The sequence below is a fragment of the Puntigrus tetrazona genome, chromosome 22, assembly GCF_018831695.1.
Source record: "Puntigrus tetrazona isolate hp1 chromosome 22, ASM1883169v1, whole genome shotgun sequence".
In the NCBI taxonomy this organism is placed as follows: domain Eukaryota; kingdom Metazoa; phylum Chordata; class Actinopteri; order Cypriniformes; family Cyprinidae; genus Puntigrus; species Puntigrus tetrazona.
The window spans coordinates 16,508,524-16,569,499 of record NC_056720.1 but is presented as its reverse complement, the minus strand read 5'-3'; the positions used below and the strand labels follow the sequence as shown (position 1 = coordinate 16,569,499).

Below are 60,976 nucleotides of genomic sequence, written 5' to 3'. Positions count from 1 at the left end.
GTTGCTTAATAAATAAAATAGATTTTAAGAAAAAATAATAAATATTTTGCAGAAGCCATCATGCATTGATACTATATTGAGCTTATTATTGTTTTCTTAATACAGGCTCTTAGTTCTCTTTTTATATTATTATTATTATGTAATAAAATGAATTAAATTGAATTAACAGTACACAGATGGTTTAATTCTGTGATTAATACAGTAATGCAGTTTCTCCTTTCTGATATACAGACCGTTTACCTCAAAGCACCTCACGCATTCATTTTATAATCAAATGATTTACTAATGACTGATCCATAGCTAGACATCCGTCTCTGTTTTATAGATTGTTTGAGTTTAAAAAGAACGCCTGGACGTGCATCTCTACATCGTCATTTCTTTCTTGTTTTATTATGGGGATCATGTGAGAAACGATGGACAGAATGTAGTTATCAATCACTTTTATACCGTACAATCTATATATAGTGAGTTATGTATTCCCCGACCCCTTCACCTGCATTCAGATTTTCAAAAAACTTAGTTGTCTATGATTGTAAAAAATTAACGTAATTTTGAGACAAAAACTGTGAAAATGCTACTAAAAAACATGTTAAATTATTAACGGTAAATTCCTGTAAAATTTACAGGAAAAACCGTAACCTGATGTTCCCAGAATGCATTGCATTTCACATTTTGTTTGTATTTGATGTTTTTTCTTTAAAATCACTGTTTCCTCTTAGTTTTTCTTATCAGTTATGTTTATTAGGGTTATATGTTGCATATGTTTTTAAATGATATTTCGGTTTAATGCGCCTCGCCGTGATGTGTTTAGTTATATATGTTCATATTTAAAGGATGTGTTTGATGGGCTTTGGTTCATCACGTGACTTTGCTGGATATCAGTGCAGTTCAAAACAGATTTCAGTGCTTTAATAGTTGGTACATTAACATTACTGTATATCAGTTAACGGAAATGCGGTATTTAACTGTAAATTTAAGTTAAAGTAGAATTACAGTAGAATTCTGGCAGTTTTTCACCGTAAATTCTACAGATTTTCTTACAGTGTAGAACATACCCAGAAGGTCAGAAATGAATGGCACTGCTGGGCGTTACACTTTTAAAAGTACCGTATATTACGTTACTCCTTAAAAAAGTAACAATACTTTGCAACAGTAATGCAATGCTCTTCATGGATTGTAATATATTATGTTACTTTTGTGTTACTTTTTGTCACCTGGGCTATGCTTGTGACAGAAAAAGCCAATACAAAGCACTATACGGTACAGTCGAAGATAGGGTTGCCACCAGTCCTTTAAAAATATACAGAATCATCCCATATTTAGAGATAAAATCCTTCTATCTTACAAAGGCCAACCAGCTGAATCCTGTTATAGTGTAATAAATGAAATAAATCCTATGTCCTTGAGGGAGGGGGCTCTGGAAGTGGACAAGTGTTAGATAAGGGACAGAGAAGAGAGACCGCAGAAGGGACAAGAGCTGAGAAAGTGTTGGGAGAAGCCGTGAAGGTGTTGATATACAAGAGAGGTGAGATGATCCAAGACCAGACCAGACAAGTCCACGGGAAAAGAGTCAGAACTGCAGACTAACCGAAGGTGCAAAGAAAGGTAGGCTCTTTATATACAGGAGCAGAGAACAGGAGAGGGCGTCCTCTCAGGGTTTTTTTTCCAGATGTGAAAACCTGTGAACAACAAGCTTCTGTTCATACTCTCAGGTAGGTGTAGTCCAGTGCAGATGTACGTTATTAGAGAGGACATTGATTTCAAGTCAGGAGTGTGGTGACTTAGGAAACCAGCGTCAGGTTGCCAGGTTTATACAACTGTCACTCAAAACTAGCCTTTTTGAACCTTCTTGCACAAACGTTCCCGGTGGTCTAGCTGTTTACCTCCATGACCTCCATTTTGTGTTCTTGCACTAATTTTGTCTTTGCTCTAGTCTGCACACTTTGCACTTTATGTGTCTAAGGCACTGTCTTATCTCAGTATGTGAGTTCTTTTGTATTGTGTTGTAAGTGTGACTCCATGTAGCACCAGGTCCTGGAGAAACAGTGTCTCATTTCACTATGTACTGCACAGCTATATGTAGTTGAAATGACAATAAAAGCCACTAGACTTGACGTCTATATCTTCCACACAGCTCTTGTCTGTGGTTAACACACAACGTGGTTTCCTACAGACGCTTTTCACTGGTTTGGTCACTTGATGAACAACACAACCACACACTCGCATTAAACATGAACATGACAGACAAAACACTACCAGCATCCTCTCTTCTATTCAAAGATCTCCTAAAAACCAAAAAAAAGGAAACTGGTGTAATGTGTCGTAAATATACCGGTTGCAAAAAGTAAAAAAACTGCACTATAAAACACATCCTAAAAGAATTCAACTACATACTCATTCACTAAATCTGGTGTCTGATGAGAGGATGTGAAGATGAGTGTTCATCTAAAAGCCTGTTACAGATTCTTTAATAAAGACAACAATCAACAGTTCAGTTTTGAAGAAATGAAGGAAAACGCTATACTTGTGTTCGGATCAAACCTGCCCTACAGATGTATGATGTGATATACATGATAAATAAATGTAAAAGACAAACAGCAAAAAATATTTTAACAGGAAATTGAGGCGTATCCAATAGATTAGATTTCTCTTATTTTGCATTTTGTTTCTTTGCCTCCAGATATTAATGCAAGTTATACTGCTGCCTGTTTCAGTCATGAAATAAAATAAAATATAATAATAGTTCAAAGGTTTCGAACACATGAAGAAAACACTATTTGTGTGGTCAGAGCAAACCTGTCTTAACTTCCTCCTGATCGTGGTTCATCTTGAAAACTCAGTCGTGTGAAAGAAACAAGACATTATGAAGTGTTTTAACACCCTGAAGATCGTGCAGCTTCAGATCTGTGAGTTTATTGTAATGTGTTTTAATGTTCTTTGTTATAGAAAGGCTTTATTAAGCGGTTTGGTTCACGTGTGTGTTATTTGACAGATCTGTTCATATGGTGTGGAGCTGCAGAGACAGATCTGGGTCAGAACGTGACCCTAAACTGTGATCTGGATGAAAACGAGGTTATTTGGTTATTTCTGAAACTAGATTCTCCGGTTCTGATTTTACGCACTTTCTCGGCTACACCTCCTTTTTACTTCAAGAGCGAGTTTAAACAGAAATATTCGGTGCTAAATAAGCGCGGTCTGTTCATAAACAATGACACTGTTGATGATTTAGGAGTTTATTACTGTATGAAAATAAGTCCTCCTCAAAAATACAGCAGCGGCACGAGACTCAGTGATTCAGTGCATGCTTTTAAGACAAAAAACACAGCTGTGAATGTGTTAAATATCACAACGGCAGACATCCACCGTCATACAGCGGAGCAGAATCACTGGAGGACTATTACACTCATATCTGGAGTCATAAACGCTCTTCTGATCGCTGTGATCACCGGTGAGTTATTTCAGTTGGACAGAATTGCATGTGTTTCGACCGGGAAAAAAAGTTAAAACAGTATTAATCCTGTTCATTTTGTCACTTTTCAGCACTATTAAGATGTTTTATTTGTGGAAGCAAGAGAACCAGAGACAGCGTGAAACTATTTCAAGAGATGGAAGTTACGGATCGCCCTGAAGACTCAACCCAAGTTCAGGTAAAACAGGTTTTATTTAATAGAGATGTTTATAATGTGTACTAAATGAGCAGCAGTTAGAAGTAGATGAGGCTTATGATCTTTCTGAGCATATTGAGCGTTTAAAGAAAACGTTAACTCGTTTTGATTAAATGGTTTCCTGTTTTTCAGTATGTCGTGGTGGACTTTCTTCACCACGTAAACGTTTTTAATCCAGGAACCATGTCCTCCTACAGCTGCTGAAATCATCCACAGACTCTATACAGACTGATAAAGTATGAGATATCTTTCATGGAGATCTCTTCAGGCAGCACAAACTCAGCTTCAGATATGTTCACTTGAGCTGACTTGTCTTTCCATCTGATGGTCAGAAACATTTGTGTGAAAGTCATTTAGTCGTCTGTCATCTCCCTGTAGTCTCTTTTCGTCCTCACATAATAAAATGATTTAAACACAATATATCACCTTAGCACATTTATTTATTTGGCGAGTCTGAAGTGGGATAATCAACATGATAACAATGTGTGAGGCTGGTGAGGAAAAGACCCACATCTTACATAGTTCATAGATCATTTACTGCAAACAGTGGAGTAAAGTTTCTGTTTCTGTCTGTTAAACTCTGATCTTCCCAGAAATTTCACAAGACATTGCATATAGCACACATGTTGATTATGGTTCTTTATTTTATTCTCATTTTGGAGCTTGTCCAGTCTGGATTACACAACTCTCTGTGTATACTTTCTGAATATATACACATACATATTTGAATCGGAAGCGTTTATTAGGTTCACCCAATATATATTTTCTTTTTTTTGTCACTTCTGAAGACACTCAATGATACACGTTGTTTTACAGTTGTTGGGAGGGACTAGATGTGGGAACATGAGGAAGTGAAATCTGCATGAATATCATCTTCCCTGCAGGTGGTTTTTGCTCGTGATCTAACATGTAGGAACATATTCCACCGGCAGCTCGGTATGTTCTTCTTTTGTTCTTATGGTTAGCTATATTTTGAAATAAATAGTCATTTAAATATTAAATATTAAAGACATGGCTTGGAAACCTGATTTGTGATGTACTCTTTTAGTATATAGATCAGTTCTAAACACAGAAAAGTTCTGCGTCTAAAGTCACTCGACTCAAATGGAACGTAAACGATAGCATACCTTACAGTTTTTGGGAGGGACTAGGTGTAGACTACAGTAGGAACTTGAGGAAGTTAAACCTGTCAGAATATGACCTGACACGCAGGAACAGATTCCCCATGCGGCTCAGTGAGTACTTCTCTCTAGTTGTTTCTGAAAAATCCATCGCATTTCTATAAATGATTGCATATTTTGCCTATTTTGTGTTTAGGATGCATTTGATTTCGAGTTCTGTTTTCTTTTATGTTCTGTTACAGTTCTGATATTTCAATCCTGTTTTACGCATATGGAATAGTTTTTTGTTCAAATAATATTTGAAAAAAATAAATAAAAGTTGCTTTCAAATAATGCATAAACATTTGACATATTTAAGAAGTACCTCTACTAAATATGCACCAACTTTCCTAAAAAGATTGGTTATTCATCCTTTTTCTGTTATTCAAAGCGTCAAAACAAATTTGATGAAATATCACGAGGTACGACCAGAAAAAAAACTACCATTTTGAGACTTTTACATTGACATCCATTCAAAGGTAGGCCCCCGTGTCATATAACAATTTTCCAAGGACCCGTATAAGCATCAAACAGGTTTGTGAAAATCAAATCAAATAAATAAATAAACATTTATTTGCTGGTATGTAGTTAGCAACTTTGGAAATAATGCAGTATGACCTCAGAAACACAGTTATTTCTACAAGTGTTTATTATAAATTTGTTTAGGTGACTAATTATGTGCTTGTTATTTGAAAATTTTATGTGGTGCAACCTCTGGAGTGTTTTTCATTACGGATATATTTCCCTGTGACTGTCCCAGATTGGCAGTTTTTGCATTTATATTATATTAAGGATTCTTCTTCTTCTTCTGCTTATCCGGGGCTGGGTCGCGGGGGCAACAGTCTAAGCAGGGACGCCCAGACTTCCCTCTCCCCAAACACTTCCTCCAGCTCTTCCGGGGGAACACCGAGGCGCTCCCAGGCCAGACGAGAGACATAGTCCCTCCAGCGTGTCCTAGGTCTTCCCCAGGGCCTCCTCCTGGTGGGACATGCCCGGAACACCACCATTGGGAGGCGTCCAGGAGGCATCCGGAACAGATGCCCGAGCCACCTCAGCTGGCCTATCTTGATGTGGAGGAGCAGCGGGTCTAGTCCGAGCTCCTCCGGAGTGACTGAACTCCTCACCCTATCTCTAAGGGAGTGCCGAGCCACCCTACGGAGAAAACTCATTTCGGTCGCTTGTATCCGGGATCTCATCCTTTCGGTCATGACCCAAAGCTCATGAGAGTAGGAATGAAGATCGACCGGTAAATCGAGAGCTTCGCCTTGTGGCTCAGCTCCTTCTTCACCATGACAGACCAGTACAGCGACCGCATTACTGCAGAAGCTGCACCGATCTGTCTGTCTATCTCTCGTTCTCATCCTTCCCTCACTCGTGAACAAGACCCCAAGCTACTTAAACTCCTCCACCTGAGGCAGGAGCTCCCCACCAACCTGAAGGGGGCAAGCCACCCTTGTCCGACTGAGGATCATGGCCTCATACTTGGAGGTGCTGATTCTCATCCCAGCCGCTTCACACTCAGCTGCAAACCGCCCCAGCACACACTGTAGGTCTTGGCCAGATGCAGCCAACAGAACAACATCATCAGCAAAAAAGCAGAGAAGCTATCCTGTGGTCACCAAACCAGACCCCCTCCAGCCCCCGGCTGTGCCTAGAAATCCTGTCCATAAAAATAATGAACAGGACCGGTGACAAAGGCCAGCCCTGTCGGAGTCTGACTTAATGCCGGCAATGCGAACCAAGCTCCTGCTCTGATCATACAGGGATCGGACAGCCCTTCGGAACCTGGTCGAATGCCTTCTCCAAATCCACAAAACACATGTGGACTGGTTGGTCAAACTCCAGCATCCTGAAGAGGGTATAGAGCTGGTCCAGTGTTTCACGTCCAGGGCGAAACCAGCATTGTTCCTCTTGAAGCTGAGGTTCAACTATCGGACGGATTCTCCTCTCCAGTACCCTGGCAAATACTTTCCCAGGGAGGCTGAGGAGTGTGATCCCCCTGTAGTTGGAGTACATCCTCCGTTCCCCCTTCTTAAAAAGAGGAACCAACACCCTGGTCTGCCAGTCCAGAGGCACTGTCTCCCGCATCCACGCGATGCTGCAGAGGCGTGCCAGCCAAGACAGCCCCACAGCATCCAAAGACCTGAGGTACTCCGGGCGGATCTCATCCACCCCCGGTGCCTTGCCACCGAGTACCTTCTCAACAACCTCAGTGACCTCAGCCAGGGTGATGGTCGAGTCCCCCTCTGGGTCCTCAGCCTCTGCTCCCTCAATGGAAGACACGTTGGTGGGATTGAGGAGATCCTCAAAGTATTCCTTCCACCGCCCAACAATATCCCCAGTTGAGGTTAGCAGGTTCCCACCAGCACTGTATACGGTGTTGGCAGGGCACTGCCTCCTTTTCTGAGGCGTTGGACAGTTTGCCAGAACCTCTTTGAGGCCATCCGATAATCCTTTTCAATGGCTTCTCCAAACTCCTCCCAGACCAGAGTTTTTGCTTGCACAACCACCTGGGCAGAGGTCCGCTTGGCCCACCGATACCTGTCAGCTGCCTAAGGAGTCCCACAAGCCAACCAGGACCGATAGGACTCCTTCTTCAGCTTGACGGCATCCCTTACTTCCGGTGTCCACTATCGGGTTCGGGGGTTGCTACCACGACATGCACCGGAGACTTTACAGCCACAGCTCCGGACGGACTCAATGTCTCCAGCCTCCCTCAGGATACGGTCAAAGTTCTGCCGGAGGCGGACAGGGGTCTCTGCCAAATGTTCCCAACAGACCCTCACGGTACTTTTGGGCCTGCCAAGTCTGTCTGGCCTCCTCCCCCGCCAACGGATCCAACTCACCACCAGGTGGTGATCAGTTGACAGCTCCGCCCCTCTCTTCACCCGAGTGTCCAAGACATGCGGCCAGAGATCAGATGATACAACCACAAAGTCGATCATCGACTTCCACACTAGGGTGTCCTGATACCACGTGTATTGGTGGATACCCTTATTGCTTGAACATGGTGTTCGTTATGGACAGACCGTGACTAGCACAGAATTCCAACAACAGAACATCACTCTGGTTCAGATCGGGAGGGCTGTTCCTCCCAATCACGCCCCTCTAAGTGACACTAGCATCACCAACGTGAGCGTTGAAGTCCCCCAGCAGGATGATGCCCCGGTTGGAGCACTTTCCAGCACCCCTCCCAAGTATTCCAAGTAGGCCAGGTACACTACACTGCCATTCGGCCCGTAGGCACAAATGACAGTGAGAGTCCTCCCCCCAACCCGAAGTTGCAGGGATGTGACCCTCTCGTCCACCGGGTTAAACTCCAACACATGGTGGCTAAGCTGAGGGGCTATGAGCAAGTCCACACCAGGCCGGCTCTCACTGCAGGCAACACCAGAGTAGTGAAGAGTCCAGCCTCTTTCGTGCTGTGCGTGGCCCACAACAACTCAGGCTCTTTCCCCTTTTGTCTGGCTTGTCACCTAAGACCTGTTTGCCTTGGGAGACCCTACCAGGAGCATATAGCCCCGGACAACCTAGCTCCTAGGGTCATTCAGGCACTCAAACCCCTCCACCACATTAAGGTGGCGATCCTTGGAGGAGATATTAAGGATTTATATTATATTATTTATTTCAGAATAATAGATTTTTTAGCAACCAATAACAGCAATAACTGTATTAAATAAAAAATAAAATTGTTTTAGCAGTTTTATGCAATTTACAGAAAATTGACTCCATAACTACATTAAAGAATTATAGAGAATTTGATTTTGTTATGAGATTATTATCATTAAAAAAACTAAAAAGAAATGCTACCACTTTGTTTCAATACGCTTTAATTAGTCTACATAAAAAGGTTAAGCATGTTGAGGAAATTAATTAATTTCAATATATATATATATATTTTTAAGTTTATGGCCAATTCATCTTTATTGAAAAAAAGTAAAATCACTCAATTTTAAATGTTAATATAAATTTATGTGTGCACAACTTTCTTAATGTCTGAACAGCTACAAAAGATGTTACTGTTTTTTGTCAATTACCTATATATGATTTATTTTTTAATACAGCAAGTAAATGTGGAGCAGAAAGTGTTAGTTAGCTCATGAGAACAGAGGTCAAGGTAAACGGGAATTTCCATGAAAATAGAGATATTCTTTAGAGAACTTCTAAAGACGCCTGGCGTTAGTAATCCTGGAGACGTTGTGTTTCTCTTCATACACACACACACACTCTCATGGTTTCTGAGATGTTCAGTTAATAAAGTCTCAGTTGTGTATGGAAACACACGTGACACCTTTCATTGTCCTTGCTTTTAACCGTGACATGTGAACCTTAAGTGATGCATAGTGTCTGTTCATGACGCCGATCGTAGAGAAACCCCACAGCCTGTAAACAGGTCTTCTTCTGTGTCTTCTTCCAAGAGTGTGTGAAATGATTTCAGCTTGGTTTCTTTTAGTGTACACTTTTATGTGATCTGGAAGGTGGTGGAAGAGTCTGGTAGGTGATTCTGTGTTGTATGTAATTATGGAGACCTTTTTGTTCTGAATGTTTTGGATGAGCATTCGTGTTACTGTGTGTCTTAATATAACTGGTTACACTTTATTTTGATAATCCACAAGAGACGTTTTACCTGTTACTAACTCTCTGACTGCATGTCTATAACTGGGGCAGGTTTCGGATTAGAGAAGTAGTGTCTGATAGTCAGTGTGTAGTGTACTCGTGAGAAGACTGTCTACTAATACTCCATGACTGCTAGTTGACACGTAGTTGCAAAGTACAACTAAAATCGACTTGAAGTGTTAACAAATAATTAATATATCAGTTTAATATACCGTGATACGGACAAAACATACTGGAAAATACTTTACAATAATAAAATGCATTCCCGAAAAATCACACCCACGTCATTCGCTGTTTAAGATGTTTTGGATGCAAACTGGACTATCTGTCGTCTTACTCCGAATGCTCTCACCTCAGGGCTTCCCGTCTACTCTACATCTTTCTCACGCGGTAGCTTCTGCAGGTGTGCGGCTGTACCCCAACAAACAGGACATTCCCCTAACATTCCCATTGGGTTGTTTTTAACCTAGAGAGAACCTTCCCAGAACGTTCCCTGCTGTAACGGAGAGTCAGAGATGGTCGGATCCATTTGTTAGCTGTTTAATAAGAATCCTCAGACAGACAATGATCGGAGACAGGGCTGTCAGAGACAAGGGCAGAGAAACAGTAAACAGTCAGCAGAGAAGTATGAACGCTCAGAATTACCAGACTGTCATGTCGCATTCTATATGTCTATAGGTGTGCTTAGGTTGTTATAGATATGTAGATAGTGTTGATATCTATGATGACGTTGCATTTGCTCGATATGTGGCTTGTATATGTGTGTATAGGAAGCAGGCTGGCCCCCTCGTTCACTTCACGGAGTAGAACGCACTTCTAAGCGGCAGTGGGGTTCCCCGAGAGGGGCTTAAGGAGGTTAGCGCTCGTGAGCGGAACGCAGCCCGCGTCGACCCGCCCTTCTCTAGTGCGCATGCCCATTGACTTCATCAGTCTACCGCATCTAGCCTCAACCAACGTTTGGAAATTGGAGAAACGAGGAAAAAAAAGCTGAAAGAGCAAGCGATATTAATCACACATATTGTCGAAGATGATTTTGAGGTAGGCCGTGTATGTTTACGAGTAAACAAATGTCACGTGACCGGCGGGAAACCGCTATCGGGAAGAACATGAACTGAAAGTACTCTGAACACGTTTTGTACAGAAACGGTGTGCAATTAGTATTGTACTAATATTGTATCAACTCGTGCACGTTTTAACCATTTTATTAACTTTTCGTTAAAAAATAAATAACGAAAAAAACATTGCTCGTTGTTCCTTTAAGTTTAACGAACTGAAAGCGCCATTTCAGCTCGATATATTATTCTATGTTTTTATGGCTTATAGCCAGGTTAGCTTTAAACGTTATACGTTTAGTTTTACCAACAAAATGCCAGTTTAGTGATGATTCTCGAAGGTTTAGACTGGAGGAAACGGCTGACGTCACGAGTCTCCGGCGCATGCGCAGTTTCGTGTCACACACTTTCAGTTTTATTAGCTTTAGTCCCGGGTTCTGGACGTCGAGGATGTGTCCATCTGCTCCGAGAATCGAGCAAAAAGGGGCAGGTTCTGTTCCGAGTTAAAGATCTCAAACTACTCGGATGTGAGTCAAATGACACACAAAAAAAGTCACTCCCCAGTTTATTTTGCTATAAATTAAAAAACGCAAATACAAAAATGGTCTGGCTTCTAGTTGGGTTATGTTTTTTATAAGATTTGTATAATTATATGATAAAATGTTGTATAAGAAAAACAATATGACGTTATTATAAGATGAAAAATCCAATATATAAAATCAAAGTCAAACGTTTAGATGTCAAACATGTATTCTTTGAACTAGATTTATAGAAATGTATCATTTTAAACAGTAATGAAGTAGGAACAAACGAATCTATTAACGTCACAGCTGAACCAAACCGTTTAAAAACACTGAATGCTTTTGTTTTTTAGTACAACTACAGATGGACTGATTTAAGTCATATCCAGTCAAGATCATTGGCTGGTTTTGTTTTGTTCTCATTAATGAGTGGAGCGTGTCTCTTTAACATCTACACATACTGCCCACGTGTGTTTTCTATCTGTTTATGCTCACTGAACACAAAAACGGTGTTTATTATGCATACTGGTCAATAAATATGAAAGGAATCAAGCCGTTTTATATTTGTCAATATAAACATATTGTATGTTATATAAATAAGTTTGTAGAGCCAATAGATACTGCTTAAAAAGAGTCTATATCACTATATATTTCCAAATATATAAACTTAATTAGTTTCCCTTGTGACTGTGCTGATCAAGCAAAATTCTTTTATTTGTCCTCTTTTACGAACAAGTGCTTTTTTAAGCATTTAATCTTCAATCTCTCGACCTGTAGCAAAACCTTTAAGGCTAGTGACTCGTGTCCTGGCCAAGCAGTCCCGCTTTTCTGACATTATCACCATCACTAATGATCAGTGAAATGACAAGCAGCAAGTTTTAAAACACAGGCACATCTCATGACTCTTGTGTTTGACTTTGACTCTGAACTGATCTGGGCTTCAGTGGAACAGTTCAGAATAAGCTCAACGCCAGACAGAAAGCGAAGGCATGCCACGACTCAAGACAATTACGGCTGCTCTCCTCACCCACGAGCCTTGACTTTCTTCTTTCAGACAAACACAGTCAGAGCTTTTCAAACGTTTAGACCGACTCTTCCAAGCTTGGTAATGCCGGTGGATAGTATCTCTTGGTTTGAAGCTCCATAAATGGCATATTAACATTAGAGCATTCGTTGCCACATCACTTCCCCGTAAGTTGAGGTCCTGCCGTCGGTTTCAGAAACAGGAATGATTAGCTCTGGTGCAGATCATTGGGTTGTTGTTGTTGGAGCGGTATCGCTGTATATTCCCTTCAGCGCTTAACAATCATGATCAGTGTTTGCAAACGTCGACAGAAGAGAACCCAAGCCGCTCGTGCACTGTTCTGTGAGGTTCTGTGAGGTTCTGTGAGGTTCTGCTTTCTTAGTGAATATGAAATGAAGGCTGACGCTCCGCTTTGCCACTGTGGGGCACTATACTCATGTTCACGTGTGACTCATATGTGTTTTGTAGACGGTTCCACCAGGGATTGGACTTGTCATGACAGGCACTATTAATGTAATTAATACTAATAATACATTCATCGTTGATAGCAAAACAGAAAAGTTTGACATGACGATGCATCGAATGTTTCTCGACGGCTCTGCATGTATGGAAAGAGAAAGACTACAGAACTCCTTGAAGGGAATGAATAGGAGTTGGGTGGAATAGATATATTCCAGTACTTTACGTAATTATACTACAGCCTACGTAAGATTACGGGTAATGTAGAAACATGGTTGTGTTTATACCAGCATTGACTTTTCTTTTGCTCATGTGTGCAGATGCTGCGTCGTTTACTTACTTCTGCATCTAACAGTCAAAGGTTAGTATTCACAGACCTCTGTTAAGACATTTGACATCTGTTAAAAGGTTTTATGTTCGCTGCAGTTTGATTAAAGTAAAGTTGTTTCTCTTTTCCCAGTGTCTCTGCAGGACTCTCCGAATCGGTTTGACGGTGTTGTTGGAGGCTCCGTCATCTTGCCTTGCTTATATGTCAATCAACAGCCAAGTACTGATGTGTTTTGGCGACTGAATGAGAGTGTAAATGTGCTTAATATTATAAATGAAAAACCCTCAATACTAAATCAGAAGGAAATATTCAAGAATCGAGCAAAAAGTTTCCCTTCAGAGTATGCAAAGGGAAACTACTCCATCAAACTGAAAGATCTGGATTTCATTCACGCAGGAATCTACACTTGTTTTTTACAAGAGTCAAATGAGGAAAAGAGAATGCAGCTTTTTATCAAAGGTATACGTGAAGTCCTTGTGTGTTAAATTATGATTTAAACACTGAACACTGATACATGCTCTCTAACCTTAATTATACTACTAATAAAGTATTAGTCCTAATCCTTTTTCAAAAGATAATTTCCATAATTTTACGTAGTACACTGCAACATATAACATACACTAATGCATGTTCAGGTGTTTGTTTTTCTAATAGGTTTCCTTTTAATCAGTTATTTGATGCTATAAAAACTTGTCACGATTGTGTGTGGGTTCCCTTCATGACGAGATGTTTTGGCTTCACATTTCTGCAGTGGAAGGAAGTATAAATGTGTTCTCCATCTTTTTTAACAATCCATTTTCTATACATTATACCTTTTATTCTTACAGAAAAGCCCGACAAGCCAACAGAAAAGCCTGAAAAACCATCTGAAAGACAAAAGAACTCAGCTATGGGAACAGAGTCACTGAAGATTATGGAAGTCCTAACCGCTCTGCTGGGATTTACTCTGCACCTTCTCTGAGATTCTGTTACGTTTGGCTAGCTGAGATTGCTATTGATACTCAATAGGAGCTTTTCCACTATCTGATAGTGGATAGTATGATAGTGGAAAAGCGGCAAATGCTTCAGGTTATTGCTGCTTTAGAATATCTTTTTATTTATACTCTACATCGGACCACTCTCAAACATGCTGTGTATGCTATCATCCTTATATTACGATGTGTATTATTAGTGGCCAAGAACCACTATTGTATCTAACCATTACTAGAGACGACTCCAGTACTACAACTCTGACTATCTACCAATACTTTTGATGTAGTTCATACATGTTATTTTTAATGTAGTTTTACCAGACTTGAAACACGGTCTCCCCATCACCACCGTGTCATATCAGTGTCTTCATGAACATTCTTATCAGTGTGTTTGACGTTAATGCGTTTGGCTATTTAATCACTATGTCTTTTATATAGTATTTGCTGTTAAAGTTTTGTCTCTGTATGCAGTGCTATTTTAAATTTACAAACTCATTACAATGTCAATACCGGAAAAAAAACTTCTGAAAATAAATTTCTCAACCCATTTCAAAGATTTAGGGTCATGCAGTGTTTTGTTTACATACATTTTTTTCTGTAGTATTATAATAACTATCATGAAGAAACAACATGAAGTTGGTCGTTGTATACCAGCAGAAGTATTGAAATACACAGTTAATTTTATCTGTATCTTGTGTTAACTTCACCGTGTTCAGGTTTGTAACAATCTGCTAAAGCTTAAAAAATAAAGTGATGTATTTAAAGAGAAAAACATTTCTGTGGTGTTCTCAATTCATTAACTGATATATAAATCCATGATGCACAAACTAATACATTTTGAGATGAAATGGTGTTATTGTTACATGCATTTAGTTGGGTTTTTACTGGTTACTTCATCTGAAAATGTGATTGGCTGCTGTATAAAGCCAACAAAAATGATTTTATAGGATTTTGGAATTGATGAATGTTTTTATAAGTGGAAGACTGCAAACAACAACATTTTTGTTAAAACCTGATTCCTGTCTATGGTATTTGTCAAATAAATCCTGCAAATGGATTTGAACGTTGCCTCCTCGCACTCATTACAGAATACTTCGCCTAATGAGAATCCAGCGGGGGTTTTGAATCTGTGAGCGGCATGCGCTTACCAACCAGATTATCAAGATCACCTTAACCAGCTTCAAGCAGTGAACGAGCATCTCACGCATTTTATCAGAACTCTGCCATCACCGTCACCCCAGACGGTTTGCTCTGCCTGATAAATTTGACAGTGTCGCCAATCAGTGTAAGGGTTTTTTACGTCAACTCCGCTTTTATCTGAAAATTCAGGGAGTTAAGTTTGAATCAGAAGATAAAAAATGTGCTTTTATCATAACTGTGTTAACTGGGAGAGCACTCGACTGGGCATCAGCAGTCTGGGATGCACAATTTTGATCTTCCGTGGATTATTTCACACAACAGATTAGAGACGTTTTTGAATATCCAGCCAATGGAAGGGACGTTTCCACGCAGCTCATTCATATGATGCAGGGTAACCGCTCAGCAGCAGACTATGCCATCGAGTTCAGAACTCTCTCTGCTCAGAGAACTCAGACTCTCACCCTCAGGAATCCATCACACTATACATAGTCGACTCACCTAAGCACAAAGTCATTCTTGGATACCCTGGCTTTCGGTGCATAACCCCAGTATCTCTTGGTATCATGGTGAACTGACAGGCTGGTCCGCCTTCTGCCAAGATCGCTGTCTCCCTTGTAATCCGGCACTCTGTATGACTACCAGTATTGAGAGCCCTGCCACGCAACAGCCCGATAACATTCCCTCCTGCTATCATGACATCCTAGACGTGTTCAGTAAAACCAAGGCAACGCAGTTACCCCCTCATCGACCATGGGATTGTGCAATAGACCTCTAACCCAATGCCATACCCCCACGGAGCAAAATTTACCCACTATCCAGAACTGAAAACCAGGCCATTGAGGAATATATAGAAGAGGCTCTGCAGTCCGGTTTCATTCGTCCCTCTACTTCACCAGCAGCAGCTGGGTTCTTCTTTGTTGAGAAGAAGGATGGAGGATTGAGACCTTGTATAGACTATAGAGGGTTAAATAAGTGATCAAGTATCGCTACCCACTTCCACTTGTACCATCTGCACTTGAGCAATTAGGAAAAGCAACCATCGCCACCAAATTAGACCTCAGAAGTGCGTATAACCTCATCCGTATAAAGGAGGGCGATGAATGGAAAACTGCATTTCTCACCAGCAGGGGGCACTACGAAAATCAGGTGATGCCGTATGGCCTAGCCAACGCACCAGCTGTCTTCCAGTCTTTCATCAACCGTTATGTAGTAGCCTATATCGACGACATTCTTATATACTCCAAATCTGAATCTGTCCACGTCAATCATGTACAAACCAGACTCTTAGAGAATTAGCCCTACGTTAAAGCTGAAAAATGTGAATTTCATGTCCGGCAGACCTCCTTCCTGGGGTATTATGTAAGTCACTATGGAGTAAGAATGGATGAAAGAAAGGTCCAGGCTGTTAGTCGTTAGACTGGCCACAACCCACGACAATCAAGGAGCTACAGCATTTCTTAGAGTTTGCCAACTGCTACCGTCGTGTCATCTGCAACTATAGTACCGTTGTGTCAACGCTAACATCATTATTACAGGGTAAACCGAAAAAACTCAAGTGGACCAAGGAAGCCAGCCAAGCCTTTGATGACCTGAAGGAACAATTCACTTCTGCCCCTATCTTGAAGCACCCTAATCCTGATTCCCCATTCGTGGTTGAGGTAGATGCTTCAGACTGCGGAATCGGAGCAGTGCTTTCTCAGAGAAGTGAGCCAACAGGCAAGCTGCACCCTTGTGCCTTCTTCTCCAGGAAGCTATCTGCAGCAGAATGCAATTATGATGTGGGAAACAAAGAATTTTTTTTTGATGAAAGCAGCTCTGGAGGAATGGAGGCACTGGCTAGAGGGGGCCAAGCATACTTTTCAGGTGATTAGACCCCCAAAGAACTACCTTCTGGTCTCCTTAATCCCCTGCCCATTCCACAACGACCATGGTCCCACCTCTCCATAGATTTCGTAACTGACCTACCCCCATCAGGTCACTATACCACAATTTAGGTTCTCCAAATCATGCCACTTAGTACCCTTTAAAGGACTCCCTACTGCTAATGGACATTGCCAGCTTACCGTACTTTACTAAGTGTTTCTCTGATTTATCCTGCCTGTCTCATTGTGTAAGATCTCTGCCTGTTTGTTCTCTCTGCTGTTTGGATTTGCCCCTTTCATTTGTTTGCTGTTCCAGACTGTTCTGACCCACTGCCTGCTTATCTACGTTGTCTAAGGACTACCCTCAAACTTGGTACTTGATCTGACTGCTTTGCTTGAACCTGATTCCTGTCTATGGTATTTGTCAGATAAACCCTACAAATGGATTCAAACGTTGCCTGCTTGCCTTCATTACATACATGCTCTGTGTGCCCTACTTTTTCGTTGCTCTTAATTGTGTTATTGTGTTCAGGTGTTTTGAGTTTGGTCCATTACGTTGTGTATATAATCCCTGTGTGTTTGAGTTTAGTTTGTCCGACCTTGTTGTTATTACCTGTGGTTTTCTTTCTTTCTGCCTGCCTGCAGTGATATTGTTTATTTTGTGTTTGGAAGATTAAAGACTTATTTTTGTTGCATTCTCGACTAGTGCTCCTTCTCTTTCTCAAACCACAGCGTGACAACAGTGCAAAAGTTGATGCTGTACTGTAATTTTAGACTAGATCTTCGGAGATCCCACCAGCAGGTGCTAACTACAAACACACAGATTTTCTCACATGCCCTGATTTGAACATGTGATCAGTGATCATATTCTGATTTTGGTTAAATAAACATGAGTGCAGATTCATCCAGACCACTGCAAGATTATTCAATTTCAGTATCACTTGGTGTTTTACAGATCATTAAAATGTATGTTAAACAAAAAACTCTGATGCCATTATTTTTGTGACTGTTTGTTTGTCATTAAGTATATTTTTAAAACACATGACATCAGTTTAACTAGAAAAGGGATGATTAAAAGTGCTGTGTGAGCATGTGTTCATCTCTGACTTCCCTTCTGGTCTGTGTGGTCGATTTTCATCTTAAGCAGTCATGTTTCCGCTCACAGAGATGTTTGAGTGAATACAGTATAGAACACACTCCTCAGGATCAGACGATGAAGATCGTACCGCTTCAGATCTGTGAGTTTCTCACATTAGATGTGATTTATTAAATGCTGTATGTTAATGAATATGTGTTTGTTTCTCTGCTAGATCTGTTGATGGTGTCTTCAGTCACAGAGAGTGTAAGAAACACAGCAGTAAGTTTAGGATCTGAGCTGATTATAAGCTGTGATCTTGATATAAAGGAGATTTACTGGATCAGACACAAATCACCAGACCCTCCAGAGATCATCTTACGCTCTTATGATCACTTGTATGATGCAGCTAAATATGAAAACATCACCTTCAAACCCAAATATTCAGTGAAAACTAACAGCCGTCTGTGGATCAGAAATATCAGCACTGATGAATCAGGAGTTTATTATTGTGTTAAAACTAGTGAACCACTAAAGTTCAGCAACGGAACCAGAATCTACATCAACGGTGAGATACTTTCTATTTCATATATTTTAAATCCATAAGATTGTACTCTATATTAAATATATACTGTGTTAAGCATAATTTAAAATAAATATTCTAATAAAGAATAACTTGTGATTGATCTAATAATCTATCCGTTTTACAGACACAGTCCATGAGAGTCCAACAGAATCATGCAGCGCTTCACAACAGGAGATACCATGGATATGGAGAAACCTGACCATCACATCTCTTCTGTTCAATGTGCTTTTGATCGTGGCATTGATAGGTAGGTCTTTTTTAATCTATGTTTAGGTGACGGTCTCTGCAAACTTACTTTAAAACTCTAGACCTGTACAAATGTAATAATATCCTTCCTTTATGATTGTCTTTTGTAAACTGTCACAAGTTGTTTTATGATACAGTAATGCTTTATTTATCGTTTCTGTTTTAGGAAAGAGCTACCTTCAGTCAAGAAGATTAAACAAAACGTCAGCAGACCCTCAAAGTACCACAGCAGCTCAATACTCAAACAATTCACACGTAAGACTGATTCTTTCTATTTGACATAATTAGCTTTTCCAAATAATATATTTGAGATTGAATATTTGGTTTATCTGAACCGTTTTCACTAAATAACATATAGGTTTTGTGCACCACTGATCGGTCGGCTGTGACATGTCTTTATGTAATGACCAAAAATGTTGTACGTAGCACTAGTTAGTTTTATTTTACCATAAGAACTATATCTTTTTTCTTTAAATAAAATAAACATTAGCTGAAATAAATTTAACTTCAACTTATTTTATGTCAGCCAATTGCACAGGAAATGTCTTTCGTTGTCTTTAAACTCAGTGTACTAAAATAACTATAACTAAAATAAAAATTAAATGTATTAATTAAAATAAAAAAAAATGTAAATGGAAGACTATAGTAAACAAGCTTAATATCTTGCTAAAATCTATCCTAAAATAACACTGGTGCTGTTTTCATATTTTATATTTAGTGCGCTCTTTGTCAGATAATCATAAGCAATTTGGTACAACTCTATTTCATGTCCATTTACTCATTAATTTGGTTAGATGTTCTGTTATTATTACCCCTCTGCTTCTGTTTCTGGATCATCTTGAGAGGGTTTATTTTCTGGTCATGACTACGTTATAATGTATAATTAATATGTTAATCTTTCAGTATTCTGCAGCTGATGTTTCCACGCGCCTCAGTGAAAACAGACCTCATCAGGAGCAGAGCATCTACTCTCTTCTACAGCCAGTAAAAGTGTGAAGAGATATTTGAGACAAAGTAAATCCGTTGAAAGATTACTGGACTAAAACCCTTCTCACACAGACCTTCAGTGCAGGAGGAACCCGTGCTCGTATGAACGCAGATAGTTCATAGTGACGCTCAGTTCTGAGCTAGTTTTCCAACACTGTCTCACGACCAATTCTTACGTATTTTACGAGGTGAACCTCACGATTTTGTTTGATTTGTCTAAACCCCCGTGACAGAGTCACTCGTACAAATTCACAGGAAACTGGTAACTCGTAAAATACGAACAATTTAGCAAAAATCGTCTGAATTCGAATGAGTGAGGTCGTGCAAACTTGTACCAACTAGCCACCTTGTAAAAAATGCACGAATGGCCCTGAGATCAGGCTGGATTTCTCAAACCTTTAAAGTGCCACATGAAAAATATCATCAGTAGTTATACTGATCCAAAAATAAAATGTTCATGTAGTAGACACTGAGGTGATATTAGTGACAAGAGGAAGTGGTTTCTCAGTAACTATAAAGTTTAATGGTGTTTTTACTGATGCTGAACTGTGCTCTCGTTACAGAAGTACTTGTTTTTTTTTGTTATCGTGTATGTTTGCTGCTTTGTGAATTGTTATATCTGTTATAAAATGTTCCCGTTTTGAGACGCTTTGCTTCTAACTAGCAGTCAGTCAGTTGCATGTAAACCACAGGGCAATGAGGTTTTCTTGGAGCCGAAGCAGCTTCTCAATCAGTTTCACGAAACATGCAATGAACAATCCTTAATCTACAACACATCAGCTAGCAGTGCTGAAAATAAATTCCTTTCTCGCATTGCTTTGCGCTATACAGCTGAATATATTAAGATTTCCTATTTTCAGCTAATGTTTTGTGTTTTATAAAGAGTTCACATACAGCAGGAGGAGGAACAACTTTCAGTGCATGTGCTAAAGAGACTCCGTTTTTAAAAAGTCCAACTTCTGCACAGCTCGTTTTTGTGGTTACCACAGCGTGGGTTTTCTGCAGGTAAACTCTTCCACACTTTGGTCACTTGTCTTTCAGTGAATGCATGCAGACCAGGGCAGATATGACGCTTACTTTCATGTGTGCGAAAGCAAAGCTGCAAGGCATAGACATACGGTCTTGTTATACCATGCACTGGAAAGGTTTTTAGTAAAAACGCTTCACCTGCTAAACTACTGGCTTGTTACCCAGCTGTCTGCTCAGCCCCGTGGGGTACGTTCATGTTTTTGGACTTCAATAAAGCTGATCTAACTCTGCATTTGTCTTTGTCTCTGCCGCAGTACATCATAAACACCTACATGCACACCGTGGTTTAAACTAACCATGCTAACACAACAGGAAACAAATTAAACAGATGTATGTCAAATACACCTGACTTTCTGTTATCTTAAATTTCCTCAGACCAAACCAATGAGAACCAACAAGAAACTGTTAGCATGTCCTGTTCGATCCTGCTGGTATATAATATAACTAAATCGTTAGGCTTCAAAGAGAAAGAAAAATTAAATTTTACAAAGTACAATACATGCGCTTTGGGGAAATATGGTTTGTGCCGACCACATTTTGTTTTGTCTGCAACTCTCAAGGACGTACTTAAACATTAACCGAATTGGCGCTATCTTGAATTTATGAAGATTATATTAAGGTTGGGTTTTGAGCAAATGTGGTTGGAGAAGACCTCCTTTAACTTCCTCTCGTGGGGATCTCCCTCTTGAAAGTGCAGAGGTAAAGTCATGTGAAAGAAACAAATCTGAATCACGCTGAAGCACTTCATGAACATAGCCTACAGAAAAAACAGCATTCGGCGTGCTTTGCAAACGAACGCATTTATGATATTTTATGGCGCGAGTATAACAGCTTTGTGTGTGTTGTGTTCGGAGCAGCTGGTGATGTGTGATTAGGTTATTGGCTAACATCACTGGACGTGCTGCTGTTTCTGCTCTGCTTCGCTCACCTGTGGCTAACACCCCTTTCTTCTTACCTCATGTTAAGTATTTCAAGACGCTTGTGAAAGCTGTTCCACTGGTCCTGGTCGTGTTACAAGCAGCGCACCACAGAGTCTCACCTTTGAGAGAGAGTGCTAGCTAGCGGCCGTCTATCTGGGCGCTAGCTCACCAGTGTGGGGATGTGGAAAGATCTAAAGGCTTACATTTAACAGAAATATTATACTGATGCTGTCAGAAGAAAAGATTATCTGAACACCGAGGTGTTGTGGCATTACTCTACTGTGAAATTATGTCTTAAAATGATATATAATGGGTATTATTAGCTTATTAGGTTAACACACCACTTTTACTTACTATTAAATTATATTCAAGTTATAATTTATACTACTTAAGTATAATTTACAGAAACACGTCAGAAACACATTAGTGTAATTTTAGAGGTATATAATTACAACAACTTCTGTGGGGTGAAAACTAAAAGCGGTTAACTTATTTATAAAGTAATACGTAAGTTAATAATATTACATTTGAAAGGAGTAACTAGTAAAGCCATGATGATTTTTAACACTGAAACCAATCGAGTTGTTATAGTCAATGTAAATGATTATTATCATCATCAGAATAGCTGTAAAGTTTATTAAAATAGTTTTATGCATGTTTAGCGTATTTATCTATGCGCTGTACTGAATGAAAAGACTCAACGAATCTCTCTCTCTTTAACCTTAAAGTTTTTGTCGTTAATAAATTAGCAAACCAAATCGGAGGTGAAGCGCAGGACTCAAAAGCGTTACTTTTCTCACCGATGACCAGAACGGACCAATCATATTTGCGATAGTGGACAACGTTGCCTTAAGACCCTTGAAGATTGATTTTCTCTTACGTGTGAGTTACAGTCAGTAGAATGTATAGATATAAGAGATTTCACTTCTACTGTACACGTGTTATATAGAGATGTGTTAGCGTCGAGCAGCTGGCGGCGGATGATTGAGTTTGTGGTTCGTCGCGCGCCCTCTGGAGGAACGCTTCAGGTTTCCCGCCCTAAGATTTGTGGAGACGAACGAAAAGCATTCTGGGTAACCGGGAAAGATGGCGGACGACGCGGAGCAGGTACGATACACTGTCTTACACACACACATGTTTTTACTGCTCTGTGTGATCGAGAAGGTCACGGCGTCGAGTGTGTTTTTAAAGAGTTTATATGACCGTCCCGTTCTTTACTGTCCAGCAACAAACCACGAACACCGTAGAAGAACCTCTGGATCTGATCCGCCTGAGTCTGGATGAGAGGATCTACGTGAAGATGAGGAACGACAGAGAGCTGCGAGGAAGACTGCACGTGAGGAACACACACCTCACTCCTTCACCCCTTCACTCCTTCACTCTTTCACTCCTTCCTTCCCTCCTTCGTTCACTCCTTCACTCCTTCACTCCTTCGTTCCTTCACTCGTTCCTTCATCACCGGTTTAAAGCTCCAGTGCAGAGAAACACCGTGAAGCGAAATTAAACTCTTTCCTCTAACTCTAATGACTTTATATACCAGACAATAAAGACCTAAAGCTTAATAACGATTATTTTAGAGTCATAATTATACAGTAGTAGTTTTTAATAATAAGATTATTTGTTTTCATATTTTCTGGTTTAGTGTATGTTCCAGTAATTGTACTGACTTTATTTGTATTTATTTTAACTATCATTAATTATTATTGAACAGTGTTTGTTATTAATGAGTATTACTGCTGTTTTGTATTTATTGATACCTGAATATGTATACAACAAACTACCAGTCTATTCTAAATGGTACATTTTATGTATTAAACACATTAATATGTTTCATACAATCTATACTACATGAATCTGAATATGTACATCTACATACATGCAACTATTTCACTAAATATACTGTGTGTGTGTGTGTGTGTATACATAATAAATATAAACAGATATGTATATATATGTGTGTGTGTGTGTTTCATTCATGCTGTTGTTTTTCCAGCAGGACGTAGACAACATATTGATCAAATATGTATTTATTGATTTATTTCTACTTCTTGTTCCTGATGCGTTCAGGCCTACGACCAGCACTTAAACATGATCCTCGGCGACGTGGAAGAGACCGTGACGACCGTGGAGATCGACGAGGAGACGTATGAAGAGATCTATAAGGTAACGCTCTTCATCTTTGAGCTCGTTCTTCTCCAGACGCTTTCTGTCAACTAAAAACAATAAATGCCTGTATCTGTAAGACTGAGCAGTAATCTGATTGGAGGATCGGTTGACTCCTCATCTATAATGTGTATACATGTTTTGAAATGTTTCAGTCGACGAAGAGGAACATCCCGATGCTGTTTGTCCGCGGGGACGGCGTGGTGCTGGTGGCTCCTCCGCTGAGGGTCGGCTAGCTCCACACGGATCTTCTTCAGCGTTATGATTTGGACTTTCCTTCTTCCTCCAGCGGGTGGACTCTCTTTGTTTTCAGAAGCACGGAGCGGTGAATCGGTTCCTTTTGCGAGTTGACTTTTGCTTTTAGTTTGGTAAACCCGCGCCGCGTTTGATTTGAGTGTTTTTGACCGTCATTAAAAGTCATGAAGTTTCTTCAAGTGGCTGCTGCTTTCACTTCCTTGAGAAGATCTGAAATACAGAACAAGTGCGTCGTTAATGGCATTTCTAAAAAGGATGTTCCGATTGAGTTTGATGGGATATTAGCGTTATATTTAATAAAGTAACAGTTTATTTTTATAGCAGGCTAATATACATTTTCGAAATGTAAGATTTTAGAAGAGCCTGCATTTATTCGATCAAAAATAAAATAATAGCAGTAATATTTTCAAATATGTTAATATGCTGATTTGGTCCTTTAATCATTTTTAAGTACTGTTAGTGCTCAGATATGTATGATGGTTCTTTTTTTTTTATTAAAAAATCAGATTTTTATGATTCTGTGATGGGAAAGAAGTCAATGAACTTCAAGCATGTGAAATGTTTTCCACACTAATAATACTACTTCAGCAATGATTAGCTAATAGCTGCTTCCTGAAGGATCATGGGACACAGACTGAAGGAATGATGCTTTCTTATACATTACATGCTTTGATATAGAAAACTTACTCTTACTTTTTGATACTATATATATATTATATATATATATACACACTATGAGAGCTGTATCATGTCACAGGATCTCTTGGGCAGCGACACTAGACACTAGAGAAGAAATTCATTCTTTCTCACTTCTATTTAATTCAGTGTGTGCTTTATTGGCGTGAGAGTGTTAGAGTATAGAGTTATTAACACTCCATCTTCAACAGACAGGAACATGCATGTAGACGCTTAAATCAACGGTCTAGATGTCTGCGGTGCACTTAAGTACAGTATGCTTCAAACTCACGGGTTTGTCTGGAGGTCTGAGCTGAAGCAGAGCGATGAGGACCAGGTTCTTCCAGCAGAGGGCAGTCCATGAACATAAAGATCCATGAAGAGGTCCTTATGTAGAAATTCAGCTCCGTTATCTGCTGGAGATGCTAGGATATCTTATAACAATTTCAAGGGACTCTTTCATGAATGCATTCTCCTCTTTTATTATTTATTAGTATTGTGTATTTATTATCACACTTTTATTAAGGAAAACTTTTTTTATCATAAACGTGGTCAAATAACATCATTTTTAACGTTTCTTTTATTTTAAATGCATCGCCACAACAGGTTAATACGCTTAAAATGTTAAGTTGGAATGGCTTAAAAGATTTTATAACATTTTTCCCCCATCATTTTAACTTTGGTCTATGAACCAAACACCTCACATTTAATCTGACACTGCATATAATAAATGCACATGTCCAAGAAATAGTAATAATAATAATAATAAATGCTCAGCGTGTGGTTGGTTCATGTGAGTTAGTTCTGGACTCAGAAGTGAGCAGCAGATGGAGCTAGCGTCTTCTTCTGGAGCGTTTCTTCTCCTGTAATTGAGTTCCTCACAATTAAAATCAATTTCACATTTCAGCGACGTTTCAAAGGCTCTCTGGGGTCAAAACTAGAAGCGCAGCTCCAGAAATAGAGCAGTTGTTTGGAGAAGAGCACCGAAATAACGCGTTCCCATGATGTGGGTCTTTCCCGTTCGTGACGCAGAGCTCGGTGAAGATGCCTTAACTTTTCCCACAGCCTGAAATAGTCTCCTGGAGGTGGCTGATAACCAGAGAGATCTGACGGAGCCTGGCGAGACTCAGAAGTATCTTTGAGACATCAGGCGGTGGACAGAAAACCAAAGCTTATATATTGGGAAACCTGTCCAATAAATACTGAAGAATATATTGCGCTCAAATAGTTGGATGTTTGGCCTCTAGATGGTTCAAGTCTTTTTTTTAACTTCTACTAGTTTATTAAGCTGGAATACGTACCGGAAGCCATTTTTTAAAATGGACGTTGGTGGTGTATTTTCTCGGCTCGCTTTCCTCTTCATTCGTGTGTTCTTTCACATCTCTAACGTGTTTTTTGGGTGATTGCATGAACACTGGAGCTCCTTCGGTTAATCTGAAACGACTCAAGACCGTGGCGTAGATTATACCCCAAACATTATCGTAGCGTGTTTGGTTGTGCATTTACCAAGAATCATAACAGTAACTACATTTATTCATTTCTTAAAGTAAATCAGCTGAAAATCAGGCCATCCGAAGATTAGCTCATTTGGAGAAATTGAGCATTTCATTATTTGTGAGAATGGGTGCCGTCAGAATGAGAGGCCAAACATAACAGTAATCCACACGACGTTAACATCTTTTAAGTGAAATAGATTTTTAGGGTGTTTCGGTTGGTCCTTTATCCATTGAAAAGTTTACTCGACCATAATCAGGTGAGAAATATGAAGTTTAGAACTTTCCAAAACGGCTCTAAATTAATGTTGCTGGAAGCTTTATTACAGATTACATATTTTTGGCTCAAAGCAATAGTTTGAAATAAAAACCTCTTTATGAAAAGTCTTTATGCTTCACGAGACATTAACCCACAGACGGGAGTGTGTTTATCAGCTGTTTGGACTCTAATTCTGACGGCACCCATTCGCTGCAGAGCATCCGTCGACGGGCGAGTGACATAACGCTGAGTTTTTCATTGAATCGTTCTAATTCTAGAGAAGAAGTGCACCGCTGCTACGGTTCTGAAGATGATAACACACGTTCCAGCCGATTCAGTGAAGAACACAGCATTATTGTTCACTGTGGTGAATGAGAGAGAGATAACCGAAGGATAAAGATGATCGTTTTATCATTACGTTAGCTGTCGTTCGAGCGGTAAAGCTGTCGAAATCATAGCAAAGAAGTAAAACCCAATGAAGACAACAAAAAAAGTGATTATTTTTCCACTGTGTGCAAACAAGGAACGAAAGGAACGTGAATCACCGTCACAAGTGTTTCTGACCGAGTCTGAGAGCACATCACCTCTCAGGATGGTTTTTTCCTATAACTAATGTGAGAAGCACGTCTCTGGCCGCGAGGGACCTGCGTCTAATCTTAGATCGGCTGCAGTGTCCAGAAATCCTCCTAAGCTGGAAATAGCGGCGCTAAACATAGACTCACGGCCTGTAAGATCTTATACTAATGTGCAGAAAGATGTTGGCAAGTCAGCGCATAGTCCTTGTGTTTTTGGCTTCGTGAGTATTGACATATTTGCACAGGTGTGTCAGATTATTCCCATCTCCACACGAACAGAGAGAAGTCCTTCCAGCGTGTTCTCGTCCGCCCGTGGGTCGGTATTATTACTGACTGCGTTTGAACCAATCGGAACGCTATATACGTTTTTAACGCCGTTTATTGAAAAAGTAGACTTCGATGGCTTGCCTTCATCTGTGGGACTCAAAGCCTCAATGCTTTTCGTCCGAGCAATGAACATTTGCGACGCAACATCCTTGTTTTGTGTTTAAAGCCAAGTAACCAAACATCGCTCTTTTCGATAAAGTCGTCTTTTAAAAGAGGTGTTATTGATTTCAAACCGTTAAAACCACTTTTGTCTCCAAATGCACGCCCCTTTATGTTTATACGTCTTTGTTCAGCACGACTGATTGATAATAATCATATAAAGTAGGGTTAACAACCGACCGAAACAAAACAATTCATCTGTTCTTTGACTTTAGATTGATTTTCCCGTTTGGATGTTATTTTTGAGCTCTCTTCTGCTCGGTGTTATTCACTTGTCAGAATCTGTTGAATATGATTATATGTTCATAAAATGTCAGCGTGGAACCATTAAAGCATCCAGACGGTGTTTGTATCAGTGTCGAATCCAAAGAAACGGAGTAAACAAATTATTTTCTCATAAAGCCGGAGATTTACATCTCTGCTGTGTCAAGCAACAGTAGCTTCTGCGGCCGGCTTGTTTTTTACTCGCCTCCAAAAAAATGCAATAAAAACGAATTCAAATGGATTCCTCGACATATAATCGTTTTGAGTTTCCTTGATTTTATTTCTCCTTAAATTGCAGACATAAAATCAAAATTGTGCTGGTATTGGAAATAGTTGTGTTCGAACTGATAAACTCCGGTTCTGAAGCTTCTCTGTGTATTTTCGAGCTCTGATTTAATGGCCTCTGAACAGACGGGCCTTCGGTCAGATTTACGGCCTTGGCCTGCATTCAGACGAGATCCTGACGAAAACCAGCCTGCTCTTACAAACCAGAAACAGGCCTGGACCAGAACCGTTGCCGTGATGCTCACAAAAGCACAAAGAAGCCACCTAGCAACCAAAGCGGGACACCCTAGCAACCGCTCAGCGGGGTTGTCATTGTTACCTAAAAGCAAACGTTTACGTTATTTGAAATGAAATGTGCATTAACGGAAATATCAGGATGTTTAAAATATGTGAAATAAATAAAAAGAAACATTTCGAAAACACTTTATAATGCGGTTCAAAAGTTAACAACATTTAATAAACGTAAACTAATGAAGATCCATACTTCTCCGGCATTTATTAATCTTAGCTGATGTTAATTTCAGTGTTTATTAAAATCACGAGTTGTTTTTGTTAACGTCAGTTAATGCACTTTGAACTTGAACTACTGTATTTAACATAAAGATGAATAAATAATGTGATAAATGCACTCTTCATCGTTCAATGTTTGCGAATGACACCGTATTGTAAAGTGTTACCAATATTTTTTAGTAAGAAGTACTAAAATGATTAAAACTAAAGATGGAGTAAAAATTCATACGAATATTTAATTCTATATTTATATAACATATTTATAAGTGAAAAAAAACATGACACAAATTGAAACAAATTATTTTGCTTTTCATTAAAGCTAAATATTACTATATTAGTACTTTAATAAATAATTACATATTTAAATATAAATAGAGCAACAACACTTTAGCATCATGGGAATTATTTTTTATATTAAATACACGCATGCATGCATAGGCATCTTATTTTATGTGGAATAAATTGGAATAGTTTATATAATTGTTTGAGTCCTCTCATCCCATTTTTCTGTGCTTAGAAGTTCACCAGCAGCATTTTTGTTGACCCTCAAATGGGCATATTTGAGCTAATACCCGAAAGGAATTTACAATTTGAAAACAGCTCCTTTCCACAACTTTATTACACAGGACTGCCAGAAGGGTCTGGAGAGACTGCGGACCACTGCCAGGGATTCCTGGCTTGATGACTTTCCTAGACATGCTACGCAGCGTTTTGGGTTCAGCCGTGTCATTTGGAGGCCACGCTCGGAGTAAACAGAGCAATTTACATTGCTCAGAGAATATTACGGTAAATTTTGCTCTGAATGGGCGACTTTGAAGTGCCCTGCTCACCACAATTAAAACACAAGCCTCGCTTGTTTTCTTCTTTTCCACTGGGTTTTGTTTTCGGGAGACTCCGACTGCGAATAATAGGAAAGTTGCATATGATTTCCTCTTTCGGTCGCAGGTGGCGCGGTGTAATGAGCTGGGTTACAAACACATCAGATGCTTTCACATCGTGCCCATCTGCCAGGGCCGTTTATAACGCCATTGTCTGTCCGGCGACGACATCCATGTCCACCTGTGACTCCTGGCCGGCCTCGTGACAGCTGCGCTTCCCTTTAAAAGTCACGCTGACGGACCGCAGGAGCCCGAGGGGAAAATACACGGCCCCGGTGACCTTGATGGGACTCGTGCGTCAGAGAGCGACTCTCGAATACATCTTGGAGTCGTTACAGCGCCACGTATATGGAGTGTGTGGTGTCGGTCATTACAGGCCGAATGGCAGCCGACCGCTTCTTTTGTGTCGGGTTAATCCAGCGAAGGCATTGTTCGTGTGATATTAATTGGTCCCGTAGGATGTTTTTTGCATCTGGCTGCGGACCCATATTGTATCTGGAACAATGGGCGAACACCGAACGGTATTACTGGTGTACACGCTCTCGCTCCTGTACATAACAAACGATTTCCAGCCGGCTTTTGTTGTTTCCAGTGCATTGTGCCGAGGTTGGACTTCTGATCTGAACGACCCGTCGTGACGCTCTTGAGTTTCTGTTTCAAATAGAAGCTGTATTCGTGAAGGAACGCATGCGAAAAAACTTGCGAAACACTGATAATCCTTTTAAAAAACCTCATTGACCCCAAATGTTTGAATGGTTGTTAAGAAATAGATATATGTAAACAAGCTATGGACACCGATTTAGTTTGCTGAGGTAAATCTAATATCTTTTGATGTTTCCCGGCATATTAGTCCTGTATTATAGCACTCTCTTAAAAGGTGCTTCAAGATGCCAACCTTCTTGTCCTTTGTGGCAAAAGAAGGTTCTTCAGAATATAGAAAGGTAAGAAAGAGATGGCTTTGACTGAATGGTTCTTTGTGGACCCAAAAATGTCTCTTCTACGGCATTGCTGTAAGTGGAAAGAAATGGTGACCAATTTTAATTATTGCACAAATGTAAGATCAGGCCGAACGTCTGAAAATGCCGTTTTGAAAAAATAAGGTGGATAAAACCCTCCGAGGATGTTAGCAACCGCAGAGAAACCGACACATCTAGTTTAGTTTTATTGTAACACGTTGTAATTCCAACTCTTATAAAACAATATACAGCTTTGGATAGCCATCGCTTGCCCTTCTACGGAGCTGGAGAAACGCAAACATTCCAGTCGCTCCTGCTGATCAACAACTCTATTAAACCAACGGCTCAATTGCTCATGCAACAGTAAAGCCTTCAGCTCACAAAACCTGTGTGTTTCTGGCGGTAGACACTAGTAAAAGTGTTATTAGGTTTCTATTCACGTCGCGCATCCTGAAGTACCGCTCAGTATTCATTTGTTCCCAAGGCGAACCACATACCTTGCATATTTTTGTCTTCTTTTTATGCTCATTAACAGCTTGGTTATTTTGCCCATAAAATAAACCTTTTATATACTTAAAGGCGTCCAGGCAATATTACAAGCGCCTTTAAAAAATAACTAGGAACTTTAAATAGCTTTCACTGATGTTTGTGCTGAAAACGTATTTATAGCAAGTTCTCCATCCTGATGTTCTCCAGCGTGATGTCCTTAATAAAACCTCAACACCTAGATTCAGCATGCTACCTTGCTGTCTACATAGGCGTCTACCTTCTGAGAATGCTTTCTAAGCAGGCAGCTTACTAGGTTTTGGAACAGAGCTCCGTTGTGCCATATTTATCTGCCAAAGCCCATCTTACTTTAACTCCACAAGTAGTACCCAGCCCCCAACCCAGCTTATAGACAGATTGATTATCATTTCAGTTGGCACACATGTTTTCTCACCCAGAGGATTAGCTCGATGGGATCTGCCTGGAGAAAATGGGACAAATGCGAAGTAGCCAGGAACAAATGACAATGCAATCATTTATCCCAAGCATGCCTCGCCAAACAGCAGTTAGATAACAGCCGCTCAATGACGGGAAGAAATCCTGGATGTAGGGCCAGACAGTTAAGATGTACCAAGGTCGGATTATGTAAGCGTCACTGTAAACACTGGATAATGATATTAAAAAGGGAGAGGAAAAGAGAGGGGGCTGTTATTTACATTGACACTAGCCAATCAATGAACTGGACTGTAATATAGAGCCTTTAGCTTAAAATTTCACAATATTATTATTAAAACTGTAAGAAAACTAAATGCACACAATTACTTGGTGGTACTTTTTTCGGTATTATCTCATCTAATGTATTTAACTATTTTCAGAGAGAATTACCCTTATTTTCACAATTTAATTCTCACAATATTTTAGTGTGTATATGATATAATCAAATATAGTATTTTCATTGTTTAAATGAGAGAGGTTTTGTGCACTGAAAAAGGGCCACGCACCGAGCCCTGAGGCACCCCATTGGCTGTCCCTGTCAAATATAGTAAAGATGATGTGGAGTCTGCTGGCCGTCGCTCTCTGTTGTTTATAAAGTCCACGTGACTCTAAATTGTCCCATTTATCTTTTCAGACTTGTCATTTTTCAGTATCGTAATGCTCATAAATGCTTTAACAGCGGAAAATGGCAATTTGTTTTTAAGTAGTGGATTCTAGCAATACCTCACTCTCATCCTGTTTTTCTGGTAATAGTGCCTGAGCTGAGCCCTTTACAGTCACCATAAACACAATAACAGGTCCTGGTCACAGTCCGTCGTCGAAGTCCAACCACAGACCAGCACCAACAAACGTGCAACCCGTCTGCTGCCGTGGCACGTTAATGGCTTTACCCAGTTTTTGGGCCGACACAATGCTCTAAACACAAAAATGCAATGAGGTCGCTATAATAATGCCAGTACTATCTACAGACCATGTGGAAGCCATCTAGTGGAAAGGTTTAGGAGAAGGTATGCGTGCTCTGCAAGTGTCATTTCCCGTACTTGCTAAGAAGTTCATGCCACTGCCCACGCTAGCTTGAAAGATGCCTGCGTGTGTTTGCATGCCATACCCCAAGGAGACATGTTTTTCCTCATGCACACCAGTGGCATTTCTGAACTCATTAGGAGTTCTCTTCCGCTGCTTGTTGACATGCATTGAAAGTACTTCCTTTCCCCTTAAGTGAGCTTTTCTCTGTGGACTGCATTTGATTTCTAAAGGTCCTAATTCAACACAAGAAAGCATGTTATCCTCTGTCTATTGGTGGTCAGAGCAACTATATTGTTTGCTCTTTTCCTTAGCTCAGATTTATTGATTTTGGGTTGGGGCCAGATGGGTTTCTAAAGGAGGGAAATTTGGGCGACTCCGTTTGCATCCTTAGTAACATGTTTTAGTTATTGTGAGAAATGCCACTGGGAACATACAGTCAAAAAAACAAAACAAAAAAACCCCTGCTTGTTTATATGTAGCCTAAATATACCCGAGGAGAAATAAGAATGTAGTGTTAATTAATAATAATAATAAGTGCAGTATATAGAAATTTTACCCTAATGTTGGAACACTTTGTTCGATTTCAACAAGTTCTAATAAACTTTTAAAGTCAAAGTTTGTATCTTTTAATTAGCATTTGTTAATGGACAATTATTTAATTATATAATTAAAATGCAAATGTTATAAATGTTCCCACTTTATTAAGAATTATATAATATTTAATAGGGCTCAGTATCGAACCTTGATGCACCCCAGTGATTATCTGATCTTCTGTGAGCGTCCTTAAAGATGATGTGAATGATCAGAATCAGTTCTTCTTCTTCTTCTTCTTCTTCTTCTTCTTCTTCTTCTTCTGAGAGCATCCCTAAAGACGATGTGAATGATCAGTGAATTGTCTCATTTTTCATGTCTGCTTCATTAGGTTCAAGTTTCACGATGGTGCTCACGAATGCTTTAACTTTGCAAAAGGTTAAAAAACGGAACAGATTCTGTCATAAATAAGTAAATAAATAAGCATTAATGATAAGGTAATGAAAATTGCATGGGCATACTTTAGTTGTTATGAAAAGGATCTCAAAATGAATTCAATTTGACTCACTTTTCATCATTTGCTGAAACAACCTTTTGTGCCAGTGGAACAGTCTGTGCAATGTCTTAGTGATGTCCTTGACCAAAACCAAAACAATAAAGAGACTAATTTAACTAAACTGAATGACTCATATTTAATGTGATGCACCTGATTGTGAGCAATAACAGAATTGGCCTCCTTTAATAAGGTCTGTTATGCAGTGCTTAAAATATGTTCTTGTTCAATATAAACAGTCAGTGTTTGCTCGTGTTTTACATGTTTGACTTCAAAACTTAATTGCAAATTGTATTGATTACGACACACATTAAACTATTGCAACATGTACAAATGCATCACCAGAACAGGACCAGCAGGTTTAAGTTGCACAAACAAGTTTAATGATTGATTGCTTTCTAAACATCAGGAGACAATTAAATGTATAAGGATACTGGATTACCAAAAAAAAAAAAACATTACCATTATGAATCTTTCAGACATCGTCCAACTTTTGCACAGCTGTTTACTCAATACAGTTGAGGCTTATGCAGAAGATATCATTATAATTGTCATATATTACAATTTATCATAAGCCCAGAGACTCTAAACGTAGTCCTTTTTCCTGTAAATGCTAGTTCTAGTGACTCTGGTGTGAAAAGCCCGTTATTTGCCTTCATCTAACAGAGACTGTGCAAACTCAGCTCTAGAGACTGTTTGCCAGCTTGTTAATATTTGAATAAATCTGTCACCTACCAGCGAGCTTCTCTCTAGGATCTGGGATTTATACCGGTATCCTGAAAGCAACTCTCTCCAAGCCAAATAAAAGGCATTTCACTGGGTGTCAGCTGATGTATGCGTTTGTTTACAGGCGGGACAGTTTGCATTGCGCTTATAGAAAACAACAAGCCGCAGACGGTTAGCGTGGCTCAGAGTTTTCGTGATTTACCATGCTAACTGCTGCGCTGGATTGTTTTGAACGGGGGCTTTGCATGTTAGATGAATGTGGTCTGTGGTTTGAAGGCAGTGTTTGGGGACTTTCCCAGTTGTCTCCTTCTGCTTCAAGTCACAGTCAAGTGTTGCATGATTGACGCAGCATGCAGAGCTCTGCTTCAAATGTGTGTTTGCTGTATGTGAAGGGCCAGTCAGAACATATTGAATGTACATGATCAGTTTTATTAATGTAAATAGCCTCTACCAGCACTTATTTATTTTTTGCAGTGAGTTTCAGCCTCGTAGACATTTTCATTAGAACAGTCGTTGCACTCTACACACTGTGTTATTATTTAATATTATTATTTAGTTATTATTATTTTTTGCTGCAGTGAAATAACACTGTTTAAACAGTTACCTATTAACTCAAATTGCAGATTTATATGAATTACAAACTGTTAGAGTTGAAATAATGTTGAATTCTGCTTCTCTTGGCCTTCTTACTGTGGTCCCTTAACATTATATCTCAGTCTTTAGTGATCTGGGACATCATTCTCTCTCCTCTCCCTCCTTCAAGTCAGACATCTAGCTTTAGCGTTCCTTAATCTATTCATTATAAACAATTTAACAAGAAAAAATTATAAAATGCAATAAGTCCAGGTCATTAAAGACCCGAGTATGTCATAATGATCGGTGAAACATTTACGCATTTAAAAGAGAGGGAAAAAGATAACTTTTATGTTCTTCTGTAACCTTGTCAAAATGAAAACCAGTTGTGTAAATCTTAGATTTTTCCTCGCCAGGTGATGCAGGTGTAAGATAATGGTGAGCCCTGACCTGAGGGGGACTTACATTAATTCCCTGCTTAACACAGTTATGAATGACTCATGGTTCACTCCACTTTCAGCACTGTGTCAGGGGAGGATTTACAGCCAGCCAAACCAATCAATGCTCCGTTGTCCCACATATGAGGTGGCGCGACTGTCTCTCGTTGTTTGGATTTCCCACCTTGTGAAATTCTGCCCTAGTTGTCATGTTCTTGATAGCTTATTGTCCCGTGAATGAGGAATCTAGGGCGTCTTGGGAAAGGTTTTTTAGGGCTCTTGCAGTGTGGTGTGACAGGTGTAATAGCCTTAACGTCACGAGTCACTTACTTACAAAGTTTTAGAAGAATTGTTCCTTCGACAGTTGGTGGTATTATTAATCCAAGTGAATTTCCAAACACGGATTTCTGGAACATGCACTGTGTTCCGATTAAGATCCACATTGTTTGTGTGTGTGTGTGTGTGTGTGTGTGTGTGTGTGTTTTGGGTATAATTAAACCAAACCTGCTGTAGGCCAATCCAGAAGCCTGGTTCTCTTGCCAAAAACACAGTTTTATATTGGCTTTGCATGGATTATTGCAGGATGATATAAGCTGTGTGACCTTGCCTAGAGGTTTTTATTGAGCCTGAAGACCTAGATTAGCTGGTTCAGGTGTGTTTAACTAGGGTTCAAGCTAAACTCTGCAGGACATTGGCATTCTTAGGGTGACCACATGTACCATTTTTCTCGGATGCAAGACACAAATTTTCAATATCAAGCAACAAAATGATCTGTTTTGTACAGTTAGCTGAATGCGGATGAGATGGAAGCTGAACCCAAGGCTGGGTGATATATCGTACGATGTATTCATGTGCATCTTGTCAATAAAGCCAGTTCTTTGATGAGCGATAAATCTCCATCACCTTTTTTCAAATGAATTGGCATTTAATACACAATATCGTGTTCAGTTTCACCGATGATTCATTTGCGATACTGAACTTGACAGAGAAGTAGAAAAACTAAAAAAATAAGTTGAGGCCTGATATTGTAACCAGTTTAATGCTGTCTTCACTTCAACTTCTCTCTGCGGTCGATGATCAATCAGAACCCATCAGACAACACCCGTATCACTCTGTCAGGACACATTGAACCACTGAATGACAAAGGAATGAGCTAGAGATTTTCATCCAACAATCAAAGGAAATATCCAGCAGATCCTGACCTTGCAAACATGACTTGCTCCTTGTGCATTTCCTGTGTGATACCCAACAATGAATCAGCTGTGGACTGCACGCCTTAGGCAATAGCAGAGAACGTACGGTATCTCTCCCACCAGCCATTGATAGCCACTAAAGGACCTCTTGAATCACTCATCTGGCTGGCCTCCAAAGCAGGATCATGTGGAAAAAAAAGCACTTGACTTGGCACAGCAACCCCGTGGAAAGCATGCCTGCCATTCTTCACAAAGTTGAATTCGCCTCTCCTAGTTCCATTGCGTCAAAATAAAAGTCTGACTACAGGATTGAGGTGTTGTTGGATGGCCGCATAACACAAATAGATTTTGCCAATCTGCTATATTTAAATGACCCTTAAAGGCGTAGTTCGCCCAAAAATGCAAATTATGATGTATTAGTTCCGAAGCTGCTTTCTTCTGTTGGACACAAAATAAACCATTTTGAAGAATGTTGGTAACCAAAAAATCGATGGTAGCTATTGAGTAGCTCATTTTACTAGCATTATCTGATTTAGAGTCAAGTCTTGTCAAATGCGTTCACACAGGTGTCCTTGCTTTACAGTCGCCCAAGTAGATGCACCATCTATAAACAAAGCCCACAAAGTCATGTCAGGAAAAGCTGAAATCCGATATGCCTGGGAACCCCATTGTGGCCGGTCCTACTGTTTTTCGTTTTGCATTTTTCTTATTTGATTGTGATGAATGCCTTTACCAAAAAACACATGTGGGAACAAATTCACTTTGCTTTGTCATTAATCTTGTCTCACATGTTTATATTCTGGGATTTATTCTATTCTTGCCAATAGGATTGTTATGTCGACTAATGATGAACAATTTACTTACTGCAGAAGTTGAAACTTTGACTGAATACCATAATGACTCAGTTGGTCTTGCTTGCATAACATATTTGAGTTGTACAAGACTTGAAGAATGTTCACTCTGCTGTTCTAGAATAGGATTGGTCCTGGTTGGTTGCCAGGTCATTGTTAAATGGTTCCAATGGCGTTGTCTTAGGGCTCTGTGTTTCTGTGCAGTTACTATGGTTTTTTAGCAGTGGTTAACATGGTAATGTAGTCTTCATGCTCAAAAGGCTTGAAACATTGCTAGGAGGATGCTGTAGTTGCTAGGGGGTTACTATGATGTATTGAGCGTTTATGTTCGTTGCGATGTGGTTGCTAGAGCTTTCTAAGCAATGTTTTGTAAATGTTTTCCTGTGATCTTTTTAGGATGCTGACAGACCTTCAGACTGACGCTTGCACCAGTTACACTGTCCAGACTTCAGCAGCAAGCTCTTCTCTTCTGGAAGTTATTCCCACAACTTTTCACCACAATGGATATATTGATTTGGAAAAAATGCATTTTATTGGGCATCTCTTGTTGAATTAATAGACTGGAAAGAAGCCTGGTTGTTACCTCACAAGTACTGTATTTCAAATATAATAAACAATACTTTAGCAAAAATCGACACTTTCGTCTTTTTCTGTACTTCTTGCATCTGTTTAATATTTGCAATGTGTTGGGTCACTGGGGTGTTCGGGGGTGCTTGAGAAAATTGCTAGAATAACTTATGAGTTGTAGCTAGTAGTAGGTTTTCTGGCTAGCTGTAAGAAAGTGAGTCTCCGTTGCTAAGAGGTTTCTAGGGTGTTGTAGGTAGTGTCCAGGGTGTTTCTATGGTGGTAGTATTGCGGTTGCCAGGGTTTGTTAAAGACTTTCAGGAACGTTCACACTTGTTTTTTCCATTAAAACAATTGCCAAAAATTGGCAGCGAGAGTCCATTAGGAAAAATGGCAGCAACTAAGCATATTTTTTGGGTACATAATCTTCTCGTCTTCAATCAGCAGAGCAGCAAAATGCCAAAAATGCGTCTCTTTAACCCCTCCAAGGGTGCACTGAGTTTCCCAGCATGTATACTAATATCGTTAGTGGCAGTGCATGTCTGACTCTGGCTGAACAGATGTACTGAAGGAGGGAAATAATTGTTGTGGTTCAGCAAATGACATGTTATTTTTCCGCCGGCTCTTGAGCACATGTTCCCTGTATTGCTTTCGGCGAGGAGCATGCTAACCCTGGACTGGACGTTTAGCTGTATTACACACACTGTGCTTGAACTTGTGTTGTTTTTCGTGTGCTGGAGTCACTGGGTTCAGAGGGATGGAAACAGTGTATCCCCTCAGGATTGGATGTCATAAAATATGCTCCAAATTTGGAAACTCAAAACTCATTCTCATGGAGTTTGTGTTGGTTATTTGGCATTTAGCAGATGCTCTTTATCCAGTATGCAGCGCAGTAATCAGAGAGACAGTCCCCCGGGGCGCAAGAACACAATGGTGATGGACAACCTTTGTGTGACCAGCTCAAATCCTTCATTTTTAGCTTTCTAGCCAAGTTAATATTCCCTGATCTGGGACTAGATATCGTTATATTTTCTAAATAAAAAGTATCAACATTTGTTAGCAGGTGATTGGTTCCTTCTTGTGCCAAGCTTGCCAGCACTGTTAGGGCTTGTTCTGGTTGGTTGCTAGGGTGCCGTAGGTCAGGGTTTTTAGCACATTTTTGTGCCATAAGTGGTTTCCATGTTGTCCAACTATCCTGGTTGCATACATTGAGTATGTTGATATGTTTTCTACATGGCTGCAAAGGCATTGCTATCCAGACGTCCACTATTGCTAGGCGGTAAGCGATTGCTAGGAGATATGTGGTTCCTAAGGTGTTCTGATTGTTTTAATGTTGTTTTGTGGCCGTTAAGGTATTTGAGTATATTACAGAACACGAGAGTTGTTGAACTGCTATTCAGTTTAAGAGACATGCTATGTGGTTGCTAGGATAAGACAAAATGATTTAGATTGTTTTAATGAGTTGCTGCGTGGTTCAAATTGGTTGCCAAGGCATTGCTATGTGGTTGCTAAGGTGTGGTTTATTAATGTCTACTGTGTGGTTACTATGACGATTGTTAAGGTGTTTAAAGCGCATTACAATGCACAACTTTGTGGTTGCTAGACTTGTATTAGATGGTTGCCAGGGCACTGATAGGCAGTTTTTAAGGTGCTCTGTGTGGTTGCTAGGATATTAGTAGGTGGTCGCTACCATATTTTGGCTGGTTGATATGTGGTTAATGGTGTTTTAATGTTGCTGTGTGCTTCCTAGATTGGTTGTTAAGGTGTTTAGCGTGTATTATAGCACACAAGAGATTATGGGATGGTTGCCAAGGCATTGGCTTGTGTTTTAATGAGCTGTCATGTCGCACAGTTTAAGAATTATGCTATGTGGTTGCTAGGACATCGATGTGTGTTTACTTAGTGCTTTAATGAGTTGCTATGTAATTTCTGGAGTGGTTGCCAAGACATTGCTATGCGGTTGCTAAGGTGTTCTACAGTACTAAGAACTTATGGAACCAAAGCTTTGTTGCGCAGTTTATAAGTTGTTCTAGGTGTTTTATTAAGTTGCTGTGTATTGGTTGCTAAGGTGTTCTAAATGTTTTTAAAGTGGTGCTGTGGTTGTTAAGGTGGTTGTTACACATTGCACACATTTATGTGGTTGCTACAGTTTTTTTGCTGACTGCCATGCAGTTGTTCTGAATGGTTGCTAGGGTAGCAGTAGGTGTATTTTAGATAGTTGCTAGGGTGTTGATATGTGTGTTGATGTGTATTTCCTACACTGGCTGTTTGAATTTTGTGGGTGGTTGCTATGGTGTTTTGTGTGGACCCTAAGACTTTAAAAGGTGGTTGCTAAGGCGTTCTGAGTGTTTTTACAATGTTGTTACTGTATGCGCTTTCTAGGATGTATTTTAGCTTTTTCTTTTTCTGTAAAACTCACACCTGAAAAGACTGTGAGCTACGAGGTGGACTTTTCAACAAATAATTACATTAACTGCGACGTTAGGTAGAATTACAAATTGGTTGCCAACTGAAGCTATCAAATGCGCTGGGCTTTTGTTGACTTATTAATGCACTTTAAGTCCTGGTATAGTCTAGAGTTGCAGTATTATATCATAGCCTCCTGGGTTCAGGAATGCAAACATCTTTATTACTTTTTTACTGACCTTGCGTAATAAATTTATCATGGCATTCAAAACCTGAGTCATGCTGATATACGGGTCCCACGTTTATCAGTTTCACTGTACTTGTTTCAACAAAGAGTCTGCATGAAGCTACAGTTTGAAATAAACCTCTTTTTTATTTGTCCTATAAATGTAACAGACAAAGACTTAAACTGCTGGAAGGTTTTTATGGCTATGTGCAGACTATAAGTTAAAAGCCAGTACATTTTTCAGTCTTATATTTTCTTCTGATGACCTGGACACTCTATGAATACGGTATTATAGTTTGTATCGTCTGCTGGCCTCCATATACTCTAGTCTACTGCTGTCTGAGTTCCCTTCCACCACATCCTCTCCTGTAATAGAGCTGGCATACACGCACACATACATATTCAGTCTTATTACATACATAAAGATTTAAAAATAATAATAATGAGCTATGTAATATTGATGCGACTACTTTCCATATGTAATAACAAAAAAATGCAGTGACTGCCATGTCTATTTATTTCTGTATTTATTTGTTTGTATGTTTGGTAGCATGAAACCTTATTTTTATTTAATTTTTTTTAAAGACATTTAAACTTTTGTGTGGGCAAATGCATTATGGGTTTTTTATATATAATGTACGATTATTATTATTATTAAATTATAAAAATCTCGACCATTTAAATGTTACAGTGACATCAGTTTCTATAGAAGAACTTTTGCTCGCCAGTGGAAATTTCCTAAGCTTGTTTTTTTTTCCCATCTTATCTTTAGCATGACTCACCCTTTAAAAAAAAAACCAAAAAGCTGACGATCCAGGCGTGTAACTCGGCATGAGTCATTTGATTGTATAATAAATCTGCATGAGATGATCAGATAACCTCACATACAATAGCTTGTGTCAAAGATATAAAAGGCAGTTACACATTTGCCATATAAAACCCTGCCGTGAAAATGTTTACATTCATTTCATGTGTAATACCGCGGCATCTAAAGGAATAAACGGCCAAGCATGAAAACCTGGGGACGGGGTGAAGTGAAGTCAGAGTCCTGAACATCAGCTAATAGCCTGCAGGAAAAGCTCTGAGTCAGAGACATATGCAGTAAATATATTGTGACTGCTGCACATGGCTTCATTCAGCAGCGTGCGCTTTAAAGGGCTAGTTCACCTGAAGATGAAAATCCGCTTTAATTGTCCCGTCTGTAACAGCTAGGCTCACGCTTTTCTGTAAGAATAAACTGGTTCCAGGACCTGCATGTGATCAGATTTACAAGGATCCACTATTTAGTTGGGTTTCCTGATAAGCCCTCATCTGACTTGATCATGGGATTGTTATAAAAATCTGTTTCCAAAATAACGGCTTACCAAGGGGCCAAAATGAAAGAGCTTTGCACAGATGTACTCGTGATATCCTGCTAGTGCTCCATAAACACTGATCATCGGATGGATGCTATTACCTCAGTCTTAGAACTGACTGTTATGACCATAACCTCGCTGATATTTGTGACATTTTGATCCGTCTTTAAAGACCGATATAAGTGCAAACCTCATTAAATACAGTAAGAAGCTGTATTTGAACACTGTAGTCAAAAAAATCAGAAAAGGGTGTTTTCTAGGGACTTTCTTTGGAAATTCTATAGAAAAACAAGAGCAAACCAGAGCAATATCTCACGAGTGCTGGTGTGTATTTCGGTAAATAAGGAGTTATTGTGCAAAATTTAAACACTACATGTGTATTTAGTTTGCTTTTGCCGACGCAAATACTACCTTTAAAGAGAAGCAGAGGTGCTGTGTATCTCGTTCGTTTCTGAACGAATCAGTGATTCAAAGCCCTAGAGAGCCGTTCAATTCGTTCCTGAACGAATCAGCTATTTGAAAGAATCGACTGAAAGACATTTAGCGCCACCTGCTGCTGGTTTTCATTTATCATTTTATTTTATAAAAAGCAAACAAACAAAGAAAAACATTAAAAGGGTGTATAATGTGTATTTATTTATTTTACTGTATAAACAATGCTTATATGATATGGCTATAAAATGTTATGAAATTCAAAACTAGTGAGGCAGTAATATTATTAATATTATTCATTTTTTTGGTAATTTTAATGAATTGAGCTTGAGAAGGCCAGTATAAGTGTAGAAATAAGAAACTAGTTTGAACCATTTGAATATATATATATATATATATATATATATATATATATATATAATTAAATACTATGTAAAAGTAAAATGTGTAATGCAAATTACAGATAATTTTATTTTGGGGCTCATATTACAGTTCAGTAAAATATTTTACGTTATTTCAGAGGAATTACATTTATTGATCATTTGTTCGTTCGTTCATTTGTCTATACAATAAAATTGATTGCAGTAATTTCCTCTGATCAGACCCATTTATTTATTTATTTCAAAGGTAAAATGCAGTCAAATATTTATTTGTCTATTCATTTAATTGCTGATTTATCATAGGCTCTTTGTGTCGTGCTGTGAACTACTGTATCCTAAAAACGTGCTCAGCACCTATTGTGCAGCTAATGAAATATTAAACCTGTTTATATAAAGTCTTCACACGCTGTTGGCTGGACTTCAAACCCTGGAGGAGGAGAGACAGAACGCCTGGTATCGCCGTGTCAACACATCAATCCAGTCCTCCATTGTTGCCATTCCTTGAAAAGAGAGAAAGGGCTGAAAGCAGCGAACGAATCTGGAGCGGACGCTGTGGGTGTCGAGGTTTCGCTTACATATTTCTTTTGCGAGCCTTGCACTCGTCCGCAGAAGACAAGACGTTTCTGGTGGACTGTGTAGATCGCGGCCCTGAATCTAGTGGTTGTTTTTTGCACTTCCGTAGATACAGGCCTGTAACAACAAGTTTACGAAGGAAGAAGTACATCAGAGCCTCGATAGATGTTCTCAGAACTACCTGAGGCTATGCCTGTGTCCCAATGTTCACACTCCACCCTAAACAGTACATGAGATTAGAAGAAGAAGAGCATGCCAGAAGTCCCTGCACTCTTTGATGGCTAAAATCACCCACAATCCATTGCGCTTTGGGGAAGGATTCCAACTGTAAACATGAATAAAATGCTTTAGAATAACTACGAACGTTGCGGACGCGCCCTACCGGCGTTTCGCTAATAATCCACATTTAACCTGCTGTGAAAGAGACAGAAGAGACATGCTCGAAGGGCGTTGTGTAAGGGTTTCCTGGAAACCTGGCAGGCAGGACACACCTGGTTAAAGTCTTGATGTACTAATGAGAAGATGACTTAAATCAAGCGTGTTTGATTAGTGATGCATCCCAAACGTGCTGCTGGATGGCCACCAGGAACATGGGAGAAAAACACATCTCCACTCCAAATGAGTGTGTGTTTCAGTCATCAGTGCAGTATTTCACACACACACACACACACACACACACACACACACACAATTAGTAATCAATAAAATGAGAACGTTTTTATTAACATTAACTTGATGCATCCACCAATAATCTTTTTTTGTTTGTTTTCTGTTGGCTAATTTTGTATTTTATAGATATGATTAATAAATTATTAAGTTGGGTATTATAAAATAGCCTCTTAAATTACCTTATTAATGAACAATAAATTAAATATAGTATTTATTATTAATTATTAGTATTATTTATTTATTGTTTGTCAAACGTTGGCTTGATGCATCCACTAATAAACAAATTTTTTATTGGCAAATTATTCACATTTTATTATTAGCATACTTTTGTATGTGCTACGAAAATGGATAGTAATTAGACATGAATTAATAGTAATTATTAACTGTTAAGTTGATATATTGTAAAATAATTATTAATTATGTCATAAAATAACATGTTTAATTTTCAAACAAACAAAATACCTTTAATATATATGGTACATTTTAATAATTTTATTTAAATGATTTATTTGCGCTGTGTATAAAATTGGTGTGACGTAGCAAAAATGTAGAATAAAAAACTTGGCACACAAAAAACATGAATCTCAAATAATAGCATGAGAGAGGTTTATTTTATTGTTTGTATATTTTCCTGTCACACCATACACCGATACGTCAGCGGCTCACACACACACATAACTACACGCACAAGCACTGTATATTTAGAAATGTTTTTCTGTTGAGCCGTCCCCATTGACGTCTTCTTGTGTTGTTGTTTGATTCCAAACATTAAGTTCATATGAAACTGAGCCTATCTGTATTCTGCAGTCTTTTAATTAGGCTCTCTGCCAGCTGAGACGAGTCTGGCCGTGACCGCGTCTCTCCACCCAGAGCCGCAACACAACCTGAACCTGGAGCTTCAGACGCAAACCACAGACCAGACCACAGCGCAAAAATGACTCGATTTTCAAGAGAAACAAATAGTCCCGCACCAATTCTTTTTTATTAAATCATGCAATTTGGTTTGGTAGTAGTGCAAAAAATGTATACATATCACATTTAATGTACTGTTCCAAGGGACTACAAACACGAACTATTTTATCTTTACACACACACACACACACACACACACACACAGGTTGAGTTAACCGTTGACGTTAGATACTAACTTCACACTCACTAATGAATGTTCTAGTTACGCTTAACTTTAATATTACTTTGAGTCTAGACCAACTTTATTACACTGGAAAAAAAGTGGCTGATTTTAGTTTAGATGTTAAACTGAGTTTAGACAACAGAAGAATTGTTGTGGTTAGTTTCAATTCTATTTTCAACATTATCTTGAGATTAGACTTACTTTAGGCTCGTGTCATTTTAGACTTGAAACTTCTACATAGTCTTAAGACTAACTATGTGGAGGGTTGTGCTTTATTCTCCTGGCTAACATTAAACACTATTTAGTATCTAGACTAGCTTCAGTCATTAAAGGAGACGTTGCAGATGATCGAAACGTGCTTTTAAACACGAACTTTATACTACACTATCTTCAGACTTCACTTTTCACCCATAAAGAGAATTGCAGGTCAATTAAAATCTAACTTCTGCGTTATCTTGAGACTAGACTAACTTCAGGTTAAACTAGTTAAACTTTACACAAATAAAGATATTTTTTATGCCATTATGTTTACCTTTGACACTGTTATCTTAAAACTAGACTAATTTAAGAGAGAGACAGTTGTGGTTGATTGTATTATTTTCCATTAAATGAAAATGTGGTTGATTAAAAATAGTTTTAAACATTATCTTGAGACTAGACCAACTTTACACTAGCCTTTCTTTAGACTAGCTTATTTTTTCACTTGTATACAGAAGTGTCGTGCTTGATTTGTTTATCTTGAGACTAGACTAACTTTAGACTGCATTAACTTTATCTTAATTCACTCATTAATATATCATTATACTTTCAAACATTATTTTGAGATTAGACTAACATTAGACTATCTTGAGAGTAGCCTAACTCTTATAAGAATGGTTGAGGTTGATTAAGAACAAACAAAATACCTTTCAAATATTATTTTGAGACTGGATTAACATTAGACTGCGCCATCTTTAGACTAGCTTAACATTCCACTCGTCAAAAGATTGTATTTGAATAAAGAAATATTATCTTGAGACTAGACTAACATTACACTACACTATCTTTTCACTTTTGTTTTGTTAAAAAATACTTTTAAACATTATCTTGAGACTAGACTAACATTAAGCAACATTTTATTTATAGAGAGATCGTTGCACTTCGATAAAGAAACCTTTTATAACATGACCTTGAGTCTACATTAACTTTAGACTACACTAACTTTAAAATAAAAAAATGCAAACATTATCTTGAGACTAGACTAACTTTAAGCAACATTTTATTTATAGAGAGATCATTGAAATTAAATTAAAAAATGTATTTTTGTATTATTTCATTATCTTGAGCCTAGACGTAGATCACACTACACTATCTTTAGAAAAGCAACACTAACTTTAAACAACATATCACTCACGAAGAGATCATTGTATTTGAGTAAAGATATATATATATATATATTTCAGCCTTATTTTGAGACTAGACTGACTTGATAATAACTTAAAACGTCACACTAAAAGAGAAGGGCTATGTTTAATTTTTAAAATGTAATTGTAGGCGCTAGCCTAAGTTAACACTGGCTTAACTAAATATATTCGCAATGATCTCAGCTCTCATTCCAAACAGACAAACGCTGGAGTTAATTATCGGCACAAATGCCCTTATTTTCGTGAATCAAGAATGAAATGAAGAAGCACAGATGATTTACCCAACATGCTCCGGTTTGTTTTGACACCCGCTACAAATGAGCCTAGCTTTTCGGTCTGTTTGTTTGGCAACAGGCATGCTGAGGGTAAATTTCCACAGCTGATAAGGCATGTTGCACGTGTTGACCGTGCCTCTGCCGGGTGTCTGCGGAGCGACCTTGTCTTACCTAATGAGGAGATCCTCTCAGGGAGATTACAGGAAGCTAGGCATGATTCACCACTTCTGTCAGCGCCAGTACTCTAATTCACCTTTAAAACAGCGAGCATGGAACGCGAGCTCGCATGAATCACGTAAACCGACAAACATCAGTGCAAAAGAGTTGCGCTCACTGTTATGACTGCAAACTATCCATTTTATCACAGCTACACACCACGCTTTTCTTCCTGGACATTTCGGCTCTAAAAGATGGGATTCGTTCACCTCGGCTTCTGTTGATGACCTAATAATGAGTTAGTACAGACTTTGCCCACCTCCTCCCTGGGTTGGCCCACTGACACATAAACGTCAGCTTAGCAGATATGATCCATTAAGACTCTTTGAACCTATGAATGACAGGCTAACACGAAGGCGTGAGGACTAGGGACTATAGAGTTACTGAGATAGCAATCCTGCTATCACCTGTGTGCCCTTGAGCAAGGTTACTCGAAACCAGGTTGTTACTCTATGTACTGATCGTGAATGGTCAGCTTACAAGACAACAAGCTTTATCTTTTACAATTTTTCATTTGTATGACCTTCAGGCATTACCCTCAGCAGTGAGCTATAATTGTATTAAAGATGCACCTGTAGTGCGCTTCAAATCCTAAAACAAAGCTGTACTCACACTCTGCTGTTCAGCTTTAGATGTACAGTTTTCATTTAATTGAACTTAACATGAAATTGAGTGCTTAAAAACTGTTCATGACATCTAATTTTACAAAAGTTCCACGTATTTGCTACGAAATTCCACAATAAATGATGAAAAACAACTTTTTTAACGTGTTTTAGGGTTTTTGGGGGTTATCTTTTAAGTGTCAGGTTGGAGAAACTTTCCTGATCTCACAATAAAACAAAATGATATCATGTTGTAGTAGGACCCTTATGTCTGTGTGAAGGTCAGCTAAAGGTCTATTAGATCTTTATATTGAAGGCAGAATTAGTTCAGGACAGGTTATGCGATGTCATGCGGTACAACCCTAATAATGTTGTGTGAAAAATAATGTTATATTTTTAAAAAACAAAACAAAAAGAACCAATTTAGTATAAAAAATATGTACAAGTATTATGAAAATATATATTATGCTAATAAAGAAAAAAAAATATCACTTTGATTTCTTATGGTTTTGCCAAATGACAGGTTTTCTTTAAAGTGGTATAAGTTTTTTAAAACCACATGAAACGGTATTAAAATAGTTTCCTTTAATTAACCGTGGACTCTCTTTTTACTTCATTGATCACCTTTAGTCCTGATTAACTTTCATTATGGGGAAAAGAGCAGCATGAACATTCCGCTAAACATTTCATTTCGTGTTTTACGGACGAAATAAGCCAAGTGGATTTGGAACGACTTGAGGGTCAACACGGACATTTGTGGTATCTTTTAATAACATTTTAATCAAATTCAAAGCAGTGTTTGCACACTTACCGAAACCAGTAATGACAGTATCAGCATTAACGGTGCTAAAATACTTTATGTCCTGGTTTCAAGGACTTTGCGTCCAACACCCAGTGCTGGAATCTGAAACGAACATTCTTTCCTGTTTTTTCTTTTCTTTCTATTAGAGGCTTTGACTTTAGGCCCAGCGCTCGCCTGCTCTTGCACAATACAAAACCAAAACACTGCCTGCCAAAACCAATAGCTTGCCTCCCGCTGATAAGACAATTAGCGCGTCTCTCGCTGCAGACTCCACAGAAGTTTTTCTAGGAAACCTGAAGGAGATATTCAAGAAATCTGATGGTCGCTTTCACTTCTATTATTCATGGCATGGCAAGTCCATCACTTTGAATTACAAGGAAAAATAGTTAAATATATGGTGCCTGGAATTATAATCGTTATTCTTGGACTGCGCTTCAATAACAACCATGTCATTCTGCTCTTTACAAAGCAGAGGAGACGGATCAAATGACCCATCCAAACCTCTGGGGAGTAATGAGCGTTTTCTTCATTTCTCAGGATTCAGAGCAGACGGGCACGGAGCGTCCGGTCTGTTTGAAGTGTTCATACCTAAACCATTCCCTTTAATACGTCCTAGGAAAACCTGGGAACAGAAGTATCCTATTAACCGCAATCCTGCACACATTCAGAGGAATGGCGGTAAACTGTTGCGGTCATTATGTCCGAGAGACTGAACAAGAACAGCAAAACAGCGTCAGAAACCCTTAACGAAGAGCAGGAAATGCCACAGGCACACACTCGCCAAACGCTAGCTGAAAGTAATGATGTGGTTCAGTTGATTCGTTAGTAAATTACAGCCATTTAAGTTCATAAAAGCTACATCATGTTCCGGATTATTAGCTATAGAAGAAATCGACTTCTTTTTTTGTTGTTGATGAAGAAGTCAATTCAAACGAGTTCGTTGCGTATGCCAATTCATTTATCACAATAAACTACAGCTGAAGTCAAAAGCTTTGCACACACCTTGTAGAAACTATAAAATGTTAATTGCTTTACCAAAAAAAAGATGGATCACACAAAATGCATGTCATTGTTTATATAGCGCTGGCCTGAATGAGATATTTCACAAAAAAAGATTTTTGCATATAGTACACAAGAGCAAATAAGAGCTGAGTTTGTAAAAACGATCCTGTTCAAAAGCTGCTTCCCCTTGCTTCTTAATACTGCATTGTTAGCTGGATGATTGTAATAAACAGTTAAACTGCATACTGTTCTGCAGAAAAATCATTCAGGTCCCACAAATTATTTGGTTTTTAACAGCATTTTGTGCATTTCACGTTTTTGTATTTGTGTATTAGTGTTTAGAAGTAAACAATTTTCCAAAAATTACTGTATGATTTTGAGATCCATGTTTTCACTCTGAGGAAAACTGAAAGACTATACAGAAGAACCAGAAGAAAAAAAAAACTATGCATTTAGAGCTGGGGTGTGAAAACTTTTGAACAGAATGAAGATTTTTCTAATTTTGCGTAAAATATCATAGTTTTTTGTTTTGTTTTGTTTTGTTTTCATTGAGCACTGCCCTTCAGAGGCTTCAGAAGATAGTTACATGTTTCTCAGAAGACAAAATAGGTAAAAAATTATCCTGATCTTCAAAATTCAAAAGTTTTCACCCCCCGGCACGTAATAGGTGGTTTTTCCTTCTGGAGCATTGGTGAGCGTTTCAACCTTCAGTGATACTCTCTCGCTTGTCCTCAGTGTGAAAAAGATGGATCTCAAACTATACAGTCACTGTTGGAAAGGCTTCAAATACACAAAAATGTTACAACACCAAATCATTAGTTGGACCTTAGTTACATTTAATTACTTCCCAATGCTGGTAACGGATTACAGTTACATTTATTTTGTAATTATCTTGTAGTTACATGTAACATTAGACTAAAGTATAACACTTTCAGTGTAACAGCATGAAAGCACAATCACATAGCTTTGTTCTTTGTCAGGGTTTCTGTCAATATCCTGTGGAATATCATCACGGTGTTGCAGGCTTAGTGAGTTTGTTTTGACAGGTCTCAGCTGGTGTTTAAAGCAGACTTCTTCTCCCTAGTGCTCTACGTTTGGCATGCCACAGCCATTTTTTGATAGCTCGTCATTGTTTTTGTCTTCATTCCTATTCCAGGCAGAGTTTTTAGAGAAAATGTAGAAGTTTCAGCTAGTGGAGGACGGAGGACTCAAATGAAAAGCTGAAGTAGGTCCAGAGGGAAGATATAGAGACTCCCAGCAGCTGATAAGAACCAACAATGTGAGGGTGGGCAGCCTTTCAGAAACCTCATCTACTTCCAGCTTAATCTGTTGAAGCAGCATTATCCTCAGAGAAACAGCAAAGACTTGACTGTCGCTGAAGTATTAAACATGGAGAACAAGTTGAAGCGATCTGTCATGTGACGCCTCGGGCTGAACACATGCATGTGTTTCGTGAAGTGATTTCTAAAAGGAGTGTGCTGCTAAAGAGCCAGTGATTATAATAACGTGCTGATAAATGACTGGATAAATGAGTCTAGGCCTGCGAGCACAAAGGATTACGTAAGAGATCTGAATTCCTGCACGTGCCATTCTTCAGGGCCAATTAAATATCATCCAAAACTGGGTTAGCAGCCATGCAATCAAATATTACTTTAGTTATTAGCAGGGAATTATTACTTGTGGCTTTGCTCTAAGGATTTTAGCATTCTTTTTTTAAATGTTCTACATTTACATTTGAATTTAGAAAGGTAGTTGTTATTACAATGATTATATATCGTATTATTATTTAGAATAATGTTTAGAATTTAGAAAAAAGTAAAAATGGACAGGAAAAGGGTAGAATGTTCTTTATTATTAAAAAAATCACAATTTAATCGCAATTGTTTTTTATATTATTATTATTAATATTATTATTATTACTAATAGTAGTAGTAACAATGTAATAATTACAGTTTACATTTGTTCTTCTCAGATTTATTGTTTTATTGTATTATTATACATGCTCTATACATTATTATGTTATTATTTTAATAAGAATATTTAAATACTTATGTTGTTGCATAATTTAATTTATATTTAACATATATACAATATATATGATGTGTTTATTTATATATGCATAATAATCAGACACAATACACACACACATATTCTGTAAAGAAAACTTTTATTTTGCATTGATCATTTGACATCACATTTTTTTATAAAAATACAGCAGGATGATTAAGTAAGAAACTTGTAATGTTTCTAAAGTATTTGAAATGTCTTTGTGGATGTTAGTGTGACTGATTGTGACGTTCTTTGAGCGGTCAGCAGGAAGCACTTCCCGCCAGCAGCAGGTAACACTAGCCGCACACACTGTCTCCTTATAAGGGTCCCGTGGCACGACCGGGGGTCAGAGATACGTGAGCAGCGTGAGCTCACTGGGCTTGTGAAGTGCTCACACAATGAGGGGCCGTGAACACTGTAAAAGGCCATGGAGCCGATAAGAACACACTCAGCAAGGGCTCTTATCTGAGGGAAGTGCACTCAAAATAGGTCACATGATAGCGGTGGTGTAAAAATGGAAAGGTTTTGACATATTAAAGCTATTGACCAATTATTTGTGCTTTTGTAAATCAAAAAATCCCTAAACTCAAAGTACACTACGGTTTAAACGTCAAGCTTTCCATTGGTTTGGCTGAAGTCAAACAACAGAAGAGGGTCAATAAGGCAATTGAACTGTGTCAAAACATTACAGATGCTACTTAATAGTGTTTATCGGTGCGTAACAGATTACAGATGTGGGTCACTAGAGCTTGACTTCAGTGTGTAATCTTGAGGTAACTGTGAGATCTTTCTGAATGCAAACGGGCCATCTCTGACTGAATGGTACGAACTACTTCACTAAGAGATCTTTGAGCGTCTGCTTTTCAGGTTTCTTGCATGCTTTGATGGAATTGTTTGCATTTCGTCCCAACTCTTGTCTGGGTCACGCAAAGTCTAAAAAACCAACCTCCAAACCGTAGACTAAAGAGATCGTTCGCTTGGAAACAAACTTTCTGCCGTCATTTCCTCATCTTGTCTTGTTTTAAGCGATTTTTTCACGTCGACACAGTCATTGATCAGCAATGATGTCACTTCCTCTTTTCATTTTGGATTTTTGCGTGTTTCTGAATGTTTGATGCACGACATGGCTTGGAAAAAAACCCAATAAACATGCGTGCTTAACATTCATTGATTGATCAATGAATTAATTTATTTATTTGCTTGTTTTTTTGTTATTTATGTTGTACCACATGACTGATTTGGCCCACAAAATCCTAAAATATTACTGAGTCCTTGTCACAATGTTATCAGATATTAACCAGGCAGTCTACTTATGAAAGTTAGTTGACATGAAGGTGCAAAGTTACTTATTATCAACATAAGAGACCATCAAAATAAAGCTAAAGCTAAAGCATTGTCAGTTTACTATAATTACAGGATTTCATATTACTATGAGTACATCTGTATCAACTCAACATTTTTGGGATTTTGCCCCTTAAAAAGTATGCCATCGACCCAACGAAAGAATGTTAGGATGCTGATTAAATGCCCTAAGAGATGTACGCTTTCAAAACATTTTAATCAATGAGAAAATTGCACTGGTTGCTTAATGACAGTTTTTGGCTTCGGTCGATGCAGAAGAAGCTGAAGGAGAAAATGTAATAAGCTCTGTAATAAAGAGACGCTAGGAAACCTTCACTTGACAGAAACGTAAGAAGGCCGCGATTGTTCCTACGAAAACAGGCCTCCAGATCTGGTTCTACACAGAAGAGAAGAACAAGAGCGTGTTTTATTTCCCGAATACCCTCCCACCGGGAAGAGAAGCAGCGCCAGGTCTAATAATTTCATTTTATGGTAGGCATGCATGCAAAAGTTTAATTTCACGCCGAGGAGAAATAAAGGCACAAACGGGGCTATTTTTGGGCCCTCGCATTTATTGGCCCTAAAACGTGGCCCGTCCGCAAAGGTAGTTTTACCAAGAAGAACATTTAAATTTAGCATCAAAGGAAAAGCAACAACCTGGAAATTCCATTCAGCTATCAACAGGTTCTGAATGTGAGGCCGCTTGCCAAGCCACTTGGACTGAGCTGCGAGGCTCCGGAGCCAGCGTCTGTCAGCAGAAGAGCTGGTCTTCTCCAGTTCATACGCTCCGTCCACAATAACGCCTGGAATGTATTGTGCGAAAACCGCTAGCGGTGCCGTTCCAAAAAAACAACTATTAGATTGTACAAATGTTGACTCAAGGCAGCAGTCGTTCTCCAGTAATGGACGCTCCAATTTGTGCGATTTGAATTTTCTTTGTAGGAAAGATTAGGCCCTCGCGTGAAAGATAGGCCTGCAATTAGCCACGAATGAAAACAGGCTTATGAAAGCACTCGAACGAATCTATAAAGATCTTTTGTTCTTTTATACAGTGTTGTTGGACTAAAGATAGCGCGCTAAAAATAGCAAAGCGAGTCTTAAGAGCGGCGTAATCCGAACCCATGAAAATGTCACACGGCGACAACTGCTCGTTTGTGAGAAGCGTTTAAATTTACACCTTTGACAGATGCTGAAGTGGTTTTATTGCTGTGCATAAAGGTGCGATGAAATTATCAGATGTGATTCAATGTAACAAGTGTAACCCAAAAAGCAGTGTACGTCACGTTTATACTTCAGGTAGATTTTTATGTATACTTTCTGTAGTAGTATACGTGTATACTAGCTCAATAGTGGGACCAAATTGGCCCCCTTTCTAATATATAAAAGTACACTTTTAAGTACACTTTAAGTATATCAGTAGTAAACGTAGCTTGTACTAAAAGTGAACTTATATAGGGGATTAGTTTACTAACTAAATACTTGTAGTAGCATTTTAGTACACTTTGAAGTGTAGTATACTCATTTTATAGTTTATAGTTAACACATGTCCCCTTATTTATTTGTATTTTGTTACATGAATATCTAAACGTACACATGAATATCAAAAGAAAGAACAGAATATCTGCTGGTAAACAAAACCATTTTATTGTAGCTGTGTGCATGCTTGGTCGAACACTTGAATAGTAAGTTTCATAAAAGTGAATTGGATTCAGAATGATAGAATCTGTATAAAAGGAGTCTGAGAGTCGTTACGTCCTCGGCTGGGATGTTGTTTCTGCGTCTCGTGGAGGCGTCTGTTGTTTTGGTTTCTTCTTCTCTTGTGTTTTGTAACTTCTATACAGAAGACGTGAACCAGCGCCTCCTAACATAACAACAAAAAGAGTCAAGTACAGCTCAAATATATTTAGACCTTTTCTAAGTCAAGTATACTTAAAAGTAATTTTAAGTGTATTTATGAACCGTACATAAAGCCTATTTCTGAGAACTACAAAAAATGTTGACTAAAAAGAATTTTAAAAGAAGTTTACTAATAAATCTCTTTTGAACCAATATCCGTTCACGAGCTTCCAGATACGGTCTAAGTGTGTGATCAAAGACAGTCCTGATTTTATGCAACTATTTTTCTGTCCCTTATTAATTCTACTAGAAAAAATAGTGGTGGGACACTTTGTTAAACCTTCCAGTGACCTGTTTAGGACTAATTTGAGCAACTAATTGGACGGCCGGCCGGGACGAGAGCCCACTGGCTGCTTTGATTGAGTCCAGAATGTTCCAGAACGGTTTTTTCGTTCTTTTTTTAAGTCAATTAGTCCCCCGATGAGGCAGGAATTCTGATTCATTAAACTGATTAGGTTATGTCCTTTAACCAAATCAGATTTGCCTTACATTTATACTGGAGAGTAAAGTGACTGATTAAAGGTTTTACAGAAATGATCTCATTGGTTGCTTACACTCTTATTGTTTTTAGTCATATCCTTACAAATGATTCTAAAGAGAAATCTTTAATTAAATAAAGATCATTTAAAGTCATGTGACCAAGGTGTGGTGCATTTAAAGCATTTTACTTCTGGGGGTTGTGTTTAGGCTTAATTTGTAAAAAATTATTGTAATTTAGAAAAATGTATTGCATCATAGACTTTTTTCGTTTTTTGTGATATCATCGAAAGCCAATGGAGAAACCTTGTGTGTTTTGGTGAAGGGAACCTCTGGGCTGGCCTACAGAAATACATCCTCACCGCTGCAGAGAGGATATCATCTCACAAAAATTACAAAAAAGGAGATTTTGAATCATTTTAGTGTGTAATTGATCGTAAAAAAGAGCTGTTTTTAAACAGGTCCTCAAAGTTTTCCAGTCGTGGATAAAGGTTCCTGCATGTTTGACTTTTATTTAGGATTCCAAGTTAATTTAACTTAAACTGACTTCTTTTTATTATTTTTTAATCTGACTCAATTTTATAATTTAAGTTGTAATGCCAGTTTATTGTATTGAATCTCATTAATCTCATTAATCTCATTAATCTTATTCCTGTAACACTTTGAGTAGGATCCCATTCACAAACTCGTCAGACATGGTAATTAGACCAAGCCTAAGCCAAAATGGAGACAGAAAGTAAAAATTTGAATTTGTATTGATCGAGATTCATTAACACCTTTTGGGACATACAGTCATTTGCATTAAAGACGCTAGGAGTAGTCTGTTTCAGTATTTTCTAATCTTGATGGCTGTCTGTCCTATTGTTAAGAGACCTTTTACCAGAAACACAGAGACCGTTCAAATGAGTCTGATTAAGAACAGAGGTTTGGGGGATCTCCGTAGTGTCCTGTATTAAGATGGAAATGAAGGGAGAGAGGATGTGAAGAGTCATACAGAGCTGTGAAACGCTTCAGATGATTCTCGCAAGAGTTGTCCCTCCTCCGGTCCAATGTGTACCTCAGACGATCGACTTGATGTTTGATCACAGTCTATGAGATTCTATAAACCTCCCAGGAACGGCTGGTGTGTCAAAACAAACAGCCATGTTTAGACAGGACCACAGAGACACAGTCCTACAAGTGCTTATAGCAGCCTCGGCCTATTACACAACGGAAGTATTTACTGTTTTAATGACGAAAAACACACTTTGCGTATGATTTACAATGAACACAGAAAGCAAAGCAGAAAGCTGAGATCAGGCCATTATTACATACGCCATTGAAAAGATCTTGCTTCAATAGTGACTCTCACTCCATTTGGAAGTGCTATATAAATAAAAAGTATAAGCGAAGAGAAGCAATGAAAACTGTAACAATCCAATCCAGACAAATGAATACGTAACACCAGAGTCCCTGCAAAGAGCACACACTACTGCACAATTTGCATGTATTTGCATGGAGAGTTGCTGATTCACAGAGCGATTTGCAAGCCAGAGACAGCATGGAGAACATCGGAGAGAGCAGCAGAAGCACACAAACACCGTACAGGGGATTGATCGATGTTTCTGTGCTTGACCCTGGTTGACCTGCTCAGTCTTTTCATACTGATTATTCAGAGCAGAAATGCGATGCAGCGATGCATGCTGAGGCGTGTATCATCCATGGGAGGTCTGCCGCGGGCCGCGGTGGGTCACTGCGTTATGTAACTGGTTGTGCAGGGGCACGTGTGCCGCCGTCAGGCTTTTCACCCGCCTTCTGTTCAATTTGCTTTCTCTGGGCCCTGTACCACAATCCCGGCTTTTCTTTCATTCTGCTGAATCATAATCCAGTTTAAGCCACTGGAGTCCAAAAATACACAAATAAATAAAAAAATGAAATGTTACATGAAATTGAATTTGATAGCAGAGCGGATTAGCGCATAATGATGCCCTGTGACACTTTTCTGAAAAAAAAAAATAAAAAATGTAATAACTCAGAGCTTCTTTTGACTGAATACATCACGTCTCAAGATCAGTGATGAGAGTAATGAGGTTAATAACTGCTTCTTTTTTCCAGTGATGAAGTACTGACAATAAAACACGGCATTATTTTATTTATTACATGCTTAGTTCATCTTTGACTCATGCAAAGAAACATACAGTGCAGAGATTAGTGTACAATGTTTTATCATTTTAATGTACTTTATTTAACGTCCTTTTCATTCATTTAACGTATTTATATCAAGGGCATCCAACTTACTTGAAGTATCTGAATAGTTACTTTCCCTGTAATTAGTCACTTTTATATTGATGGTATCTCTGTAAAAGTTAACTGTTAACTTAAAGTTAACTGTACGTTTTTAACTGTGAAAAGTAACTAGTAACTAGTTAAAGACACTGAATATGATGAATATACCAGATAGACCGGTATAGATGAATAGATAGGCAGAGGAATAAACAGATAAAAAGACTGAGGGATGGATGAAAGAAGAAATCAACTGAGCCTGACAGTATTTTTTGTGGGTGTGTGAAGACGCATGGTGCGCATCATGAGGTTTCATCGTTAAGGCCAAAATAAATCAAAATCAGAAGCTTGTGATAATAATGATAAAGACTAACTTTATGGATGATGGATGGATGGAGCGACTGATGGATGGATACCTCAAGAAAAATGGATGGACTGGTAGATGGATGGACTGATTGACAGACTGATGGATAGATGTATGAATGGATGGACAGACAGATCTTTCTTTTTATTCAAGATACATTACCAGAATGAATCTGTGCATCTATCTGTTGTTCTAAAAGTAATGTACGACTGACATCTAGATTATTGTAAACTGTTCCAGCATATATCCAGTTTTAGGGGTTGGTTTTCCATGATGTTCTAAGGATAGAATTCCACTCGTTTGAAGATGGCAGTGGCATCTGATGACATTCTTAACTTTATTTACTGCTGCTCACACGTAAAAGTATGTCAGCTATGTTACCCTAAACGACAGCAGGCCTTCCCGTCACCTGTCACGTCCTCTCCACTTACAGCCACCCGTTAGATCACATACTGCACGTAACACTGCTTTCACCCATCACCCATCATCACGTCCACGCTAAAGACAACCTACGACCAAACATACACTCCTCAACTACATCTTAAGACGGGGGAAACAGTACAAGTATTGATATTTCACGCTGGAGGATCGTAACCAGGTTGTAAGAACTGCTTCAAAATGAGCAAAGAAGGAACAGGACCAAGAGACGAAAAATAGAAAATAGGCAATTTATTAAAAAAACTGCATTTAAACTCAAACAGGCTGTTCATCGGTTTAAGACCACAGCCTTAAAAAGTTCAAATCTGCACAAAAATATGTCTTTCACGCCATTTGTTCTTCAGGCAGTAACACTCTCAAAAAGTCTTTGAGTGGGTCAGGATTGTTGAGTCCCAGTAAAACATTCATCTCACAAAATCTAAAAGATCCTGAGAGTGATGGTGGTATGGGAAGTTCAAGTTGTAGAACCAAAAAAGATCAGGGGAACGTGCAGGACGGTCCAAAGGATCAACCTTCTTCTCCTGGAAAAAGGCCTTCATCAGGCGGTTGTTGTGAACTGTAGAAAGAGGGATGCAACATCTTCACAAACTCCACCGCACAACCTGAAGATCCATTATCCCACGATCACGATGGGGCCGTGTAGAAAACATCTTCAGCGGGATCTCTTTGTCACGGCAGTAACGTTGGAATCCATCAGATGCTGAGAATAATACTTTCCACCTTTCAGCGTCCCATGTTTGGTGCTCTCCTGCAAATTACAAACTGGTGATGTGTCATGGGAGGAGACGTGACCTTTAAAGAGGTTTTCTGTTCTTGAAACCCTTCTCTCACAGATGTGGTCTTATGGTTATCGGGCTGCAGTCATCATAAGTAAGGGTCGAGGATCAGCCTGTGTCTTCACGGACAGTCTGTCAGATAGTTTGTCCCGTAACTCTCAGGATCTTTTGTCTGAGTTTAACCTCGGCAGTGACGGCATGTGAGCCTCAACAATCCTGACACACTCAAAGACAGAAAGACTTCAGGAAATCATGACATATTTTTGTGCAGATTAACTTTTTAAGGCTATGGTCTTAAACCTGAAGATTTGGTTCAGGAGTGTATAAGGGAACTCCAAAAAGATTCCAAATATGGAAATGTCATGTATTTCTACATGGACTATTCATTTTACTACAGTAGATGTTGTGAGCCCTTGTACAGTGAGTACAGTACAATGGGTGCTTTTACTGGAGATTTGTGTAGACTAAGTCCAAAAACTAATCAAATGTAAACAAATTGGTGACATTGACCTTTACAGTGTCAGATCTTCCTTTCAAACACAAGATGTTCTTCTCAAACGTCGTCGGACATGATCATCATGTTTTGCATTTGTAGAGTGCGTCTTAAGTGGGCCGAATGCTCAGAAATTCTTAAATGCGTATTTTGCAGTTAAACTTTTCAGTCTTTTTGGTCTGAATCAAATAAATGTACTAATTCCAAACAGTGGTTCCTGAGGTTCCTTGGAAATTTGCCCAGTTGCGTAATATTTAAAATGCTTACCCAGTAATCATGAAAAACAACATGGAAATTAATTTACAGACATGTTCAAGAACCACAACAGTCAAAACAGGTCACAGGTCAAACTTTCAATTGGAGAAAGCCATTGTTACAGTTGTATTTTATTATAATTTTCTCAATATAAGTATTAGTGCATTTCCAGCCTTTTAAAATGTTTATAAATTCTTAAGTACAATAATTAGAAAATTCAATAATTCCAACCTTTCATTTTTAATAATCTTAATAATCTGTTGCAGAATTGTTAGGAAACAGGCCGAAAGCATCCAATTGTAAAACAAACTACCTGTCTCCGGCATACAAATTTAATTGGGGCGAGTTTGTAAACTGCGGTCTATCATTTTCATATTGGTTACAATTCAATTGTCAATGCAAACCTGGTCCACTCCAGTTCTGACGCTTTGACTTAGTCCCTTTAGTTTTAGCCTCCTGAGCTCACAAGCTCAAATCTACATTTTTATACATTAGCATGGTGATGCCCAGGTCACACAAGTTTCATTTGCTCATTCTACTGTGATCGGAGGCAAACGAAGACAAACATGCTCATTTTAAGAGTTTAAACCCATATAGCATCATGCAATGAAAGACATGCTTGTTATTCCTCTGGTTTACCTGGCTCTTGGTGAAGTGTTAGACTGCCAATTGGATTGGGCCACAGGGAGTTGTCCCGCTATGGTAACCATGATACATGTAGATTACTCCAGTGCATCATTACGCAGTAGGCAGTGATGGGTACATGTCCTGACAGAATCCCTCGGTCCACACCTACAGCACACTTACTTCTGCTGATTGATTTTCTCTTAAAAACCCCATACAATCGTATTGGAGGAGTGACCTCAGGCATATTTAGAGACCAAAATATCATGCAAAAAAACAAAGCAGGCTGGTTTTACAGGGGGCTTTAACTACTTCTTTAGGTGGCCAGCTATTTTCAGGTTAAAAAAAGCAGCTTAGCATCATAGCACTGAGTTTAGCACAGGTAAGCACTACTTGAAAAATGTACATAAAAAATGGTTTAGACCGTCCAAAGACCTCACTGAATTGTGTACAAACACATAAAGTCTCTTTGCGATGTAATGTTGCAGTAAGTTATGAGGCAACCCTGCTAAAAAAATAAAAAGATAGAAGGCCAATAGAAACCATAACAGAAATGTAAATGGTTCCCATTCACATACCATAGGTTTTTTCCATTAAAACCATTACAAAATAGCTTTTTGTAGTGTGTTTTGGGCATTTCCCCAATAGG

At 38.8% G+C, this 60,976-nt stretch overlaps 3 protein-coding genes and 2 long non-coding RNA genes across 9 annotated transcripts; 3 read left to right on the top strand and 2 right to left on the bottom strand.

The window, feature by feature from the left end:
* The first annotated feature begins 2,335 nt into the window (after window positions 1–2,335).
* LOC122327829 (CD276 antigen homolog) lies at window positions 2,336–14,571 on the top strand. Of its 4 annotated transcripts, none has more exons than XR_006247724.1 (6): window positions 2,336–2,906; window positions 2,993–3,448; window positions 3,541–3,647; window positions 3,798–4,601; window positions 12,819–12,859; window positions 12,959–13,055. XR_006247724.1 is itself a non-coding variant. In XM_043223462.1 (5 exons), exons 1-5 carry the CDS (start codon window positions 2,864–2,866, stop codon window positions 12,987–12,989), a joined length of 678 nt encoding a protein of 225 aa, XP_043079397.1. In that variant the 5' UTR covers window positions 2,336–2,863; the 3' UTR covers window positions 12,990–13,051. The 4 variants fall into 4 exon arrangements, 2 of the variants coding, with proteins under 2 accessions (XP_043079397.1, XP_043079398.1); XR_006247725.1 differs by lacking the exons at window positions 12,819–12,859; window positions 12,959–13,055 and adding exons at window positions 4,714–4,900; window positions 5,217–5,706; XM_043223462.1 differs by lacking the exon at window positions 3,798–4,601 and having other exon boundaries at window positions 12,959–13,051.
* Window positions 14,572–17,931: 3,360 nt separating this feature from the next.
* Window positions 17,932–20,952, top strand: LOC122328063. Its single transcript, XM_043223771.1, has 5 exons — window positions 17,932–18,037; window positions 18,110–18,442; window positions 18,585–18,707; window positions 18,873–18,961; window positions 19,610–20,952. Exons 1-5 carry the CDS (start codon window positions 18,013–18,015, stop codon window positions 19,700–19,702), a joined length of 663 nt encoding a protein of 220 aa, XP_043079706.1. The 5' UTR covers window positions 17,932–18,012; the 3' UTR covers window positions 19,703–20,952.
* Window positions 20,953–22,593: 1,641 nt separating this feature from the next.
* lsm3 (LSM3 homolog, U6 small nuclear RNA and mRNA degradation associated) lies at window positions 22,594–24,239 on the top strand. Its single transcript, XM_043223773.1, has 4 exons — window positions 22,594–22,749; window positions 22,868–22,978; window positions 23,710–23,805; window positions 23,961–24,239. Exons 1-4 carry the CDS (start codon window positions 22,729–22,731, stop codon window positions 24,039–24,041), a joined length of 309 nt encoding a protein of 102 aa, XP_043079708.1. The 5' UTR covers window positions 22,594–22,728; the 3' UTR covers window positions 24,042–24,239.
* LOC122328065 lies at window positions 24,150–34,481 on the bottom strand. 2 transcript variants are annotated; one of them, XR_006247770.1, is made up of 5 exons: window positions 34,268–34,481; window positions 33,548–33,614; window positions 26,037–33,313; window positions 25,028–25,148; window positions 24,150–24,270 (listed from the first exon to the last, which is right to left on the bottom strand). It is a non-coding gene; the product is annotated as an uncharacterized LOC122328065 (long non-coding RNA). The 2 variants fall into 2 exon arrangements; XR_006247769.1 differs by having other exon boundaries at window positions 25,028–33,313.
* Window positions 34,482–42,714: 8,233 nt separating this feature from the next.
* On the bottom strand, window positions 42,715–46,870 carry LOC122327176. The gene is made up of 3 exons (XR_006247619.1): window positions 46,737–46,870; window positions 43,251–43,365; window positions 42,715–43,175 (listed from the first exon to the last, which is right to left on the bottom strand). It is a non-coding gene; the product is annotated as an uncharacterized LOC122327176 (long non-coding RNA).
* Between the last annotated feature and the right edge of the window lie 14,106 nt (window positions 46,871–60,976).

Bases quoted from the DNA above. Each gene is read 5' to 3' on its own strand.
- LOC122327829 (XM_043223462.1), top strand. From the start codon at position 2,864: ATGAAGTGTTTTAACACCCTGAAGATCGTGCAGCTTCAGATCT. The intron at 2,907-2,992 runs GTGAGTTTATTG...GTTATTTGACAG, and splicing joins GATCGTGCAGCTTCAGATCT to ATCTGTTCATATGGTGTGGA. The intron at 3,449-3,540 runs GTGAGTTATTTC...GTCACTTTTCAG, and splicing joins TCTGATCGCTGTGATCACCG to CACTATTAAGATGTTTTATT.
- LOC122328063 (XM_043223771.1), top strand. From the start codon at position 18,013: ATGAAGATCGTACCGCTTCAGATCT. The intron at 18,443-18,584 runs GTGAGATACTTT...TCCGTTTTACAG, and splicing joins AACCAGAATCTACATCAACG to ACACAGTCCATGAGAGTCCA. The intron at 18,708-18,872 runs GTAGGTCTTTTT...TTTCTGTTTTAG, and splicing joins TTTGATCGTGGCATTGATAG to GAAAGAGCTACCTTCAGTCA.
- lsm3 (XM_043223773.1), top strand. From the start codon at position 22,729: ATGGCGGACGACGCGGAGCAG. The intron at 22,750-22,867 runs GTACGATACACT...TTTACTGTCCAG, and splicing joins TGGCGGACGACGCGGAGCAG to CAACAAACCACGAACACCGT. The intron at 23,806-23,960 runs GTAACGCTCTTC...GAAATGTTTCAG, and splicing joins CGTATGAAGAGATCTATAAG to TCGACGAAGAGGAACATCCC.